General features: G+C 39.9%; 1 protein-coding gene and 1 long non-coding RNA gene across 3 annotated transcripts; one reads left to right on the plus strand and one right to left on the minus strand.

Annotated features, from left to right (window-relative positions):
• Positions 1-4,947: 4,947 nt before the first annotated feature.
• On the minus strand, positions 4,948-11,461 carry LOC114026613. The gene is made up of 3 exons (XR_003567136.1): positions 11,381-11,461; positions 6,449-6,517; positions 4,948-5,652 (listed from the first exon to the last, which is right to left on the minus strand). It is a non-coding gene; the product is annotated as an uncharacterized LOC114026613 (long non-coding RNA).
• On the plus strand, positions 9,962-49,603 carry JAG1 (jagged canonical Notch ligand 1). Of its 2 annotated transcripts, XM_027840308.1 has the most exons (27): positions 9,962-9,987; positions 10,257-10,438; positions 11,240-11,545; positions 22,434-22,485; positions 27,912-28,166; positions 30,806-30,866; positions 34,878-35,008; positions 35,294-35,413; positions 35,963-36,076; positions 37,203-37,316; positions 38,032-38,145; positions 38,562-38,608; positions 38,987-39,160; positions 39,627-39,777; positions 41,458-41,622; positions 42,254-42,367; positions 42,949-43,062; positions 43,179-43,292; positions 43,450-43,566; positions 44,079-44,106; positions 44,272-44,357; positions 44,974-45,087; positions 45,736-45,845; positions 45,933-46,169; positions 46,639-46,770; positions 46,980-47,130; positions 48,465-49,603. In XM_027840308.1, exons 2-27 carry the CDS (start codon positions 10,361-10,363, stop codon positions 48,920-48,922), a joined length of 3,657 nt encoding a protein of 1,218 aa, XP_027696109.1. In that variant the 5' UTR covers positions 9,962-9,987; positions 10,257-10,360; the 3' UTR covers positions 48,923-49,603. The 2 variants fall into 2 exon arrangements, with proteins under 2 accessions (XP_027696109.1, XP_027696108.1); XM_027840307.1 differs by lacking the exon at positions 9,962-9,987 and having other exon boundaries at positions 10,016-10,438.
• The last annotated feature ends 22,209 nt before the right edge of the window (positions 49,604-71,812 follow it).

Consider the following 71,812-nt stretch of genomic DNA (forward strand, 5'->3'; position numbering starts at 1 on the left):
TTCATTTATATTTATTACTTCACAGTTCAGGTAGTAGAAGAAAGATCAGGAAGAATCATAATCTGGGTTGGCATGACTGGCTTCCTGAAAGAAGCCTTTTCAGGTCTCTCCACCCCTGCCCCTCCAGATTATTTTCCATTTACCCTTCTATTTCTTGCAGGTGTATAGTTGTTTGCATGCTATCTCTCCCATTAGAATGTGAGCTCCTTGGGGGCAGGGACTATGTTTTTGCCTTTCTTTGTATCTCTTGTGTTTAGCACATTACCTAAAGCATAATACATGCTTAATAAATGCTTATTGGCAGCATGATTGATAAAATGGTGAATTTTGAATCTTCATTTGTCGCACCATTAAAGGTGTGAGTAAAGCACTAGGAATTGGTCATTATTCGAAGTTCAAGGAGCTAGAGCAGTGGTGGGAATCTGTAGCCCTAAGACCACACTTAAGGGCCTATTTGTTCCATAAAATTTGGATCCAGTCAAAAGGCCACACTTAAGGACCTAGAAGGCCACCTGTGGCCTTAAGGCTGAGCTAGAGGTTCAAGAATTCTTGTCTCTTATCCCTACGTGTCAAACTTCCCTCCAACTCCCCCCACCCCCATTATCCTATGAGACTCATGTCCTTGTCACATTTCTGAAAAATCAAGGAGAAAATGTCACTTTCCAATGTGTGGTTTTTGTTTTTGTTTTTTGTTTTAAACATCTTATGAGTTCACAGACTTGTATTTAAAGGTTGCAAGTATAAGCTTATAGATTGATGAAGAGAAGATTCCCTGAGTTTCTGGACCTTCCCTCCAGAGCAGCCCTGTAATTTCAGTAGGCATTAAGCCATGTGAACAGTTTGAATCGAGTTTTCAAAGTATAAATTAAGCTCAAGCTCACCTCAACCCGATCTCACCTCTAGTGCAAAGTTGGGGGGGGGGTGAGAGGGAGTGTGTGCCTCAGTGAGAGAGGGAGAGAGAGAGAGAGAGAGAGGATTTTCAACTGGATTAAATGATCTGAATAGCTTACAGGTTTCCAGTGGGGGCTGAGTTGGGGTGGCTGCAGCAGCTGCTCAGAGGAAAGAATAAAGGATTTGCTAGAGCTTTGTAACTCTGTGTGTCTGCTGTGGATTGATCTGAGAGCCTTTTTTTATCCTCCTTTTTTGGGGGGGGGAAGGCTTTCTTTTCAGAGTCACATTATCTTTCAACAAAGGCTGACCCAGGACGAGTGGTATCTTGGGAACTGTGCACTTGCTGGGAGAGGTGGGCTGCAGCCTGTTGCAAGGAGTAGGCAGGCAGGACTCAACAGATGGGTCTAGAGCCCAGGAGGGGTTGTGGGTGGGTGAACTCCGGCCTCCCAGGCTTCTCCCACCCCTTCAGCCCCAAATCTTCTCCCAGGTGGTTTGTGCTCATTAGCATGTCAGCATCATTCAGATCCCCTTCAGAGAAGGACCAGTATGCTGTATGGTTCGGGGCACGTGCAATGTGTGGCTTCCATACGTCAGGCAAGGAGAAAGGGTAGTGAAGATCCCTGACTATGATGACAGGCAGGCTTTCAACTGTAGAGAGCTGTGAAGAAGGGATTTTAAGTAGATCTCATTCTTCTAATTGTTTACCACTGTAATTTTATTTTCCCGTTCTCCTTCCATAGAAGAAAGGAATCTAGATCAGGTGACCTGAGAGCCTCATCATCTCTCCTTGCAATTTGTACTTAGGTGAGTCTGCCCCATTCCTAAACTTCTTCCATGTAAACTGAGGAAATTGTTGTAGAGAAAAGACAACGGATTCTCTTACTGTGAAAGTTACAGTTTCTAATATTCAATTCTACTCTCTTCAGCAAGACTACCCTAAGTAAGGATCTGCGCACCCCCTTTTTTCCAAGGATCATACATTCAACAGGGGACATATGTAAACAGATAATGTTCACAAAGACTGTCACACAGTAGGGGCTTAAAAATTGCTTGTTGATTGATTGAAGTGCATCATAGTTTGAGAAGGGAAAGAGTATTATACTCCTTCACCTTAGTTCATTCCTGACTCTCAAATAGCATTTTCTCATCCTCAATGATTTATTCCTTCAAAACAAATTCCACCTGTACCCCCTGATACTCCCTCTCTTTTTTCCTGATAAGATGAAAAGTCTATTATATTGTGTATTATATGATTAATTAGATAATGTATGTAAAGGACTTTGTCACCCTGGAACACTAGTACTGTCAGTTAATTATTATCGTTACTACTTCAAAAGATCCACAAGTCTATAGTAAGAGCACTCCCACTAGCACAGAAACCCTCAGCACCTTAGTAGCTGGCAACATAGTTGACTTGCTGTGGCCAACATTTCCATCACCTGGTGGGCAGTCTTTGGATGATGAACCTCATTAAACTTAACTAGGCAGGTGATCCTCAGGTAACAACCCTTTCCAAATTGGTAGGAACTGCCACTACCTGACTCACTTTCGGTTGGAATAGCCTCCAGAATGCAGTCACTTAAATATTGTGATAAGATGCTTGAGTAGGACTTCAGTGGATAATTATAAATATAAGTCATATAAGAACTTTAGGTTCCATCCAAGCCCTTCCTATGATATTAACAAGGCTCAGATTTTCACCTGTATATGACAAGCTTTCTCTTAACTCATTTGGGTGTTCTTAGAAATTAATCGAAACTTAAAAACAGACGGGATATGTGAAGACATGTAAGCACTGGGAGAGTATCAATCCATTAAAAAGCATTCATGAAGCCCCTACTACAGGCTTAATGTGCACATAAATGTATCTGCACTGTGTATTGTATTTTAAAAAAATGCAACAAGCACCTTGCCCATAGGAAGCTCATGCTCTAATGAGTCAGGCAATGCTCTGACCACCTTTAGAGGATACTCGTTACTTTTGATACCATATTTTAAGAAAGGTTATAGTAACTTGTTATAGTAAGACTTGCTTCTAGGAATGTAGCCTAGGTTTTCACTGTTTCACAAGAACCACTTGTTGCCAAGCCAAGTCTTTCTCATCCTGTATGAGATCAGTTTTCCTTCCTCATATAATCCAGTTAGGGAAAGGGTTCTCTGCAATCAAGTCTATGTTTTGAGGGATTTGTTTTGGTATCTCTATGCTTCCTAGATTTTCCACCAGACAATAAATCTCATCTGAAATCATGCTTGAGAATTCTTAACATTGCCTCAACTTCATGAAAGTCAAGTTGCCTGAAACATCGATGCTTATAAAAAGCCCATGATTGTGACTAATGATTAATGTGACTAATGATTAAAAAAAAAAAGAATAAATTGTACCTGTAGTAACAAAAGATTTGTTGCATTTCACTATTTTAAAGTGGGAGAAAAACACTAGATTTGGAAATCAAGATTTCCCCAGATGAGAATCCTGACCCTTTTCTTACTACTGATATTACTACTGCTGCTAGCAGTAGTGGCTTTAAAGTTTGCAAAGTACTTTACACAAGTTGGGTTAGAAACCCATTTGGCCTCATGCAAGTCCCCTAAACCTGGCTGGTGGTGTTTCCTTATCTGTAAAATGAGTGGGGTTAGGCTAGATGCACTCTAAGGTCCTTCCCAATTAGAAATCCCATCCCCCTATTTGTTCAGAGTGAATTAAAACAACAAAAATGCAAATCCCTAATAATTAACTTTCTAACTAAAAAAGTAAACATTAGCACAAGTTATCACATTACCAGGTTTAACCTACTTTGATGTGCTAACAGCCCTTAATGAAGAATGGAAACTGTCAGTTAAATAAATAAATCATTGGATTGAGAACAGATATGTCAACAGAGGCACAATCTGATAATTGGCTGATTATTGTTGACTCTTAACTCCAAAACACAAATACTGTCACCTTCAGTTTTGTTTCTCTGGTGTTGCTTTTGTGTGCATTGTGATGTTTCCCACTCCCCACTCCTCAAGTTTGACTTATCGGCTTCTTTCCTAAAGTGCCAATTTACTATCCAAAATGAATCTTTTACTTTTATTAGGCTCAGTGCAAAGAAGATGAAGAGATATCATGACACAGTAATTGTGTATTGGTTTCTAAATTCTAACGAGCTCTGGAAGTGTAATTTCCAAAGTCTTTTAGGCGATGAAAAGTCTTGCAAGAATTCAGTCACACTTAGTAATTATAGAAAATCACTGGCTATGTTTAGATCAGTCGGCTGTGTCAAAGGACTCATTTGGTAGAAGATGCATGTAGCTCAAGTATAACCATCAACCAGTCCCTGAATCACACAGGTACTTTTAACATCTCCAAATTGTCATTGGACTCCCTGTGACTTGTCCAACCGAAGATGAGGGGATGAGGGTCAGTCAGCAGCATAGAACTGAAGCAAAACAAATTTGGAAGGGATTTGGGGAGGAGTATAAAGCAATGTCGAGAAAGGGTGTGATGATAGAGAGATCAATGGGCTTCTGGAGACTTGGGTTCCATGCTCTGACACTAGCTATGTGACTCTGAGAAAGTAATTTACCCTAAGTCTCAGTTACCTTATCTTATAAATAGGGATAATAATAATGCATAATCATTGTGCAGTGGAAAGAATGCTAGGACTGGAGTTAAAGGACTAAACACTTACTACTTAAGTGACCTTCAGCTAGTCATTGAGATTCTCAGCCTCAGTTTCTTCATCCGTAAAATAAGGGAACTAGCTGATTTCTGAGGTTCTTTACAGCTCTCAATTAATGACTCCATGACAAAATTGACAGGGTTGTTATAAGGAAAGGACACCGTAAGCCTTAAACTACCATGTAAGCAAGAATTATCATTGTAAGCCCAAGGTTAAAAGATAGGCTTTTTTTTTCCCACCAAGACTATTTTTTGATAAGACAAACAGATTTCATTTTAGTCTGATGAACTGTTGAGAAATTGATACTATTTTTTGGTTTTAATCAAGGACCAAGGGATATCCAAAATAGAATGATCATTTTATTCCAGAGGCTCTTAATCTGACTCACTGGAGCCTAGTTTTTTGAGACATTTTCTGTGAAAGTTTTGCCTGACAGGATTAAAAAAAATACGAATCTATTACTCCCCCCAAAACGTGAAGCTGCCCTAAGCTACACATAACTAAACTGAAATGGAGAGAGACTCCAATCATAAATAACTGAACTCAATACAAAACTAAAATAATTTGTTTTAAATAGGTTAATGTAAAATTATCATCGAAAATTCAGGAAATTCAGAGTTCTGGTTTCCAAGGAAAATTAATTCAGTCCTCTTGTGTGCATGAAAGATTTTTTTTTTAGTACTGAATCTACTAAACTTGTGCTTTAATGTATAAATGTATAAATTTGTGGCCTACTTATGGTTGCTGTGGGAGCTATTACTTTGAAGGTCTTGATTTTTTATGTTTAACTTCTTGGCCATAGATTTTCCTGCTGAATTTCTTGAGATGAGAAAAGAAGAAAAGGAAACAAGGGGTTGGTTGAGCTGCACACTCAAATCCTACTTTTCCCATGATGAGCTTTGCCCTGTTATAGCACCTGGAACTGCCTGCCCAAAGATGTCTCCTTGGGCAAACATGGAAGGACTGAAGAGCTGACAGATGCCAGGCCTTTCTTCTCTGGTTCCACCACTTCTATTTCCATCACTGCTACCGTTTGATTGTTCTGCAAAGACATAGCTGATCCATGATCTGCATTTTCCTCAAGCTTCGATGATATCTAAAACAAAATGAGGATGTTTCCTCTGTTATTCTGACCCTATCTTCCTTAATCAATTACTATCCATGTGACCCTGGGGGAAAAAAATCGCTTAACCTTTGCCTGTTTCCTCATCTGTATATTGCCTCTCAACTTCAAGGTGGTGGTCAGGAAAATTCTTTGTAGATCTTAAAAAAATATGAACTATTATTATCAAAATAAAGGAACTAGATATGAAGAGGTTTCTGAGGTATGTGAACTTGAATGTGTATATATATATGTCTATGTGTGCACATATATATACACATATATAAGTACAACTTTGTTTCAATATAATTGATTTCTTTTGTGATCATTTGTATTTTGTGCATTTAAAAACTTTATTTTGAGAAGGGAGTCCATAGGCTTCACCAGACCAATAACGGGTACAGAACACACAAAAGGTCTTAACCTGACCTAGGGGCAATGAGTGATAGAATAGATAGACCAGGGTGGGGAACCTGCAACCTCAAGGCCACACATGGCCCTCTAGGTCTTCAAGTGCTGCCCTTTGACTGAATCCAAACTTCAGAGAACAAATCTCCTTAATAAAAGGATTTGTTCTGTAAAACTAGGACTTGGTCAAAAGGTTGAACCCAAGGACCTAGAAGGACCTTGAGGCCGTAGGTTTCCCACCCCTGCGATAGACCTTACTCCAACCCCCCCCCCCATAGTACTCTCAGGACAGAGGAATAGAAAACCAAAAAGCACCTCTAAGGAGTAAGTTCTTACAAGACAGTGGCTCCCCATTCTTTAACTCTGGAGAAACAGAACTTACCTCACTGTTCAAGATAGGAGGGAAGGGATGAAGATTTTGAGCAACTGTAAATATTTTTCCCTTCATGACCTGTTACGGTAAAAACAACAAACAAAAACAAACAAACAACAAAAAAAATGAATGGCTTCTCTGGGAGTACCAGTTTAAATTTCAGTTAAGGGGAGGGTGGGACAGAAAGCAAAATTTTCTCCAACCCACCACTGTGACTGCCCTTTCTATACATTCCAGGGATCCCTTTCCTTCTTGGGTTCTGGGAGCACTGCCTGGGAGGGACACCTTATCATCTGGAAATCTGAGGACCTCTTAAGGATTTTGAGTTTTACCTTTGACACCCTAGCACCCAACTTGGTTTGCTTCTGTTAGGTAGTTTCAACCCTTCCAGAAGTCAATGTTCTGTCATAGTACTGGTCAGAAGAACTAAACTCAATGACTAGAAACCAGTTTGGGCTTGTAGCAAAATTTGCCAGAGGGAGCCCCTGCCAGCCATGCATGGGCAACTCTCTTTGAGCCAGTGAGATGTTCCCTAGGGTATTCAGCTGAAAGGCCAACTCTGTGGGTACCACCCTGAGGTGTGTAAGGTGACAGGCCCAGGCAGGGCATTCTGACATGCTAGAGGGCATGAAATTTGAATCTGGGCTGTGTGTGGAATCTCAATTGAACATGTGTCTTAATATCGACACAAAGAGATCACTTTAACCCTAGCTGAAACTCAGTCATGATGGAAAAAAAAAAGTCTTGCTCTTTTTCCAAAGGTGGCAAACACACACACACACACACACACACACACACAGTGGGGGAAGTGGAAGTATCTATTATATCCAAAGGCATGAATGAAAAATCCCCAGAGTATTTACTCCCAACATTGGAAGGTTGCAGGAAGGCATGGGGAGCATGGTTTATATTTATGGGAATATTAGCAAGAAAACTGTAAATAAGATTATGGAATACAAATGGGTACATTGCAATAGAGGATAAAAGTAGCTTCTAAACTGCTCATGGTAGCCATTCCTTGGTTCTAAGAAACATTGAGAATTGGTTATCATGGCTAAGAAATACTTAACTCTCAAATGCTAACCTGTTTGGAAACAGTCTGGGGAAAAAAGGGGCAGTTACTCAGGTCTGGAAGTGGGAGGCTGAAAGTCCTCTCCCTCTCCCAGGGGAACTGTTGAAATTTCTTAACATAACTCTCAAATGCCAATTAGAAGTACTATTAATTGATTTCAAATTCATCTATATTTAGTTGTCCTCTCTAAAGTTAAGGTTTAATTTTCTTTCCAGTACCCAAAATAATAGGATAGAAGTGTGTGTATTGGAGGGGAAGGGGGGGATGGGAGAGAATGAATATACTTTAGGATAAAGTGTAAAGCACTTCAAAAGTGCCAAGAAATGCTAGTTATTAATTATTCTCATTGTGGCTTTCTTATTGCTGGACCTCAAGTTATTAAGCAACAAGTTGCTTGAATTCTTAACCTGTCTTAAACTCCTGGGATCATGGAAGGAGATGGTCTACAGGTAGCTAGCTAGTGTGATGAGATATGGACCTGATTTGTTTTAAGCTTTACATAAAATTTAACTGCATTGACCTCACTGTCATACAACAAACTTTCACTTTTACATGTCTAGGGGTTGGAGGTTATTTCCTCGTCTCACCAAAGGTGTCATATACCCAATTCGGCAGCATTGAAGCTACACTGAGAAGGCAAAGCAGAATTAGGTCTTAGGATGTCACTTTTGAACATCCTCCTCCCCTCCAAAATGGTCCAAACCCTAAACTTCTTTCCTTTGTAGGAAATGAGCCATGACTTGCTCCTGCCAGCGGAGCTCCTCAAAAATAAAAATAAAAATAAAAACAATTTTATAAAAACCCTCTGAACTCCTGGGGAAGGAAAAGATTATCCCCTTTCAGACCTGTCTCCTTATTTCGAAGAGAAATGAAAACCAGTCACACAACCTTTCCTTAGATGCTGGATGAGGCTTAGAATTGCTATTATTGACCATATTGTGGAGAAATAAGTAAAAAATAAAGACCCTTCCATTCAACCATGCATCACAGCAAACCCCTAGTGGCCAGCGCGACCGCTAGTTCTGAGTGGGTGGATCAGACCCTTCCCTTTAGCGCTTCTAGTAACTTGCCATCTGTAGGATCTCTGCCACCTCCTGAATAGTTTGGAGGCCGCCTACAGGTGCAATACCCACATTGCTGAAACAAAGCTGCCCGCCTTCCTGGGCAGCGGAGCCTCTCTCCGGGACGGGAAGATCTGGAAGGGAAAGCCCAGGAAGCGACGTCTAAGAATAGTCTAACCCACTCGCCCTTCTCTGGTCGCCCCCACGACCGCAGCAGAGGGGAGGGGGAGGGGAGGCACTGGGTCTCCTTTGCTTTGGTCTCCACCTCCCCGCCACACCCCCTTGCGCTTCAGCTGGACTGTTTGGGAGGGAGGGAGCTAGCGGAGAGGCTTTGCAAACTCTGATCCCATTGCTGGGGAAGACGGGGCGGAGGAGGAGAGACCGACAGTAGGATCAGGACTTAAAATCGCAGACACTCGGGTAACGTTTTTTCAAAATTCCAGGCAAAGGGGGCTGCTCAGGTGGCCTCGGCCGGCCGCCCCAGCCTCTCTGCGGATCGCGGGAAGCCCGCGCCGTTGCACGCTCAGGCTCCGCGGCTCGCTCCGAGATTAGCGCGGGGCTAATTGGAGGTCCCTCCTCCTCCTCTTCTCGGAGAGAAGCCGCAATTGACGCATGTAGGGGGAGGGAGGGGGAGAAAAGGAGGAAGCTTTCCAGCCCCGGCCGTGTGAAGCTCGGCCCGATAGGGCTCTTTCCACCAGCCCGGCGTCACCACGGGGGAAAAACCGAAATGCAAGCCCTGCCAGCACCGGGGCTCCAGACGCACACGCATCTGTCTCCTCCCTTCTTCTTCTCCTGCTTTACACACCTGAGGCGCCACGTGCCCCCCTCCCCCACCTAGGCTCACTTTACCCGACCCTATAAACGCGTTCCAAGCTCAAGCCCACGCGTGGGATCACATGTCACGCCTCCTCCACCACGCGGATACTAAGAGAAACGTTTGCCAAGGCTAAGGGGAGGGACGAAGGCGAAGGCATCCACATATACGCGTATCTACACAATTCCTAATTAGTCCACTCTCTCCCTACCCCCCACTCCAATTTCAGCAGTAACCCCTCCCCATCTTTTCCACCAAGCCTCTCCAGTTTGCTTATTCTCGCCCCGTTTAGGTGTGTCTCGACCCACTCGCACCTCTCTAGGCTCTTTCCCTCCCCTCTTGCCCTCACTAAGGCTTCTGGGGCGGCTGCAGCCCCTCCTTCCTTCGCAGTCTGGGAGAAAAGGAGGAGGGGGAGTGGGCGTGCTCGGGATGTCTCAAGAGGGACCCGCCCCCTCATGAATATTAATAAGTAGCGCATGCGCCTTCCTCCTGCGGTCGGATAGAGTTAGAAGCCGTCTCCCAGACGGGCTCTCAGGGTTCTTCTCTGTGTGAGCCAGGCTGGAGGGCGAGCGTGGTGCGGGCGCGTGTTATTGTGTTACCTGTGAGGAAGCGGTGTTTTTTTTTTTCCCTTCTTTCCCTCCCTCCCCCCTTTTCCCTGCAGCTGATCTGAAAGGGAATAAAAGGCTGCGAGTAATCATAATAATAAAAGAGAGCAGCCCGAGAGGAGGAAGAGGAGGAGGAGGAGGAGGGGGGGAGAGAGCAAGAAAAAAAAAAAGAAGAAATCAGAATAATAAAAGGAGGCTGGGCTCTTTTGCATTCAGGACCGGGACTCTATTGAAAAGGCTTTTGAAAAGTGGTGTTGTTTTCCAGCCGTGCATGCTCCAATCGGTGGAGTATATTAGCCGGGACGCGGCGGCCCCAGCAGCAGCGTTCAGTGTCTCCGCGACCGGCAGCAGAGGTTACAGGAAAAGGCGATGCTTTTACCACGGGCACCCGTCCGGACTGAGTACTCTTTAAGTCTGATCATCGCTCTGCTATGTTTGCGAGTAAAGGTACGTTGCACTCCCGCTGTCCTACGCTAGAATGTTAGGACTTTGTATGTATATATGTGTGTGTGGTGGCCTTCTTTTTCCTTGGTGAACCGGCGTTCTTCTCTTCCTTGGTTTTTCCCTTCCCTCCACCCCCACCCGTTAGTCACTTTCTCAAGAGTGGGTAATAAAACTGTTTGCACCTTGGACTTCTTTGATTGCTGCCTGTGCCTCTTCGTTTTCGCTTCTCTTCTTTCAGGAATATACACACATTTTGTTTTTTTTTTTTTTTAATGTATGTATATACCTATACTAACTATACCTAGATATTTAAACTATTCTCCCTTTTGGGTGGTTTCTTTTACAGACGTGGTTCCCGTGAACTGGGGCTTAACTTGGTTTTAACTCAGTCGGGTCCGGCGGCACCTCAGCTCTGCCCTCCCACTTTCTCAAGATTTTGTTTCTTAGCTTGTGCTCTGTTTAATGCCTTCTTGGTTTGACGTTTGTCTAGCGCTAACAAATCCCTGCCCTTCTAAGTTTTTTTCCCCCGTCTCTAGGCTGGGGAAAACAATCACTTTAATTTCATTTCTTAGTTGTGTGTGTGTGTGTTGTTAGGTTTTTCTTATATTCAATTTCTTAATCCTTAAAAAAAAAGTGGGAAACTTATTTTCACAGTTGTCACTATGAATTTCACAGTTGCATGTCTTGTAAATGGGTTGGGATTTCTATCTCCTTCTCCCCCCCCCCCCCCCCCCCCCCCCAAAAAAAAAAAAATAGCCCAAGATAACTTTTTCGGAACTCTTTCTCTGGGGGGGAACTTAACAGGTGTCCTCAGCATCCGGACAGTTCGAATTGGAGATCTTATCTATGCAAAACCTGAATGGGGAATTGCAGAATGGGAATTGCTGCCATGGCTCCCGAAATCCAGAGGATAGAAAATGCACCAGAGACGAGTGTGCTACTTACTTTAAAGTTTGCCTGAAGGAGTATCAGTTCCGGGTCACTGCGGGGGGGCCTTGCAGCTTCGGATCGGGATCTACTCCTGTCATCGGAGGGAATACTTTTAATTTGAAATCGAATCGGAATAGCGAAAGATACCGGATTGTTCTCCCTTTCAGTTTCGCCTGGCCGGTGAGTCCCAAGTTTTTTCTTGCTGTTTGCGTTTCCCTAGCGAGCGGCATTTAAAGGTCTCTGTCCCTGAGCGTGTGTTCTCTTTAAACTCCCCGTGGGGAAGTGGGGGTGGTGAAATCTTTGCTGAACGACTCGCGGAAATCCCCACGGGAGTTATCGAACGCTCCAAATCCCTGCAGAACAAGGCGGCGAGCTGAGGGGGCTGCTGGCTAGGGGTTTTGGAAGGGAGATTTATAACCGTGCAACTGTCTTGCTTGCTTCCTGAGCGTGCAAAGTTGAAAAACCGTAGCTGGTTTGCACTGTGATCTTTGAGCAAGATGAAAAATCTGCATCAGTTGTGCAGAAGGAATCATTTTAAAGGGTTGTGCACTTAGCCTGCTGGAATTAAGTCTCAGTCCCGCGCTATTACTCCTTTCTCTTCTCCCTTGCCCCCGCCCCAGAAGAAACAAGAGGTCAAGAGTTCATTATAAATGTGTGTGTGTGTGTGTTTTAACCATTTAAATCTAGTGTACCAGAGAAGGGAAAATGCAGTTATCGCATGTGAACGCGGTCCAAATTGGCACTCACTCTCCCCTTTTCCGTGAGCGGGTGGGGTGTGTCTTTACTGGAGGAGAAGCGGGTAGGAGGAGAAGGGAGGAGAGAGGTAGCCTGTTTCCCGCTTCTTAAGAGGGAGACTTCCCTGCAAGGACGAGGTTGTCAACTCTAGGTTTAGGGAGCGGGGATCGTCTAAGCTACTTTGCAGCAGCCTCGTCCTGCTTTTTATCGTAGCCAGGGCAGGGGAGACCCCTGGACTTTTTGTTTGCTTTGGGGAAGGGGGCAGCGAGCGTGTGCATTTTTCCCACCCTCGTCCCGTGCTCCCTTCTCCCCTCTCTCCGCGGTGTGGCTTCGTTTTCAGCGGTTCTCTGGCTCCTCGGAACAGCTGTGTTTTGCAAACTTCCCTGTTAAGTGCAGACCGCAGAGAGGATAAGGTGGAGCCTGGAACCATGTGCTCTGGGAGGCACTGCGAGGAACCGCCAAGAGAGCCTCCACCTTCTTCCATCCTCTGGAAATCCCGCTCCCAGGGAAGTGACTTGGTCTAGGAAGGGTCTGCATCCCTAATCAATTTTTTTTTTTAATGGTGGGCAGGAGGGGCTTGCATTTACTCTTTTTAAAAATAAAGATCTCCCCGAGTTACTTGCTTATTGCCCACTTCTATGGGGGGGGGGTCCGTATATTATCTGCCACCCAGTGCAAATGTGCACAGTAAAATGACATTCCTTTGCAACTGCCTCCCCCCTCCCAAAAGAATGTAATCGAAATGGTCTCTCCTACAAAAGGAAGACTTGGACAAAATTATTGTGATACGTCCTATATTAGGTACACGCTGAAATCTCCAGAAACTGCAATGAGGTGGGGAGCTTTGGGTTTTAAAGCTGGGGGGGTGGGGCCCGGGCGGTCGTTGTTTAGGGGCTGAGATAGACCAGGCACCAATGGGAGGGCTGCAAAGGTTTGGGTCGGCCCCACTGGATGGTGGGTGGATTCAGTTACTGGGAAGAATGCATTCAGCCATGTGCTCTAGAATTATGCCCTCTGCTGCCGCCTACCTGTGGTCCTTGAGAGTCCCAAGCCGTGATTTCCCCAGTCTTAGGAGCACTGGAGAGGGTGGTGTACTTCCTCCTCTAGAAAGTGGTTGGGAAGAAATAAAGTCCACATTTTCAGGAGATAGCATTACAGAGTGTAGCTAACAAAAGTGTTCTCTGTTGGGACCATATTCAGGCTCCGTCATTTGTGTGTGTGCCTGAAATGAGATAAAACTGTTATCAAATATACCATCAAATGGATAAGGAGTTTTATAAAAAATCTGTGGTATTTGAAGTTCTGCCAAAGTCTTCAATGCTGCTACTGCTATGGGATTTGACATTTCTGAAGGGCAGGTTCATCTAGATGTCCGTTTTTCCCTTTTGAAAAAGAGAAATCTCTGAACAGAACTTCAACTGAAAACAAATTTTCTACTGCTCAGGAGTTCAGAGTGACTTGAACAGAACTGTGTTGCCTGCTAAGAGAACTTTCTTTAAAAGTCAAAGGGACTGTGTTCAAAGCCTGCTTCTGACATATAGCAGGGTATTTGACCTTGGACAAGTCACAGTCATTGAGCTTCATCTGGGTTGGATTAGATGGCCTCAGAAGCCTCTTCTCCATCCTGATCCCATGACTTTGAATACAGCTACATGAGAGTGGGGGAGATGGGCTTTGGGGACAAATACAGGGAATTTGGTGAAAGAACTTTCTATTTATGTTCCCTATTTAACAAAATTATAAACTTAAGACTAAAGCAAAGCAAAAAAAAAAAAGTATAGGTATGAGGTTTGTTTGAGAAGGTGGTAATGCCTTCATGGTTGGTATGGAGAGCCTAACTTCTTTGTATAGCTTATCTATCAAAGTTTGGGAATGGTAAGCTAGAGGAGATAACTCCAGTTCTTCTTGATAGAAATGGGAAGACTAGAAATGAAGCATGCTGGGGTAGGGAAATGATTCATTTTTATTCCAGGAGCTCCAAACACTTAACCGGCACCTCTCTGTTTCTCACTTGCCCTCCCCCTCCACCCTACCCCACCCTCAGAAAGTTGTTCTCTAACACATTCCTAAAATTATTCAGGAAGTGTAGGTAAGTTTCATGCCTATTGCCTTGATTGATATTTGAAATGGGAAACTTGAGGTTTATTTTTCTTAAAACATAATTTGAAAGTGTAAAGTTTGGTAGTTTCCCTTGAATCTCCAAGTGCGGTTAGCAAGGTATTTATACTAGTATTGAAACAAAAGGCACTTCATCATTCTCCTAATCTGTGATTCCATAATCATAAAATAGGCTTTAGATTTGAAGGATGGCCTTCATTTCTTGAAAGTACTGGGCTAGGCTGACCTGCTCAGGGTATGAAATGGACTTTGAAGTTCTTGTAAGAAGTTTGACTTAGTTGCCACTATAGTGCTATAAGTTCTGTAAGTAAAGGAATTTCATTTTGATAATGACCTTGATCAAACAAAGGTTTTCCAGTGGTGGAGAGGAAGAAGTGGAAGTGATTTAGCAAGATATGAAATACAAAACACATTCCAGTGTTAATATATTAAGCCCACTAAAAGTTTGGACTGGCTGCTCCAAGTATTTTGTTACATCCATTTGGCTTAGACTACTTTGACCCTGTTTTCATAGTTTTATTTATTTTAAGTTATCAGCTTTATGCTCCCAAGCTTTATGCTCCCAAATTTATGCAAACTTTTTTTTTTTTGAGGAACAGCCAGGTTTATAATTTTGGAAAAGGGAGATCACATCTCACGATAATGCCCTTTATTCAATTAAACAAGAAGATGGGGAATCATTTTGTAACCAATAAATCTTATTAAACTGTGCCCCCAAAGTGATGTTGATCCCCAGTTAGTGGTTGCTTATCAGAAATGTGTTGAGAAAGCAGTATGGTGCATTGGAACAGATGGCTAAATTTGGAATTAGAAGACTGATTCCATTTCAAATCCTAGCAGTGCCATTCACAACCTTCCTAACTGGAAAACGAGGAGGTGGGTTGGATTAGATGATCTTTCAGGTAGCTTGTGGTGCTAAACCTGTGATCTTATAATTGCCTCTACCGGTCCTAAAAACTTTTTTAGATCTCCAGAAAATTAACACATTAAATGGTATTGATGAAGACATCCAGCTAATTAGGTTTGGGCTTGCTTGGCGCTAGGAAGAGATAGACACAAGAACTTTGGAATTGTTTTTATTTAAATTTTATAGTTTTCTTGCCTGACTGAACACCTTATTAGATTCTGATACCATTGACCCAGCATTTAAACAATTGCAAAGATCAACTAAAGTGTTAAAGGATAAATCATTTGAAATATGAGCTATCTGTAGCAATGAGGCTGCCAACTTTGACCTGCTCTATGCTTATTTAGTGAATGAATGACCCAACAACTACACTCTGGAGACCTTTATGTAGAAACACAGACTGCCAAAATTTTAATCTTAAACTAATTTTACCCCGTTTCCACACCTTATCTATTCCCCAGATGTTCTGTCTGTAACTTGTATGCACATAAACTTGACGTTTCTGAAACAATCCTTTTGGATTTATGCTAGCATCTCCCAGAAACAGGTCAAGTGTTTCTTGGGGATGGAATCAAAGAAATACAATGCATACAAACATGGGACATGTGCATGCTCCAGGCAAAATGCTTTACTTGCATAGAGATGTTAAACATACTTTGCCCGAACAAGCTACCTTTAAAAACACAAGTGTGAACAAGTAGGTGTTTTTTGCATTGGAAGCAGCCATAGGCATAAAGGAAATGATGCAAAAGAAAGTTAATGATTGCTCTTCCTGAACTGACTGAGCTAAGGTGTCTGGAGAAGGACTTGTCAAATCCATTCATTTTTAAGGCAGTTAAGTTTACTATGTTTCTCTTCTTGCTAGCTCAGGTGCCGGTTTCTCTGTTCACTTTTCCTTCCTGTTGGTCTGTTGCCCTGTTTCCTAGCAACTTATTCAAACCTCTAATCAATTAAATGCATTTACAACCCACCACCACACACCCATCATTCACCAGGGAATTAAAACAAATCTACAAAATGAAGTGTGCAAAGAATATCTATATAAAAGACTAACCAGTAATTGCTACTTAAATGCACAAACTACCAAAAGATCAGATTAGCTAGGAGCACTTAAATGTATCCAGTGCTGGAAAGCTTTATAGCCAATGGTAATGTCTTCAAGACCTTCCCCAACGAAGGGCAAAGGGAAAGAGTTTTGCATGGGAAAAAAAGTTATCAAAAAAGTAGCCAAGGCAACAAGAGCCTGTCTGTCTCCCCCCTCCCCCTTTTCTGATTGTAAAGCAGGAATGCAAACAGAGGGCTGAGAATGCACGTGCAATGATAGTGCTGGACATTTATTGGACTATCGTGGTATGTCCAGAATTTGATTATGTCTGAGCTTTAAAGATTAGTCTCAATTTAGGAGAAAGTATAACTGATCTAATGATCCACTTAATCTCCTGGATGTGCATAAAATCAATTTGGGAAGACTCAGTTTTGTGAATTGCCTTGTTAAGACTGCTTACAACCTTATTTGACTTTACCAGGTTATCTGCTTCAAAATCTATGAAATGACATTACTTGGAAATATGGATGAAGCTTAAATATGGCCCACATACAGGACTAATGTCAGTTCTCTGGCATTGCACAGAATACCAATAGAATGCATCTGAAAGAACAGTTATGTGATTGTTGCCCTTACACGTTCCTCTCTGGAGGTAGGAGACAATTATAGGAAAGTTAGGATTCAGAAATAACGTACCTTGGCCTTTAGTTAGGGCCAGAGAAGCCTTGCTGCTGGTTTCCAATTAGAAGCCCTGCGGTCCTTGTTTTTACAATGTAAATTACATTCATGACTGGTATGGTGTATATAGAAGAAATTCAAAAATGTGGCAAGAAGTGGTTAAAGTAGTTTGTAAATAGCCAAACATTCTGAGTCCTCTACCAGCTCAACCCAGTTTTTATGCACTTTTGGTAAATAAGTAGAAGGGTTTCTTGTCCAGGCTTGCTCTGTGTGAACCTGAGTGTTGTGCTTGGCTGGCTTCTAGGTATTCTATCTATTAACCTTGCCACCCTTTTGTAACTGGTGCATTTAATTATCAGTGGGATGCTTTTTAAACAGGTAGGGGTAATGATAGAAACAAGAACAGTAATTTTTTTTTTTTCAAGAGCCTATAGGATTGGATGGCTTTGGGAGTTTGCTGTGGTGGGATTTCATGAGAAAATAATTTTGTAACCAGATAAAAGTTGTGTCGAAATGTCCGGCACAGCTGAAATCACTTTTTAACCACAAAAGTCTATTTAAAATTTGAGATGCATGCTATAGGTTAAAATAAGAAAAAAAAAAATGGATTTGAAATCTTTGAGGCATTGTTGGGTTAATGCATGCTAGGCCACCCAGACAGAAGCAGTGCTGGCTAATAGTAACCAAGAACAATAGCATGGTCGTATTGACTGCAGGGAGGATTACAGAACATAATGGGGCCCATCCAAAAATAATGCTAATACAGGACAAGCAACAGGAAGCAGCAGTAGACTCAGCAGAGCCCAGCTCCCAGACAAACTGTGGACTGACTTCACACAATGCCAGCTTCAACCCAGTAGGTATTCACAGGATGCTCATTATTCTAACAGGCTTGCCAGATCAGAGTTGGGCCTGGTTTTATTGGCTACAGCAAGCCCACAGTTTGGATATCAGTACGTTTCATGTCCATCATTTTGGCAAGGGATTGGGGGGGTGGGGGGGCAGCTGTGTTAAAGTTCTTAACTACAGCTTTGTTTTGTCTGTGCCTGGCGAGAGGAAACGACTCTTAACAGCACTTAATAGAATTACTTTGTTTTTTTAATGCACACCCCCCCCCCCCCATAAATGAAGAGCTTACCCATACCAGTGCCAGGAAACTGTAACTTTGTGACGTCTAAATGTACCGGTCTATAGTCCCATGTCCAGTGGCAGGGAGCAAAGACAAGAACATGCCTGGGTTGTACCACAGAGGAATGACTTGGTTGGTCCCAGGATTGTAGATGGTGACTAGGCAAACTTTGCTCCAATTGGTAGTCACTTAGTGATACATCTCAGTCTCTGTTTTGGAGACCTGGAAAAGCTGAGCTTAACTCTTTTCTCTAAGATTGCACTAAATCCTCTGGACCTAAGCCTTCATGTTAATTTGTTACCAGTTTCTTGTGGATTTGGAGAAGGAGGGAGAATTCCCTCTAACAAAACTCTTATCTCCCCTCAAGCTACTGCTTCTGCACTTCATAGGTACTTAAATGTTCCTGCAACATAAGTGTTATAATAGGGATCCTGAAAAAACTTACTTCACTACGTTAGAGGTGACAACCATTCACTTTGCAAACCTATTCAGAAATTGTAAACTACCCTAGCTTTGCCTCTAGGCTGTTGTTTCTGGATAATGAGGAGGACCCCACTCTGTAACCCTTGGGTTGAATTAGAGGTAGGGTAGAGGGTTAAGATAGAACCACAGTTGAATGTTTGAACCTCAGCACCAGCCCCAGTCTGGCTCTGAGGGAATGGGGATTTTTAAGAGGTGAAGATTTCAGTTGCTGTTTAGAAGAGTTCTCTCCCTGATGAATGTGTCAATAGTTATTGTGTTTGAGGAGGTGGAGAGCTTCTAAAATTCCTAAATTTTATGAGAATGGCCCCTCAAATAGTTAGACTTTACATTCTACTGCAAGTAATGCTCCTTTATTTTCATAGCTGTAATGTGAGGTATTTAAGAGTAGGAAGGGTTCCCCTCTGCCCCCCTTGGGGTATTCATTAAACTACTAAGGTTTGAACATTTACATACTACTTGTTGGATGTTTCTTTTAAAATCTGCTTTGGTCTCCTAGAATCTGTTTTCTGGTCAAGATCAGATTTACAGTGGCTAATTGGGTGTGACTTTATCATAGTTCACTGCAGATTTGTGGCCCAGTACCTTGCTTTGATGGAATAAGGTAGTTGGTCTGGAATTTTTGTGTCCCAATGTATATTTGGGGATGGGCAGAGGTCAAGGGTGGGCATGGGAAAAATCAAACTTCTTAGCCTTAGTAGTCATTCCTAAAATATCTTAGTTGTTGATCTATAGAGTGTGTGGGCGGGGGGGGGGGGGGGGGAAGAAGACGGATGAAGAGGGAGGGTGAGAAGCCCTTCCTATACCCCATGAAGTGCATAGATTACTCAAAGCTTATGGACTTTGGGAGAGAAACATACCTTTCCAACAGGCACATTCTATGATAATAGTAACCTGAGATAATAATTTTGTTTTGTCTCAATGTGTGTATATGTAATCAGTTCAACAAGTATTTAATGCCTGCTGTGTTCCAGGAACTGTGTTCGAGATGGGGATACAAAAATGAAAACCCTTGGTTTTCCTTGATTGGGGAGGGGTGGGAAAATGTTTTAATTGATAAGTAATGATAAAACATATTCAAGTGATTTGGAGAAGGGAGAGCACCCAACAACTGGTGAGAGAGGGGGAGGGGAGGATCAGGAAAATCCTAGGATAAGAGGTGACACATGAGCTGAGCCTTAAAGGGAACTAGGGATTCTTGGCATCTTCCCAGCCTGGGAAGGGGGGTGGTGCAGCCTGTGCAAAAGCGTAGAGATGGGTGATGGAATATTGTGTATGAAAAGCAAGAAATGGGCCAATTTGGCTGGAGTTTAGCATTAGTTAGAGAAGTAAGTGATGTGAAATCAGTCTAGAAAGATAAATTGGAGACAGATTGTGAAGGACTTATTAAAATACCGAACAAAAGTTTGTGTTTTATTCTAGGAAACTTCTTAAGTAGGGGAGTGGTATGTATGGTTAGCCCTATGCTTTTGGAATAGCAATTTGGCAGTAATGTAAAAGATAGAGGTAAAGACTGAAGGTAGGGAGGTCAATGAGGAGGCTGTTGCTATAGTCCAGGTGATAGACATGTGAGGGTCAGAACTGAACTAAGGTGAATGGGGGGGGGGGCTATGGGGAGAAGGAGGTAGAAAAACAAAAACCCCAGAACCCCTTCTTTCAAATTCTGGGGTTCCTTGAGTCCCAAATTTACCTAAGCCATTAAATGGCAGTGATATAAGAGTAAGATAAAAATGTATTTTCCGTAGTGAAAATGGAGAAAAAGATATTTTCACACACAAAAGTGAAAGTTAGCCACTTGTTTTTGAAAAATTCTTATGTCTGGTATGTGAGGATGTTTCTGCCACAGGTTTTTTGCCATCCCTTTCCCTTAGGGTGGGGAGGTGTTGGTAAAGTACTCTTAAGAACTAAGTCCTGTAACTGGGAAAGCTAGGTAGACTACCAGCTTGATCTTCCAAGTGCTTATTATGCAAGACTTAAAGGAAAACAACTTTGAATATTAATAGCTGCAGAGTGAGCCTACGACATTAACCAATTCCGGTCTATTTTTTTTTTTTTTTTTGGCTTAAAACACACACACACGTATTGGTAAGGATCTTACTTTTATTGGGCAAATCTGTCAAAAAATTTTTGTATCATTGCCTTTAATCAAAAGATTAATTACATCCGTATTGTTGATGGGAAGGTGAAGGGCGTAGGTAGCCACCTTGCCAGGAAATGGAGGGCTTAATTATCGCACTAGAGGATGTAGTTTAGTGCCTTAATTTTATTTTTCAGACTTAGACCTTTCCTTCAGTTGACTATAGAAATCGCAAATTGTTACTGCTCTGAGAAAGAGTTCTGTGATCTTGTAGGAAATCCTGAGAAATTTTAAGAGGCTTTAAATAAGGTGTAACTTTCACTAATAAAATATTAACAACAACAACAAATAGTCTTGACTGATAGCCACTACATAAGAGGTGAGGCCATGCCTCAGCATGCCTAGCTTTGCTTACTTTTCTAAGCATTTTCCCACAGTTATCAGAGAAGGAAATGGAATCCCAGTCATCTTTGAATATGAAACATATTTAGGCCATATTCCAAGGCAATGCCTATCACTAAATAGATTTCCATTCAAAAGACTACATGCTGTGTCATGTCGTGAGAAATAAGACTTGCTTTAAATCCTAAAGTGAGCTTTCTGCCTCTACCTTCCAGGTGTTTACTTTTCCTACTTAAATCATTGTTTCTATATTTCATTAATGTATTCCACTATCACAAATGGTTGATATCTAACTGGGGCAAAGAAAGTATGTGTTACGTAAATAAACTACTACCTATGATTCAGAGAATTTAAAATTCTCTCCTCTGTCCCTCCAAATACACACACTTCACTAGTACCAAAATAGAAGAAAGTTTATTTAAGCCTGGAGTTTTGTGACTCTGGCCTTATAGTGGAGTCACGAGTAAAGATTTAACCAGATTGAGGTAAAGGTGGGAATTTGCTAATGGTTTGGGGTTTAGGGACCTCTCTCTCTCTCTGCTTCTTTCTTTTTGTCCTTTCTTTCTTCCTTTCTTTTCTTCAATTTTAGAGCTAGAGATAAAAGGTACCTTCCATATAATAGTTGGCACATTTCCAGTTTCCAAGGAGTCTGTCTAGTTGGTGGATGCTCATGATTATTATTAGAATGTTAGATTCCATTGACAGATAGTTTCATCTATTAATGTGACCCATAGTTTTACAGTTTTCTTTTCTTTTTTTTTTTTTTTTTTTTTCCCCATATTACCTCTCTCTCCACCCCACCATCGCAGGCTTTGTTTCACAAAGTCTCTCTTTTCCACCAACCCCTCCCCTCTTAGTTCCAAGATTCATCAGTCCTTTCCTTTAGTTACCTGATACTTGTGGGAGCAGTGATGGTCTAGCACAGACACAGCTTTCAAAGGGGTGCTGAAAAGGAAAAAAGGTCTCTAGAGATTGCCCAGCCAGGATTCAGTGTGTAATCTTAGCAATGCCCCTTACTTTTCACTGTGTGGGGATTTTTTTTTTCTCTCTCTGGGCAAATACCTGGTTAGCTTAGAATAAATTCATTGTCTGCTTTTCTTATGTGCTGTGGTTAGAGCCCAGCACATTTGGGAAAACTATATACCAAGTGTCAGTCTATAGCAAGGTGGCATTTCCTGATTAAGCCCATGAGATGCATTAGTGATGACAATAATGAGCTCAGGAAGGTGAAAGGTCCTGTTTATCATTCTGGATAAGTTAGCTTAAGGGGTTAGGAGAGTTTGTCTTTGGTAAAACTCTGTTGCTTAGTTTAAATTTAAAACAGCTATAATCTAAACTGATTATAAATGCCATTTTCAGGTAGGTTCTCTACTTATAATTGGCATTTGTGGGAAAGAGGCAGTTAGGAATATTATGAAATTCAGTCAAGCATTTCCCACCATTAGAGCCCCTACATTTATTTATTTATTTATTTATTTATTTTTATCTGTTTTACAGAGATCCTACACTCTCCTTGTGGAAGCTTGGGATTACAGCAATGACACCAATAGTAAGTATTACTTGACTGGACTTCAGCTCTAAAAAGCTCTTCCCAAGCTCACCTACAAAAACCTGCTCATTTCACTGAATCAGTCGTTTAAGACCATATGTGCCATTCACAATCTTCCCTTGCCCTCAGGTGGAATCTTTCTCTTTCTGGCTGGTCTCCTCACTCCCTTTACCTGTTTCTCCTGTCCTGAGCTTGGATGACATTGTACAAGGGTGGTCCTTCCAGGTCAAAAGACTTCCTGTAACTCTAAGTCCGTATTTGAATTAGCCTGTCTTTTAGGAAGGAATCTTAAAAAGTTTTACACTTTGAAATTCTTGTCTTTTTTTTTTAATGATCAAATTAGTGAAGAATGGGTCAAGTATCACTTTTTATGGGGATTATTACTTGCACCTTTAAAGAATTATGACAAACCTACTTGCCTTGCACCATACTACTTAAAGGAGGTTATATTGTCTTTTATCAATGTGGCCTTGAATGACGATTTCTCATCTGTTCTCAGAAGGATAATCTTCAAAAAGAGAACTAGTTTGTAAAGCACCAAATAAAGTAGATTTGGGAGATGAGTGTTTCCAGAGTTATCTTAGTGTGCAGCAAGATCCCTTATTAAAGTGACATCTACATGGCAAAAACATCTCTTTGAAGCAGAATTTCCAGTCTCGCCATTCCTTTAATTTTTGAGAGAGTTCCCGATTATTCCTCTTCATGAATCCTTGATCAATACAAGAGTGCTTGTAAAAGCAGGTAGAGTAAGTTTTTCTATTTTGGGCCAAAAATGGTAGGACCTTTCAATTACAGCATTCCCTTTGTAACTGTGATTAAATATTGCTTGCTTTCTTGGACCACTTCTTACACAGAGTTAAGTGAGCTCTGTTTTGCTAGTGAAAATCTCTGAGCTAAGTAAAACTTTAAGAAAAAGGCATGTATTATGTAGTCAGAATAAGTTTCTTGGTGCATTATTGTATTTCCTGGCAAGTCTCTAACATCTCTAAGCTTTAGTGTCTTTATCTACAAAATGGAGATAATAATTTTTGCATAACCTGTCTCTCAAATAAGACACTGTTTTTTTTATTTTTTGTGACTAGGCAATGGGGTTAAGTGACTTGCTACAGCTAGTAAGTGTCAAGTGTCTGAGGCTGAATTGGAACTCAGGTCCTCCTGGCTCCAGGGCTGGTGCTCTATCCACTTCACCACCTAGCTGCCCCCAAGACATTATATTCTAATTGCCCTGAAAACCTGTTGGGAATTGGTTGTGTTTTCTTATTCCTGTGAATCTTCAAATATCTGTTTCTTTGTTTGAAAATCTTTCAGTCTTCTATGTTATCACTAGCACTGCCTTCAGTCTTTTCTCTTTGCCTTATTCCCTTCTCTTCTGAGTAAAATCTGGTAGTAATCAGGAATTTCTGCTTTGCTCTCTCTGCCCTAGATTCTGGAATGATATGGGACCTTGTTTTGGAGAACTCTATGTTAACCACTGATGGAATAATAACATGTATCTGGGTAAAGTTCTCACAGTGTAGTTATTGCTCATCTTACCTGGATAACTTCAGAGTCAATCATTTATGCAGGGTAACAAGCTTCTACTTCTGTCAAACAATGCAAGTATAATATTAGAGATTATATCCTTCTCTACACACACACACACACACACACACACACACACACACACACACACACACGCTGCTGCCTGCCTTGTCAGATGTGATACTGACAGGTAGGACTGGGGAAAAATTGAAGGAGAGGACCAGGAAGAAAATGCCTTGTGTAGTTATGGCATTTTTTATTTTTACTATAGTTGCTAACAAATAGCCTGTACTAATATGATTTATGTATACCTGTTAATTCAGCTCCCTTTTTCCTCCCTACCATTGGAACCGGGTTTAACTATGTTACACTGACCTATTTTATAAAAGTTTCCCTTCTTGCCCCCCACCCTGCTTTTTTTTTTTTAACTGGATCTGTGATTTTATTAATATAGGAAATTCTTCAAGAGTAAACTCTCTTTACCATTATGGATTGGTACCTGCTCTTCAATTGATAGCCTTAAAGAGATCCTCTGGCACTGAGGAATTCATTGATTTGTCCTAGGTTTCAAAGGCAGGATTTCAATTTGAAGGTCATCTCTTTATCCACTATTTCACTCTGTCTCTCTCATCTAACCATTATCACTATTTAAAAAAAAATTCTAATTAAAATCTCTTTGTATTCATTGCTACCGTTCACTCTCCCAAAATTTTTTAAACCATTTTATGAAACATTTATGTTGCAAGTTGAAGTTTGCAAAGTTCTATACACCCATTTTTAAAAAAAATCTTCCTAATAATCCTTTAGTAGTTACTTCATAGACGTCATTATTCCCATTTTCCAGAAGAAGACAGCGAGGCTCAGACTGTGTCTTACTCATTACAGCAGGTCAGAGGCAGTCCTTGGACTCCAGACTTTCCTCGCCCCTAGTCTAGTACTCTCTCCATAATACCATACTACTACCTCACAATATATTGTAGTTCTAGGCATCTGAAATTTGACCTTTGGTATTAATGTCAAAAAAGGTCATTTATTGTATACTTTATAGTGTGGTAACAGACTGGGGAATTCATCTACCAAATGAGTCAGATAGGCAGTTCATGTACAAATATAGCATTTGGTAAACTAGACACTTAAAAAAAAACAAAAACCAAAAACATTAAGTACCTGCTATGTGCCAGGCACTGTGCTAAGCACTTCAGAAACATGTCATCTGATCTTGACAGCAATTCTGAAGAGATGCAATTATTAAACCCATTTTACAGTTGAGGAAAGTGAGGCAGAGACAGGTTAAGTGATTTGCTCTGGGCCACATAGCTAATAAGCCTCTGAGGCTGGATTTGAACTCTGGTCTTCCTGGCTCCAGGCCCAGCTTCACCACCTACCTGCCTTACTGGTCTCCAGTGAAGTCAGAAGTATATAATTCTGTATGTCCCAGATTCTGACAAAAGATACTCGACTTGCCATTATTGCTTCTGTATGCTTGGTCCTAAAATCTTTTGTTAAAAGTCACCCAAAGTAAGAGGGGGATGTGAGGATAAGAAGAAAATATTGCTTTAAGACTTGTAGTTATAAAAGGTAAGTTGCTATTATTTTCCACCTGTTGAGTGTTTGTAATTTAAACTCTGCTCTTCAACCTTGTACAGTGAGGTTAGGGTTGTTTTTCTTTTTTCTTTTGTCCTGTTTAACTTAAAAAAAAATTACTGTCAATTTAAGTCTGTCATGATTGAGTTAGCCACCTTCAGAGCAGGCTGAGTCTCTGTGTCTATGGATCTAAATTAACAAGGGCTGCAACATTAAAATAATTGTTCTGGAGCATCAGCATTCCCCCAGCCCCTGGTTCTGGAATGAACATGTCACTGTAAGAGCCTGGTCCAAGGGAAATAAAGTGTTTACATGAACTCTTTTTAGAGAGTAAGTTCTGAGGCTGGTTTCTTGTCATCAATCTCATTACAGTGTTTTTATTAGATTACAACACTGCTTTGTATAAGGTTCCATGTTTTTATTTCAGGGAGGGTACATGGTTTCAATTCCATTGTAATTCTTAATAAATATGTGAATGTAGAATCCAAGATAGTTTTTTCTTTAAAGCTTTTCCCTTCTTGGCAAAAACTCTTACCATGTGCCAATACCCTCTTCTACCACCCCACTCCACCCCCTGTTCCATTGGTCCCAGGTTGTGTTTAGTAAAACTGAACATATTTTTACTTCACTAACTATTCCCTCCTCCTTGGTCTACAAGGATATATTTTGGATGTTGTATGATAAATCTTCCCTCTGTAGTCAAGGACTACCAGCAGGTCACAGACAACGGTGTCAGATCCTTTTCAGTCACAAGGCTTGGACTGCAAAGTGAAATACCCCAGATATATACAGTGTTCTGAACTGACACAAAATATTATTTCAGGCCATCACTTAGAAATGTTTAGGTAAGTTTCAAGTCTGCAGACAATTTCTGCACCTAATAGCTCAGCTACTAGAGGGCATGTCCCTTGCAGTGAGAGCTTCTTAGAAGCATGTTCTATATCACAAAGAAAACATTAATCATGCAGGTATAAAGTTATTTTTATAGACCTTCTCGCTAACTAAAGATCCATTAAGGATTCTAAAGTGATACCTCGCACAATATGTCTTGGCCAGAATGGAGTATTGTCAGCTGAAAACTAAATGTCACTAAATTCCCTCTCCCAGACTGTTACAACTCCTGATAGGCAGGTATAAACAAAACACTCTAAGACTTTTTTGGCCATGTCTCCGGAGATTATATGTGTTCCCTTATTAGGATATTGAAGGGCCTGAGGCCCACTGCACTCACTAATTGAACCTGCAGAGCGAAAACAGCTTAATAAACTGACATTTTTGCAATTCTTTCAGCTGTGTTTATTTGCAAAATTTGAGTTAACTGGTAAAAATTTATCTGCAAGCTGTTCTGTTTATGGGCACTTTAATGAGGGTGTGAGTCTATACAAAGGCCTCATTGGAGAGCAGTATCCTGTGTATATGCTCCAGCTAATGAAAACCCAGAGGGCAAGGTAGGGCCAGGTGGGGTAGTAGATAGAGTCTAGCTAGAAGTGGGAAGCCTCCGATGCTCTAAGCTGCTGTCTAATCATGGTCACCAGGCCCACTGCCTACCCAGGTGTGCAAATGAGCACAAACTCTGGGCCTGAAAATAGCAGTCATGTAGGTGGGTAAGAATCATATTAAGGAAATAGAAAGTAGACTTCAAAGGACTGTGTTTGAAGTGTGATGGCTTGGAAACTGACAAGCCTGTGAAAAGCTAGTAGATTTAAAAAAAAAAAAAGACAAACACAGCCCTAATCTAGGAAAATGGCCTAGTATGTTGTTGGTTTTGACATGTCTCTCCTCTGACCTATTAAGAGTTCTGTGTTTGATTTGTCATTATGTTTAGCAGCTTACTGCCTTATATCCTAGATCTCTGTGTTTGTGACTTCCTCCCTTAATTGATTGTAAGCCCTGTGAGGGTAGGAAACTTGTGTAACTCCGTATGTTGGAAAGAACTTGGCACGGTGCTAGACGTATAGCAGATATTCAGTAAATATTTGAATGAGTGTTGACAGACCCAGATTCATCTGAACTCTTATCTGTCTATCTCTAAATTGAGGTAAATATTTTAATTTAAAATCTGTTTATAGTTTAAACTAATTTAAAATTTTACTTATTTAAATGTTTTCACTGGTTAGAACAAAAAAGGGAAATATGTTAAAGATGAGGATGCTACAGATACTAGTTCTCTTTTTCATTTTACAGTTACTTTTTATTTTTAATATAGAAAGCCATCAGGGATGCAGTAATCCCCATCATCTACTATCTTGGGGCTCTCTTTTGGCTTTAAGAAAGAAGGATCTATTTGCAAGTGACTAGCTGCTCTATAATTTGTCTCCTAGATCCTGACAGCATTATTGAGAAAGCCTTGCATTCGGGTATGATTAATCCCAGCCGACAGTGGCAGACTCTTAAGCAGAACACTGGCATTGCCCATTTTGAGTATCAGATTCGAGTCACTTGTGACGAACATTACTATGGCTTTGGCTGCAATAAGTTTTGTCGTCCCCGGGATGACTTCTTTGGACACTACGCTTGTGACCAGAATGGTAACAAAACCTGCATGGAAGGCTGGATGGGACCCGAATGTAATAAAGGTATGGAGTTTTGGTGGGTTGTCCACCTTGAATGATCTTGGCTTCCTTCTCCACAGAGTCACTAGTATGAGGGCTTCCACGTGGGATGAATTTGGAGCTCTGTTTCCAGGCCTCCTTATGTCACTGTCCCTTTGACAGTCAAACTGTCATGGCACATCCTTGAGTGGATCAAGCAGTCCATCCAGGAATTGTCCTCCCTTGGTTTTGAGGTGGCTTTTAAGGCAGTCAGACAATTATTGAATAGTCTTAGGTTGAGACCTGGAAGTCACCTTAGAAATATGCCCACCTTGTAATTTCACAGATGAAGACACTGAGACCCAGGAAGTTTAAATGACTTGACAAGTAGTATGTGGCAAAGCTGGGTTTTGAATCCAAGCCTCTGATCTTAGAGTCATTGTGGTTTTCTGCATCACAAAATACTAGAAAGAGGACCTAAGAGATAATCTAGTCCACTCCCTAATGTTATAGATAAGGGAACTGAGACTTGGAGAAATAAAATCACTTGGGCAAAATCACACAGCTAGTTACTTTCATCAGAACTAGGACTAGAACACAGGTTTCCTGACTCTGTTCAGTGGTTTATTTGGGGTTTTTTTCCCCCTCTATATCATAATTCCAAGCCAGGTAGATTTTTAAAATGAAAAATGAATTTTTTTTTCCAGTTCACTGACAACAGTAGACAAAAAAGATGTCATTCTTTGTTGCTTTCAGTTTGGTATGATTTTTTTTTTTTTTTTGAGAATGCTAAGTTTGTGGAGGTGAGTGCATGGTGTGTTAGCCTTCACATCAATATTTGCTTAATTCTGAAATCATTAACAGTATTACAGTTTTATGGATATGTTCCCTAATTCATAGCAGGTTTGAGTGGGTAACTGATTTACTCATCCATATAAATGCTCCCACATAAACCTTAATAGAGCCTGGCTCTTAAAGCATAATACTCCCTTATATGGAGGATTTGGATTACTCCTTTCACTGAAACAAATGGGGCTTTAGTAGATAATTTCAGGACTTGCTTTTTATCCAGCCTTCTAATGTTGAGCTCAGTCTTGGAAGATGGATGTGGTCCGCCGCCATTGGACCTTTGCTTGCTAGCACTTTGCAAATCACTTTAGACATGTTATTTCATTTGATACTCTCCACATAGTGAGAGTTCTTATTTCCCTTTTATAGATGAGGCAACTGAGACTGAGTGACATTTCTAGTAAGTATCTGAGGCAAGATTTGAACTCAGGTCTTCCTGGCGAGTCCAGCACACTATTCATCGAGCCACCTTTGTTTCCAATTTGGTAGGACCTGCTAGCATGGCCTAAGAAACCCGGGGTTATGTCAGCACCATGAGGAAGCATTGGGTCAGCTTTAGTGGAAATCTAAACGCTAATTAGGTGAAATTGTGTTTCAAGGAGAATTGATATGTTTCAAGAGGTGCCCAGGGGAGAAATAGTTTATTCTTTGATCCAGCCACAGTAAAAAGAGCTAGGCTTTTTGAATAATAGTGCACTTAGTACTTTTCAAAGACTCTGGGTAGAAGACACAGCTGCTTTGTGTGGCTGGGTGGTTTGACAGGAGCCGGTCAGGAGATAGGAGAAAGTTAGCACCCTTGGTTAGAGTGAAAAGATCACTAAACTGTTAGATGGTATACCTAGTTTCTAGAACCTGTTTTTACCTAATCAGCTTTGTAACCTTGAGCAAGTGGCTTCATTTTTCTCACTTGTAAATAAAGGAATAGGACAAGATCTCTTAAAAAAAAAAAATCTCATTTGACCCCAAACACCCTAAAATGACAGTTTTCTGACTGCACTAAAGATGATATAATGTGTTAAGGGATGATGCTACATTATATGTAGTAGAAAGATCATTGGAGAAGATGGCCCACTCAAGTAAACTTGTAATATAAGTACAAAGAAGGGTCTGATACATGGATTGTTACTGAGATCTGACCCTTACTAGTTAATAAAAAATTTAAGGGCTCACTTACATACCTCTTTCAGAAAGTAGGATATAATATTGTTTTGTTACATTGTAGCATGTTACAAACTTTGAAGCTAGGCTTTATTTGGACCAGTGATCTTTGCTGCAGTATTGGAACTCAGTGGGCTCTACCCTTAAAACTAAGCATTCCTTGGTGACTTTTTTTAATGGAGTAGTAGAAGAGGAAGATTTGGAGCCAGGCATGTGTTGTAGTTAATACTCTGTAGTGCTGAGGGCTTTATTTTAGGGAAGGGGAGAGTGTGAAAAGGGATGGTTTGACCCTCGTCCTTTTGTCTTCCAGTGCTATATATTGCTTATATTAGAAAATATGTAAAATCCCCAGTCATATTCCTATCTTCTTTGCCTGCAGATTATCCAAAAGCATGCTTATATGTTTGGGGATAGACGGTAACATGTGCTTGCAGTTTTAAAGCTAAAGATATTAGCTGAATTGCTGGATTTGCTGTTGTGGGGCACCTCCTACCTTATTCTCTTTCCAGTAGACTTGATATTAGAGACCTTTTAAATCGTGGATTTTGTAGGATTACAGTGCTAGTCAGAGATTTAAAAACATTCCCACGATTGTGTGGATGCTAGAAACTGGCAGCATGCTGATGTATATGTGTGTGTACTTTTTTTTTTTTAATTTCTTAACTCTATTTCCACAGCCATCTGTCGTCAGGGCTGTAGCCCTAAACATGGTTCCTGCAAGATCCCAGGAGAGTGCAGGTAATATTTATATCTATAGCTATAGCTCTAGCTATGCATCAAACAATTTTGTTTTAAGCTTCGTTTAGCATGATATCTCTCCACGTTGTTCTGTGGAAGACTGGGAAAACTTATTCAAAAATGGGTATCTTAAGTGCTTATTAAATCATAACAGCTGTGTGATGAAACACAAACACTCCTTTGCTTTCTTGCAAAACAGGAAAAACTGTATGAGAGGGCACATTCAGTCACTTCATGCGTTGACTGTTGACCAATTTCACCTCTAAATTGGGAGCAGATTTTTGTAATCTTTTAAGACTGCGCTGCCATTCTGACTCTTTCTTTAGCTTGTCTTCCACCAGAGTGTTTATTTTCTTCCTCACCCTCCTTAGTCTCATCTCCTTTTTCTCCTAGATTGCCCTTCCCTTCCCCCACTTTTCCCATCAATAGGCAAAAGTCAAGCATTCTTTAGAATGGGATTAGTAAAATCTCTTGGTTCCTTTGCAGTGGAGAGCCAGGCTCCAAGTGCTGAGAGGTTAATAACAGGGATGGAATCTTGTCAGGAGAGACTGATGAATACAGAATTTTGTTTCCTTCCTTTGAAGTCTGCTCCATTCTGGCCCAGTAACAATGCAGCCCAGAAGCTGGGGACATACTCAAACAATTTAACAATTAAATTTTGGAGCTCCTTGAATTATACTCTATATTGTTACTTGACATTTGGGAAGACGCTTGAAAAAAATTCTAACTGGTGTTCTTTAAAATTTAGACAAATTCACAATAACTGAGAATTTTATATTGTTAGTGTTTTGGAGTTGATTTTTGGTTTTTGATTTTATTTTGCCTTTTTTTTTTTTTTTGGAGAGGGGAGCCAATCAACAGGGGAATCCTGACAGAAATGACAACTAACCAAATTGTATCTGACTAAACAAAGTAAGTTAAGGAAGTTTTGTAGAGCTAGTTTATTTGAGTGCTAGGCTTTATTTAGAGCTCAATAATCTAATAGGTTGCCAGGCGTAGTGGGCTTCTTCCCCATGGAAAATACTCTGGTTTTAATCAAGGGAGGTTTGTTAACCCTCCTCCAAAGGAGGGAACCAGAGTGACCTGAGGATTCTTTTCTATTTTAGAACAGGTGTAGAAATCTGCCCTATTGTAAGGAAGTAGTGATGACTCAGGAACAGTCTGGAAGCATCCAGTTTCCAGAGTTATGGTACATCAGTCCCTTAGTTTCATTCATTCTGTCCTTTGTAGTCCCACGTTTGTATTTTACAAGGCTTCTATTTACAAGGAGAAAATTGGGAAGTGACAGTGACATGTCTATATTATGGAATTTAAAGTGATTGAGAGCCAATAGAGGGAAATATTTTGCCCCCCCTTCCCCTCCCCTTTTTTTAATTAGAGAGATTTTCATCTGGTAACAGTCCCTTATCCTATACTCAAGTAAGATTTTGTTTTTCTGAAAGACCAAAGGAGTAATTGCCCTAGTCATTCTAATATTTAACTGTACTGGTGTTGGATGATTCTAATGTTTAACCTCATTGCTGTCAACTGTTTAGCTGAAATACACCTACGTAAACTTTTTCTAATTAATAGCCTTCTAGAGTAAATCAGACTTGAAGCATCATTAGTGCATCTGAACTGGGCCAGATGCTTAGATGTCTATCAGTTGAGTCTAACAAAGATTTGTGCTACTGTCATCAGAATAAACATGCCTTATAGGGGGTGCTGTCTCCCAGCCAGAACAACAGGCTTTGTTTCCAGGTTTTAGGCCTTTCTCTTTCTAAGGCTCACCTCCCACTCACTGCCCAGACATGCACTGGTGCCCTTATTTACTTAAGGTGCAACTTTCCCACACTTCATTTGCATAGTTAAAAAAAAAAAACTCTGACTTTAAAAGAAGGAAGGAAAATTCCTTACAAAATCTTTCTTCTGTGTCTGCTTCAGAAATATTTTTAATGTCCACCTTCCTTAAGTTTCATTCGGGTTATATATGCTGAACTTCTCTTTCACATGTGAGGGTTTATTGGTTGTGTGTTTACGGTTGTCCCCAAACAGACTTAAAATAACTTCTTTTCCTTGGTGCAAGTGATTACTTTCTTTATTGCAAGTCTGCCAATAATATCAAACTTAATTATGAATCATCATCATAAGCAAAGGAACTTCATTTTCTCATGAGAAACTTAATCATATGTATTGTTAAACTGGCATAACTTTGTAGATTCCTGTTTTAGGTTCAGTATTTTTATTTGTTTTCTTTTGAAGTCATCCATAACTTCTCCGGGCCACCTTTGTTGTACTTAAGGGTAGAGCCCTCATTAATTAAAAAATGAAGTCAGGTCCTCAGCTGCCTTTTTTTATTGTATTTATTAGCCAAAGTGAGGGTGTATAGGGATTTTAGTTCTTTAATTTATAAGAAAGTGAGGACCACAAAACGCTGATGTTTCATAATCAGTTTGCTTCTTTGATTGGTCATTGAGGCAGTCATTGTCTTTCTCCCACCAGTTTTCTTCCCTAGTTTGGTCCCCAAGTGGTCTTTGACTTCATTTTTATTTTCCTGACTTTTTAACTTTGTATTTTCATTTGTTGTTGAAACTGGCAAAATACTTTGATTTCCATTACTTTTGAATTCTTGATTCTCGTGGTGGTGTTTTTTTGGGGGGAGAGTGTGGTATGGATTGAGTTTTTTGTTTTGAATTTAATCAGTAGGAAGTGGTCAGTCAATCAAGATTCTCAGAGGGTTAAATTCATCGCTAGCTGTGGGTGATTAGCTATTAGCTAGATCCCTATAGTTTTCCCATGACAAGGATTTACTGGTCCTAGCACAGCTTTCTGAAAACTGAAAGCCTAAATGACTTCTATACAAGGGTTTATTTTCATAACTTAGTGACAGCTTAAAGGGCAATTGCTGCTGATCACTTATTCCCATGTCTCATGAACAAAATATTTTAGTAGAGCCTGTTTCTCCTTTGACATGGGGTCTTTGCCTTCCCATCTTACTGTTACAACATTTTTTCTTTTTTTTCTCTCTCAAAAAATCCTTAGTTTCCTTGATTTTTGAGAAGATTGGTTAAGTTTTCAAATGCACTGAAACTAGAGGGGGAGAAGAGTTTAAGACCCTTCCCCTCCCCTCCTATCCCAAGTGTGGGTTTGTATTTTGTGTTTTTGTTTGGGGATCAAAGAAACCATTTGGCCTAGATAGATTCAAATTAACAATGCACTTATAGGAAACTGAACTCCATTCCTCAGTATTAGATAAACCCAGCTGACCTCTTCTGGCAAAGGGAGAAGTAAGTATTCCTAGGTACCAGCAATTAACATAAACATGAACTGTCATTGGTCAGACACCATCCCTTGAGTTTATTCCACCAAGAACTGGTTTTTGATATTTTTTCCCCTCCTTCCTTGCCCCCCCCTTCCCCAAAAGGCACTACCACATTCTTTACAAAAGAGGGGAGGGGAAGGGGGAAAGGGGGACATAGACAGAATTAGGATAACTAAGTAGAGTGATTAAGGTTTCCCTTACTGGCTGCAGTACCTCTGTCCTTTCTTGCATTTGTGTGTGTCCGGTCATGACTTACTGTTGACACACAAAGCGTGGAGACAAAATGCTGCAAATCTTGCATTCATGAAAATTTTTCACATGACCATTGTTTTCAGTAACTGCCCCCACCCCCCTTTATAGTCCATTCTGACACAGTTCAGAGATTGATTTATCCTGCATACCCACCCTCTCTGTCTCGTTTGTGTGTGCCTGAGAATAGAGTTGTATTGTGTTCCATGGCACCACACTGAGCTCTCCCAGAACAGTTATCCTTTTGTAAGTAGTCTGGCTTTAGGAGACCTTGGCCAAACTGTTAAAAATGTTTGTTTTTAAGGAACCACCAAACAAACCTTGAAAGTTACCTTTCCCTTTTCCCCTTATGTCCCTTTCTCTCTCTGCTTTATTTGACACTTGAAGCTTCGGGCCTTCTTCATCCCTTTCGCTTTAATTCTAAGACTTAAGGAAAAAATTATACTTTGTTTTGTCTTAAGGTGTCAGTATGGATGGCAAGGCCAATACTGTGATAAGTGCATTCCGCACCCAGGATGTGTCCATGGCACTTGCATTGAACCGTGGCAATGCCTCTGTGAAACCAACTGGGGTGGTCAGCTCTGTGACAAAGGTATGCTAATCTTCTAGATAGCCAAGTGTAAATTTTGAATTTTAATGCATGGTATGTGTGTGGGGTTGATTGCAGAGGGAGTCCCAGGTATTGTGGCAGGAGGTATTTATTGGAGGTAGTTAGGCATGGGTTATAAATACATTGAATTTGTGTTAACTTGTGTTTTAACTAAGCCATGCCTCGAGGGACTTTTTTTTCCAAAGGTGAGTGAAGGTAGAAACAAAGATGATAAGCTGCATAAAATTTCCTAAAGCTTTTTTTTTTTTCCTGGTACTTGTTTTGTAGATCTTAATTATTGTGGGACTCATCAGCCTTGCCTGAATGGTGGTACTTGTAGTAACACAGGTCCTGACAAATATCAGTGTTCCTGCCCAGAGGGGTATTCTGGAGCAAACTGTGAAATCGGTAAGTGTTGTGAGCATCTTTTTTTTTTTTTTTGCTCTTAATGACAAAGTTTTTTTTTTTAATATATTTTTTCTTAATGTAAAAATTTACAGCTAAGCACCAAAGGCATCTGCCAAAAATCTAAGTTCCTACAAAATCTAAAAACTAGAACAATTGAAACCCTTCTAGAATCTGCAAAGTTGTTTCCTTGTTGCTGATAAGTGCAAGAGATCGTATAGGTTTTATAAGATCCTAACTCAGAGATGTCTTGGAATGTTGATTAGCATGAAAGATGACTTCCTATCCCCTTGAATACAGTATGAATGTATCATAAGCTGCTAAGGGAAAGAAGATGAAATATTTAGGCGTGTAGCCAAGGGGTTGATGATGGGGGGGTGTGTGTGTGTGTGCGCGCGCGTGTGTGTTTTGGAAGGGAGGGGAAGGAGGTTGAAGGAAGTTAAGTGGGTTTTTTTTGTTTGGGGGTTTTTTTTTTTTTTTTTTTAGGTATTTCTTGGGACCATTACTAGGTACTGCCATACTGACCCATTCTCTTTCATTCTGTTTGTTTAGCGGAACACGCTTGTCTTTCTGATCCCTGTCACAATGGAGGAAGCTGTCTGGAAACATCTATGGGATTTGAATGTGGTTGTCTTCCAGGCTGGACTGGGCCAACATGTACCACGAGTAAGTATATGTTTGGGTTCCCATCTTTACAGAATGATTAGCATTCCTTGAAATAGAGGAGGAAACAGGGCAGAAAGTGACAGTTAGTTACTGCCTTATTCACCAGGCTACCTTTGCATTCATGGCAATCTTTTCTGTTATCCTTTGTGTTCATGGTGGTGTTTGGCTAATAATTCCTATTAATATGTTTGGTAACTCCCTGGACTGTACCTGGAAGTGTTAACGTTGATTATTTACCTCGTTGTAATTATTTCTTAGTGGAACCCTTTATCCAAGAATACCATGTCTTACCAATAGCTTCTTGCTTTTCTTCTCAACACTGTGAGGGGCCCTGTCCAGACAGATTCCTGCTCATTTTTCATTCTAGCCTTGGAATGTTGCAGTGAGGTGACTGAAATGGTAGTCGGTGCAGATTCATTAGTGGTGTTCCATTTAATTGGGGGTGGGGGCATGGGCAAACTATTACGTGCAGCCCGTTCATTGCAGGGTCACCAAAGTGACAAGAAGGTAGAATTTAGGATTTGGGCTAATTGGCAGAATAACTGTAAGGTTGGAAAGGTCATTTTTCCTCTCTGCCTCGGTTTTCTCATCTGTGAAACAGTCATAATTCTTTTCAGCTGTCTCTCAAGGATGTGATGAAAATTTTAAGGGAATGTAGAGTGAATTTTTTTAAAGTAATTTTTAAAAACCTAAAATAGGTACTATAATTGTGTTTCTGGGGTCCCCTGCTTTATTTGGGTTTAGATGATTTGGAATGGTAGGCTACTTAGATCAAAATAAAAACTAAATGCAGAGTGGTTGATCCCTTTATATTTCTGACATATTATTTATTTTTTACCAAATGACCACTTAGTAGGATTTACTATAATTGACCTTCGAGATCAGGTAGTATGATCTTCTCATTTTATACTGGAGGAAACTGAGGCCTACAAAAGTAAATTTATTTGCCCAAGATCATACAGCTAATAAGAGCAAAGCTGGGATTTGAACCCAAGTCTTTGCCACTATATCACGTTGCCTGCTATGCATATGAGCTTATGTTTATGCTGTCTCTTTTTTAGCTATTGAAGTACACTAAGTTCTTTTGTTTTTTGCTCTTTTCCACCCCCCACATTTTGGGGGACAGATATTGATGACTGTTCTCCAAATCACTGTGGTCATGGAGGAACATGCCAGGATCTAGTGAATGGATTTAAGTGTATTTGTCCTCCACAGTGGACTGGCAAAACATGTCAAATAGGTAAGAAAAAGAAGAGCTTATAATTTTAATATTAAATACTTATTTAGTGATACCAGGACTGTCAATATCAAGGATAACAAAGTTTTAATAAAATGAGTGGAAAACAAAAGGACTCAACTTGCAAAATAATGTAATTTGTTATCAACTCCATAGAATGCCTTTTGTGGTTTTGTAAATTGAAAATGGACCAGCTAACTTTCTTATGCTCTGTGGGAAAGTGATGAGAGTCTCTTGAAGCATGTTAGCTCCCCCAGACCAAGGAGTTTACAACTGGGCTCCAAAATGTGGATGATCTCATGAAGAATGAGCTTGTCTGCATTCTTCCTGCCCTATTTAAATCCCAACAATTACACTATAGTGCTTTCCAAATGGCTGATGGCCTCTTTTACTATTTAGTTCCTTGGGGGAGTTATTAATTAGACTGGATGGTTATCAATTATTTTATCTAGCACCTTGTAATTAAAGAAGTAAGGGTAGTGATAGGCTGTAAAATGGAGGCACTTTGGAGACTGAGGTTCAATATGAAATAAAACAGTAGGTTTAATAATCTACTTTTCCAGAATTTGGATGTTAAAGGAATTATCGTATTTTGGGTGAAACTAGAAAGCCTGGTTTTTTGTTTTTGTTTTTTGTACGTTGAGGTTTTGTTTTATCTTAGAAGAAGGGAGGGATGCAAGAAGACAAACCCTTACTGACAGTTTCCATTCCCTTTTAGATGCGAATGAATGTGAGGCAAAACCTTGCATAAATGCCAATTCCTGTAGGAATCTGATTGGGAGCTACTATTGTGATTGCATTCCTGGCTGGATGGGTCAGAACTGTGATATAAGTAAGAGACTTCCACTTTCTTGATCTTTTTTATTTGGTTTTAAGGATGAGGTTGCTAAAAGCAACTGAACTATCAGTATAAGCCTGGCTTGGTAATGGGAAAGCCCAAGCATGATGTTTTCAGAAAGGGAGTAGTCAGTCTGGAATGAAAATACACAATTTTATCAAGCTCATTAGTTGGTAACAGGGTCATATTCTGATAAGATGACTTAAAAACAATGATGTGAAGTTTCATTAACTCTGCTGGAGGATTTGGTTAAGGGTTCCCACCCATTATAATAGCCTTATCTAAAGGAAAGCATACAGGAAATCTGACAACCACTTTATCTGTCCTTAGCTGTAAAACATTTTAAACTGCACCTCATTTAAATGTAAAATGCCTCTTAATAATCTGATGGTTTATTTTTTGTTTTTTAGATATTAATGACTGCCTTGGCCAATGTCAAAATGATGCTTCCTGTAGGGTATGTAAACTTCACCTCTTAAATCAAAACTCTGGTAATTAATAACTATTCTCTACTCTGAATGTTGGTGGTCAAGCATTTGTTCTTCTACTGCAAAGAGCAAAACCTGGGAATGTTTGGTCTGCACAAAATTCTAAAGTTCATATGAAAAGTAAATCTTTATAAATGAACCAGGCTTGTGTTACCCTGGCCTTATTGGCAGTCATTTTGAAAGAAAGCAAATATAAACTCCTCCTTCTGCAAATGTTGATAAGCTTGGTATTTAACGAAAAATTTCAGAGACTTTGCTGAGTTAGAGCAATGGTGAATCTATGCAATGGCCTGGCATAATGAAAACGTGTTAGGTTTGATTTGTTTTATTCTTTCTGTCTCTCCCAGGATTTGGTTAATGGTTATCGCTGTATCTGTCCACCTGGCTATGCAGGAGATCACTGTGAGAAAGACATCAATGAATGTGCAAGCAACCCTTGCTTGAATGGGGGTCACTGTCAGAATGAAATCAATAGATTCCAATGTCTGTGTCCCACTGGTTTCTCGGGAAACCTCTGTCAGGTGAGCATTGGTGAAATGCAAACCCAGATAACTTGGGTTCTTACCAGCAAAGGCTTTTCTTCCTTCTTTTCACTCTTGGGACTTTTTATACCAAATACCTCGCTGTCACTGAACCATATAAAGCCTACTGGAGGCTTTCTGTCCCAGAAGTGCCTGTAGAAAAACTCAGTGGCTGTTGGAAGAGTCTTTTAATGTAAAGACTGACAGTGTCTGTGTATCTAGGCAGTTGAGTGTTCACTGTGGCCCTCTGGGTCCTTTTTCATATCCTTCCCATGTCTTCAAAAAACCCACTGCACATATAATTGGATATATTATGTACCATGTACAATTAATAGATTAAAAAGGTCAGATTCCACCGTGTCAGCTGCCTAGAGCAGAGCAAGGAGTAATAATGAAATCCTTTATTTTACTGACGCTTAAAAAAAATACCCTCCTTTTCTTCTCTTCTCTCCCTCCCCCCACTCAGTTGGACATCGATTATTGTGAGCCCAACCCATGCCAGAATGGAGCCCAGTGCTATAATCGTGCCAGTGACTATTTCTGCAAGTGCCCTGAGGATTATGAGGGAAAGAACTGCTCACACCTGAAAGATCACTGTCGTACAACACCATGTGAAGGTACTCACCCTAAAGCTTGGCTCTTCCCTTCCCTTGGCCCTTTGTCCTCTGGAGTCCCTTAGAGATACCAGAAAGTATAGTGTTTGTGCCTAGGTCCCCTTTAGGGTACATTTTTCATCCTAAAATGGTTCGGGGAAACCAGTTTATAAGAGAACACGTTCTTGTTGCCTGATGTTGTCGTTTTTAAATTTTTTTATTTTTTGAACCAGACTTGTGATTGCATTTGTAGAGAACATACTTCCTGACAGGAAGTTGTAACTTCTTAAAGTTTTGTGGGGACACTGAGAGGTCAGGCGACTGGCTCCCAGGCACCCTACTAGAATGGGTCAGAGGCAGGACTTGGTGTCTCCGAGGCTGGCCCCTTTAGTCCTTACACTATGCAAATAGTTACCCTTCCCAACAGAAAGAATGTGCAATACATTGTGGTACCTAAGCTGCTTGCATGTCTAATTAATGTATAGTAGAAGCAGCATGCTGTGTTGTAAAAAAATGCTGGAAGGGCTGGGAGCCAGGAGGTCTGGGTTTGAATCCTGTCTCTGACCCTTGCTGTATAACCATGGGAAAGTTGTTTAATGTCTTGAAGTCTGTTTCCTTACCTGTAAAATGGTAATAATAATACTTGTAGAACCCACCCAATAGGGATGTTGTGAAGATCAAATGACATTTATATATACATATGCCCATGTGTTTATGTGTATATATAATATATGTATGTCCCCTCCTTCCCCTACATAGTTATCTACAAAGCATCTTTTGTTCATTTACAGATCCATAGACATCTTCTAGTTCAACTTTCTCATCTAAAATAACCTGCCCAAGGCCACAAAGGACTCCCAAGTCCTTAAAATAAGCCTTAAAAGCCAAAAGAAACCCTAGTATTTTTGTGGGCCACAGAAGTTTTTCCCTTCCCACCCCCCAAAATATAATAGATATAACTGATAATTATATTAATTTAGAAGGGAAAAGGTGATAAAGAATTGTTTTTTTATTACAGAGAGTAAAGCTTGTCTTTCTAGAGAGGGAAGCACCACATCAGAATATCGGGTATTTTAGTTAAGCTCTCTTTTAATACCTTTGGATGATATAACAAGTGTTAATGGAGCACTTTCAGGTTTGCAAAGTACTTTATATACGTAATCTTCTTTGGCTCCTTACAACCACCCTGTCAAGTGTTATCCTCATTTTACAGATGAAGAAACTGAGGCAGAGGGGAGTTCAGTGATTTCTCAGGGCCACGTAGCTAGTAATAGCTGAGGCAGGATTTGAACTCTAGTCTTCCTGATTCCCAAGTCCAGCAGTCTCTCCACCGTAGCCCCTACGTGCCTCATCATCCTCGGAGGTAAAGTTGCCAATAGGAAGTAAATGATAAGTAATTTTGAATGTCTTTAGCCAATTTGATAGAGGTACAAACTAAGTATTTAGCAAGGTCAAATCCCACAAACACGAGAGTTAGAATTAGGTGGTACATTGAATAGAGAGTTAGGCTTAGAGTCAAGAAGACTAGAGTTCGAATCGATTCAGACGCCAACTGGAGTCCTAATCGCTGGACTTGTTAACATCATTCTCCTGTTAGCTGAAAGGTACAAAATCTATTAGGAAGAACAGTTTTGGTTAGTGTGCTGGGTTGCTCTGTGTTTTGTTAGTGAGAATGCCCTGATCCTGAGTCTGTGTGTGTTTCAGTGATTGACAGCTGTACTGTTGCAATGGCTTCCAATGACACACCAGAAGGAGTGCGATACATTTCTTCAAACGTTTGTGGGCCCCATGGAAAGTGCAGGAGCCAGTCGGGAGGCAAATTCACCTGTGAATGCAACAAAGGCTTCACTGGGACATACTGCCATGAAAGTAAGACCCCAAAAGGTTGTGAGTGGTCTCTGTGGGCCTTTGTGTTCAGAACTGGAGGGTTCCCGGAGAAGTTTCGTTGTGTGTTTTCTTAGGAGCTAGACTGGCCTGTTAACTCCACGGAGGACCATAAGTGCTGGGTGCTCAGTCACCAAGACGTGGGCAGTCTGCTCTGGGGTTTAATTATTATCACATTGGTTTCTCAGTGTCCATGAATATATTTTAAGATGTTTTTGAATCCTACTTATTTTCTGGGTGATCTGTCCTTTGGGGATGAGAAAACTTTGATTTTTATTTTCTATGTAGCTTATCTTGTCTTAAAATTAATTTCATCCCACTATAGCATTTTTAGAAAACTCTTACACTCTTTTTTCTTAAAAGGCAATATAACGTGGCTATCTAGTTCCTTTGAAAAAAATTCTATTGCCTTCTGTTTCTATAAAGAGTTGGTCTTGGCAGGTGTTTTGTTGTATTTTGAGCCATTTGGGTAAGAATCCCAAAGGTTGGTGTGTTGGGATAGTTTCTAAGGGAGGCAGCCGCTGGCTTCGGCTACAGTAAGGGGAGAGCTGTGAATGAAAGTGGCCCAATGTATCCTTGCTTCTCTGAAGTCTTGCTTCCTTTGCCCTTTCTGCAGATATTAATGATTGCGAAAGCAGCCCCTGTAAAAACGGGGGGACTTGTATCGATGGTGTCAACTCGTATAAATGTATCTGTGGTGATGGCTGGGAGGGGACATACTGTGAAACCAGTAAGTAAGCTGTCCTCCTTGTGCTGCAGCTCTGGGGAGGGGACATGAGGCAAAGGGTAGTCAGTCTGGACTAAGGTAGCCTCCACCATGTTAATGGAGAACTCCAAAACTGTTAGAGTTGTTTCTGTACTGAAACAGCATCTTTGGTCTGTTTACCTTCATTTATGCTGACAACAGCAGGAGGAGAGACTCTCAGCTGCATGTTGTGGGACCACAGACTGTGTAATTAGGATAATAAATAGCCCTGCTTGCTTCTTTGGAAGCAAGCATTTTTCCATCAGGGTTTTTTTTTTTTCCTTAAATTGTATTTCCGTTGACACTACAGAGAAATGTTTACTGACTGACTTGTTGAATTAGAGGTAAAGATGATAGGGGAATGTTGTGTGTATATATATGTTGTATATATATATAGAGGTATATAGCCAGGTCTAGCTAGCATTCAAGCCTTGGGGAAGTTAATCCACTTTGAAGACTTGGGGTCAATCTGTTGAGTTCCAAATAGATAAGACTATATTGGCCTCTAAATCTTACTATTGGGGGCAAACATCTGTCAGCTTGATTTTTTTCCTTTTTAATTATAGATATTAATGACTGCAGTAAAAATCCTTGCCATAATGGAGGTACATGCCGAGACTTGGTCAATGACTTTTACTGTGAATGCAAAAATGGGTGGAAAGGAAAGACCTGCCACTCCCGTAAGTTGAAGCTTACCCCCAAACAAGTTGAACCTCCTAAAGTGAATTATTTGAGCTTGCTAATCCTATGAAGAAAGCCCGTGGGGTAGGTCTCATTCTGAACTGCTTCTTTCTAGGTGACAGCCAGTGTGATGAAGCAACCTGTAATAATGGTGGGACATGCTATGATGAAGTGGATTCTTTCAAGTGCATGTGTCCTGCAGGCTGGGAGGGAGCCACTTGTAACATAGGTAACTTTCTACCAATGGGCAAGTGGTCTTGCAAGGAGGGGGGGTGTGTGTGTCTATGTGTGTGTGTGTGTGTGTGTGTGTGTCTCTGTCTATCTGTCTTCTCCCTTGTTTGGACCCATTTTAAAGCACAGTGGTATTCTTTCTTTTATTCTTATAGCTAGAAACAGTAGCTGTTTGCCCAGCCCTTGTCACAACGGTGGTACCTGTGTGGTCAATGGAGACTCCTTTACTTGTGTTTGCAAAGAAGGTTGGGAAGGACCCATTTGTACTCAAAGTGAGTCTTTTCCCTTGAACTCTCCTAAGTGTTGCCTGATGAGAACGTTGGCTCGTCTTGTCGCCCTCTGAGAATCTAAATTGAAACCAGAAAGAAGAGCTATTTGAAGTCTGCTTTAGTATCACCTGATTCTCTTTGTTGTAATGACTTTCTGTGATATAGTCTTGACCTGGGCATGAGAAAGTTACAAATGAGATAAGTGGACACAGATGTAGTCCTTCTTTTCCAGCATTCTTTGTGTGCCAGTGGCTGTCTGCTTCCATTCACTTCTTACCAGTCCTTTCTTTACAAGATTCTTTTCCTGTGTCCAAATGTCCCACGGTAAATTCAACAGAATGTTGGAGTGGAGACCTGGATTTAATTTAGTAGAAGATTGAAGCATATTTTGTTAATGTTAACTAAGTTCAGCATGTCACTTGGGCATAACAGAAATAAATCTCTTCTTTCCCAGTGATAGATGAGTTTTCTTATCATTGACTTCTATATTAAAGAGTGACTTTTTTTTCCCCCAGATACTAATGACTGCAGTCCTCATCCTTGGTAAGCATATAAAATTATATACTTTTATTTTCCCCCCAAAAAAGTATTGTATGTATCTATTATGTTGTATGTATACTGTGTCTGGGCAGCCAATCTTGCCACAACCAGATAGAGTTATTGGTTTGTGTGATTTGAAATTGAGAGGTATCTTTGCTTTCTTCTTAGTTATAACAGTGGAACTTGTGTGGATGGAGACAATTGGTACCGATGTGAATGTGCTCCAGGGTTCGCTGGGCCAGACTGCAGAATAAGTAAGTAACAATTCCTGGTGACTTTGCTGAGAGAGTGTGTGTGTGAGAGAGAGAGAGAGTGTGTGGTGTGTGTATGTGTCCTTCTCCTTCATTCTTTCTTCCCCCTTCTCCCTAAGTGAGAATTTTCCTGTCCATTATTTCAAGAAAACTCAAGGCCAAGATTCCCTTCAAATTAACATTGACATATAAAATCATGTATATAATGACCTCCTGCCTCCAGCTGGAATTAACATGCCCTTCAATCTGATCCTCTTCCCGGTTAGCATTAGTTTCATATGCTGCTTGGTGTTCAAGAGGAAGGAATGCCAGCTAAACTATTCTGGTCAATCAATCCACATTGAGACCCTGAGATAGTGTGTATACTCCCCTCTAATTGATATTAACTTATAGCTGAAAAGGACACAGACATTAATAATGACTGTAAAAATGGAATTTTGGCTCTTAGCATTAAGAACTTTGGAGTGGCATTAAAGATGAATTGTATTTGTTTTAACTTGGATAAGATGTATAGCCAGAGAGCATTAGCAACCTTTTTTTTTTTTTTTAATATAAGCCAACCTGGTGGTAGTGTAATAGACGAGACTAAATATATGTCCCCCACCCCAAATTCTCTTAGATATCAATGAGTGCCAGTCTTCACCTTGTGCTTTTGGAGCTACATGTGTAGATGAAATCAATGGCTATCGGTGCATCTGCCCACCTGGTCACAGTGGCCCCAAATGCCAAGAAGGTATGCTTGTTCCTCATACTCCAGTTTACCGCTATGGAGACAGCACAAAGTTTGTATGTAGAAAGGAGGGTATCACCAACCAATAAGCATTTATTAAGTACCTACTATGTGCTAAGCATTATAGATGCAAAGATAAAAATAAAAACAGTACCTGCCCTGAAGGAGCTTGCATGCTATAGGGAATGACATCATGTGTACATTTAAGTAAATAGGAAATAAAGGAAGAGTACTTGGGGGATAGGGGCAGGCATTAGCAACAAGGGTGTTAGAGTGAGAAGGCAGTGCCTTCTTCTGTGCTGTGCAAAGTGATGGAGGTGGGTGGGAGAATGAATATTGAGTGTGAGGAATAGTTAAAAGATCAGTAGAGCATGTTATGGAGAATAACATATACTATGGCTGGAAAGGTTGGTTGGACTCATATTCTTTAAATACCAAATAGAGGAGATTTTTATTTGATCTTGGAATAATAGGAGGCCACTGGAATACTATTGCAACCATTTACCAATTAGTTTGCATTCAGCTGTGAGTGAGAGGGCTGTGTAGGGAGATTGAAGGAGGACAGTTGAGTTGCTAAAAATACACTGTGGCTCTGACTGCTTACAATTATAGAACTGTAATTTACTCTAACACTTTTTTCCACCTTTTTAGTTACAGGAAGACCTTGTATTACCACTGGGAGAGTGATGCCAGATGGTGCTAAATGGGATGATGATTGTAATGCCTGTCAGTGTTTAAATGGAAAGGTTGCCTGCTCAAAGGTATGAGGAGGAATCATGATTTGCATTTTCTGTGTCATTGGTGGGTAGGCTGTGTCTTGTAAGCAATTTTTTGTTCTGTTTCTCTAGGTCTGGTGTGGCCCTAGACCTTGTCTGATACATGGCAAAGGTCACAACGAATGCCCTGCTGGGCAAAGCTGTGTCCCCATCCAGGACGACCAGTGTTTTGTACAACCCTGTACCGGAGTGGGCGAATGCCGGTCTTCAAATCCTCGGCCAGTGAAAACGAAATGTACCTCTGACTCCTATTACCAGGACAACTGTGCTAACATCACATTCACCTTTAACAAAGAGATGATGTCACCAGTAAGTATTTAGATTTTGTTTTTTTTAGTCCATGAAATTTGTTTTTCCAGACTGGCCTTCTATCTTGATCAGGCTGGAAGTGTAATGACCACTGCCCATTGGCCCAGAAACTTTGGACTGTTCTGTTTCCTAACTGGACTGGTTCTTCTCCCCCTTAGGCAGGCTGATGGTGTGTTCCCCCCACTCCCAACTTTCAGGGATTTATCATCCTGGCATCAGACTTAGTGCTGATATCTGATCAGCTTAAGTCCTACTGTAGCTCAGAACCCCTGAGCTCATGGCAGAGATTACGGATGTGCCTTTGTTATTAAACTCAACTTATACATGCTTAAGTAGTGGTCTGACATGTAACTTCCATTTTTGTGGCAAAACAAGACTGGAGAATGCAAACTTGGTTTAAAGATAATTTAGCCATCTTTCTGCTCCATGAGTCATAAGACTTTTCCTTTTTTGTTTTGAATTATTTTAGGGTCTTACCACTGAACATATTTGCAGTGAACTGAGAAATTTGAATATTTTGAAAAATGTTTCAGCTGAATATTCTATCTACATAGCTTGTGAGCCATCGCCGTCTGCAAACAACGAAATCCACGTTGCCATTGTAAGTAAGGGTGGGATTGATTATCCCTAATCATTTGATTTAATTATTTGGAACTCCATGATCTAATTTGAAAATTGATTCCAAATTATATAGGCCTCTGTGCTTGATTTTTTTTTTTTTTTTTTAACACTTCTGCATATAGTATGCTGGCTGTGATGATTTCAGTATCCCCATAATACCTGGGTCTGACTGTATGTCTTTTTTTCCAGTCTGCTGAAGATACCCGGGAGGATGGGAACCCTATCAAAGAAATAACAGACAAAATTATAGATCTTGTTAGTAAGCGTGATGGAAACAGTACTCTCATTGCCGCAGTTGCAGAAGTCAGAGTCCAGAGACGACCCGTGAAAAGCAAAACAGGTGGGTGTGAGTGAAATACTAAAATACTGGCTTTTGCCATAATGAGGATCTTGGAGTCACAGAGCAGTAGGACTGGACTGTAAGGGCCCTTAGAAGTCGGATGGCCTACATTGACTTTTCTGTTGTTGCTCATAAGGACATGAGGGCTCAAGGATGTTAAATGTCTAATCCACAATTGCCCAGCTCTCTCATGGCCAAGGCAGGTCTAGCACCCAGGTATCCTGACTTCATTATTTCTCCACCATGCTGCTGGAGGCTCATTAATAAATATGCTTCCATTTTACAGTTTTGAATCATCATTCTCCTTAAGGTAGACAGGCAAATAGGAGGCTCAGAGGATTTTGACAGAATTTTCATGTTATAGATTGAAAGTGACCGTGAGCATTTTTATATGGTTGGTCCCCCTGGCACCTGTCATCAGAGTGGGGCAGTTTTGCCTTTGCTGTTTGGAGGCTCCCTTGACATTCTCTTAAGAGTCTTTTCTTTTGAATCTAATCCAACCAGAATTCATTAAATACCCGCCATGCATAAGAAATTATGGCTACGAAGACAAAACAAAAACTTCTAAGACCTCTAGGAGCTTGCTTGTCTTTGCTAGACATGTGATGAGACATACTTCTTTGGAGAAGCCACACTATATATACTTTGTGCTATAGCCTTGGATTGAATTTCTGTAGCCGGTAGTATCAAACTCAAATTGAAATGGCGGTCACTAAACCTTATATGAGCATCCCTTTCAGTTTTCATATTGAGTTATAAAACTACCCATTTGTATATTTCTTTTTTTTTAATTGTTTTAATACCTCAACATAGAATCAGATAGGAACTACATTTTATCTGCTTCAGGCTGCACTCTGGAGTGTTGTGGGCCATGTGTCTGACACCTGCTATAGACCACATTTCCACTGGAGGAGGGTCTTTTGGTTGGGGGTAGAAGGGATTCTTTTGTTGGTCTGGTTTTAGACTTTCCTCTGTCTCATGCTGTTAACCATGCTTAAAAGGGCTTGGGATTGAGGGATCCAAACTACGGTTTGTCCCTGCCAGACAGATCTTTGGACTCCCAATAGGACTTATTGAGAGAGCAGCATGAGGAAGCCTGTATGGCTGCTGCCCATCTTGGCCCTCTCCTGGGAACAGAAACCCTACAGTCTCCAAGGCTCGAAATCCAGCACCTGTTTAACAAGCAGTGAATTGGCTTAATTTGCAATTGTGAGAAAGAAAAGGGACCCATCCCTGTGGTTTTCATTTTAGGTGCTGTGTGTATGGGAAAACTAACGAAGCATTTTTTAACTGTTATTATTTGGAGGCTAATTGGTTTTGTGCCTGTCTTGCAGATTTCCTGGTTCCGTTACTGAGCTCTGTCTTAACCGTGGCTTGGATCTGTTGCTTGGTAACAGCCTTTTACTGGTGCTTCCGGAAACGCCGAAAGCCAAGCAGCCACACACACACAGCCTCTGATGACAACACCACCAATAACGTGCGGGAGCAGCTGAACCAAATCAAAAACCCCATTGAGAAGCACGGAGCTAACACAGTCCCCATCAAAGATTATGAAAACAAAAACTCCAAAATTGCCAAAATAAGGACACACAACTCTGAAGTGGAAGAAGATGACATGGACAAGCACCAGCAGAAGGCCCGGTTTGCCAAGCAGCCAGCTTACACACTAGTAGACAGAGATGAAAAACCACCCAACAGCACACCAACAAAACACCCAAACTGGACAAACAAACAGGATAACAGAGACTTAGAAAGTGCCCAAAGCCTAAATCGAATGGAATACATTGTATAGCAGACAGTGGGTGCTGCCTTTAAATATCGTTAAGGGCACTCTTGAGTTTGTAGGTCTTTAAACTGTTGTGTAATATTTGAGTCTAAGGCTGTTATTTACTTAGAATCCCTGTGTTAATTTAAGTTTTGACAAGCTGGCTTACACTGGCAATGATAGTTGCTGTGGTTGGCTGGAATACCAAATGTGGCTGCATTTCACATCTATGCAAAACTAGTCAAAAATGCCCGAATGTAAATTCCACTGCAGCTGATCCATCACAGAAAGGTTTCCTCAGATATCGCGTAGCCTTGTGAGCTGTCCTTTAGCTTCCATTTTTTGCCAGGTGTCCCAACTTTCTTGCGGTCTTAGACGAATACATTTTATTTATATTTATTGAATCTTTTTTGAGTTTTTTTGTATATTGGTTTTATGGTGACGTACAACTAGTTCTGTATTTGAAAGTGCCTTTGCAGCTCAGAACCACAGCAACTATCACAAATGTTTATTATTTATTTTTTTTATTGTATTTTTGTTGGGGGAGGGGGGAAAATCGATGTCAGCAGTTGCTGGTAAAATGAAGAATTTAAAGAGGAAAATGTGTCAAAAGTAGAAGTTTGTATAGTTATGTAAATAATTCTTTTTTATTAATCACTGTGTATATTTGATTTATTAACTTAATAATCAAGAGCCTTAATATCATTCCTTTTTATTTATATGTATGTGTTTAGAGTTTGAAGGTTGATAGCTTTGTAAGTATAATGGCTTTATTATTTTTTGAGCTTATTTACTTGTTACATGTTGCCTATAAGCCAAAATTAAGGTGTTCTAAAAATAGTTTATTTTAAACAATAGGATGGGCTCTCATGCCCTGATGCTGGGTTTGGTTTTTTTTTTTTTGTTTTGTTTGTTTTTTTTTGTTTGTTTTTTGTTTTTTGTTTTTTTTTTTGTACAATGTCAAATGTTTGAAACACCTATAGTATCACTTTAAGACTCTTGTAAGTACTGACTGAGGCAGTTTAGAGAATTAGACTAGAACAGGTTTGTGTTTCATTGTGTTTTGTTTGCTGCTTTAGACTTGAAAAGAAAAGAGGCAGATAATCTGCTCCAAAGCAGTTCAAGGGAACAAACTGAGAGCTATGATGTCCCATAGCGAAAATGTGAGTGGTTGCATATAACAAAAAAAAATCAAATTTAGCATGAAGTTGGAAGCACAGCAATCTTATTTTGTAAATTCTGATTTTTTTTCACCATGAATATGTAATACTGAACCACTTGTAGATTTGATTTTTTTTTTTTGTAATCTACTGCATTTAGGGAGTATTCGAATAAGCTAGTTGAATACTTGAACAGTAGAATGTCCAGTAAGATCACTGTTTAGATTTGCCATAGATTACACTGCCCGCCTTAACAAGTGAGGAGATCAAAGTGCTATTACAACATGTAAGATCGAAAAGGCTTATAAACAGAGTAATCTCATTGGTTAACCATTGAGATCATGAAGATACCTTGTATTGTGCTATGAGTGTTATATGAACATGAAAATGCATCTTTGATGTGTTGTTCCTGGCAATAAATTTTGAAAAAGTAATATTTATTAAATTTTTTGTATGAAAACATGGAACGGTGTGGAGTTTGAACTTCCTGATGCTCAATACCCAATCTTCTGTGGGCCCTGGCCATGCCCTGTAGAATCTCTTCTGGTCATTTGCTTGAAGTAACCTGGCACCCTTGACAGAAAGGAAGTAAGTGCTCCATTGCAAGTAAATTATTCCGTTCCCTGATATTCTGAAAAGACGCTGAACTACACATTTAAGCTCATTTGTTTTGGAAGCATGGAACTTGACAAAATTTTAGGCTGGACTTCAAAGAGGCCCATTTCTGATCCTCTCTCCTATCTTCCCTCTCAAGGGAGGTGGGACCATAGATTGAGTTGAAAAGGACCTTTAAGGTCACCTAGGTCAACCTCTTCATTTGACAGATGAGGAGACTTGGCCCAGAAGTTTTAAGTTTGTAGTAGAGCTGGGATTCAAATCCTGGTCCTTTATCCCCAAATCTTAAAACTTTCTGTTGATGCCACTATAAAACCAAAGTGGATTAATTTGGTGACAAGTGCAAACAATTCCGGAATAATCTCTACTGGGTTATTTGCCTAGACCATCCTAGCGAATTAGTTGTTTGACTTTGTGAGACATGTTCGCTCCAGCAAAAAAAAGTTTCAAAGCAAGCTGGATTGGTAAAGTTGGTGGGGTGGGGTAGGGGCAAATTTTAATTCATTTCTAGTTACTTGGATTAATATTAATGCTATTTTATTATAGACCACACCTTAGTAAATGTTTCCAACTTGATGGGGCTAAAGCCTCCAGGGATATTTCCTCACCACAGAGGAAATAGTTGTTACAAGCTTCTGTAATACCCAGCCAATCTACTTGCCTTGTCCCAAGAAGTGAATAGGCACTTTTTGTGGCATCTTTGCAAAACCTAGCATTCATCAGGCTTGCAGTTGTGGTAATTTGGCTTCTGGCCTATAATGTGGCCCAGAGGTCACAGTGGTTTCCACTTGCTAGAAGAAAGCTGCCCAGAATGGATTAAGCTGCTCTTTCCCTGGGCCAGAAGCCAAATGACATGCTAGAAGGAAACTGCCCCTGCTGTCCACAGAATGAGGGGAGAGCTGTTGGCATCATCCCCCAATCTGTGGTTAGAGACAGGAGCAAAAGGAGATGAACTGAGATGTCAGGATACAGGCTTGTAGGTGGTTTCTGAACATCCTCCCAACACTAGTCCTCAACAAAGGTAAGTCACTTTTCTTTTGTGCCCAGAGATTCTCATTGGCTGTGGAGATACGAAAGCCCGATGTGAATGAGTTTCTCTACCTCCCTCTTTGCTGTTGGCCTTTTGCTTGTGTTGAGCCAAATTTTTCAGAACTCTTATTTGAGGGAAAATGAGCATCTCCCTTCAACTTCTATTCCACTTCACTCCATATAGATCAACACATGGAGACAAACCGTCAGAATCAAACAAACGCATTTGGCACTTAGCATGTGCCAGGCAATGGAAACAGAAACACAAAGAAAGGAACAAGTCCAGCCTTATTGGGAAAATCTTTCTTCCTTGATCAGCAAAATGATTGCATTTGATGTGAAAAGAGCAAAGTAGCTAGGTAAATGTTGTAGGCTTGCCCAGTCATACCTAGCATTTTCTTGGGATCAGTGGGGGCTTAAAGTTAGAAGGATGGTGTTAAAAATGACAAGATGTGTTTCAGCTTGTAAGGAAGGAAACATGAGCAGCAAGGACTAGACATTCATATGTGATCTCCCTGCCTTAATGAAGCAATATAGATTTGTCATTTTGCTTTCCATTCAGACAGCTGGGTTTCTGGAAGGTGGGGTCTGGTGGGAGGGAGCTTGTTTTCCCACTGTCGAAGCACACCTAATGAGGGAGAAAGTCTGGTTGTGCAGTGACAAATGTTCCTTGGGCAGTTGCCAGTGCTTAAACCAAAAAAAAAAAAATCTATTTTGCTTAATGAGCCACAATGATTCTTTATTGCCACATTCGAAAAAGCAAAATTGTTCCTTGAAGGAAATGGCTTGCTGAAATTTACATAGGCTGAGATACAAGTACTATTAAAGAACTGTCTTTTCTGCATTTCTTTGGGGCTTTCTCTAAAGAGTAAATCAGGCTAATCTCTAAACTCATATGCAATGTCCTGATTTCAGTCTTCCCCTTTTTTCCAGAGAAGTTCACAGAAAAGGGATTAGGAAATATGCCTCTGGCTGTTCTGGGGTTGGAATAGAGGGTGGTTAAGAAGTAATGTGGTACCTTTTTTGTTCTCCATTAAAAAACCTGAACACATCTTCATTACACGGGAGTGCCAGAGCAGAAAGTTTTCTGAGGTTTATGAACTTTTTTTTAAAAAAAATACACACTTTGATAACTTTAAATATAATTGGTTTCCTTGTTAATCCTGTGTATTTTATTTTATGCACTTAAAAGCCTTATTCTGAGAAGGGATATATGGGCTTCACCACACTGATAAAAAGATCAATGCCACAAAACAGTTAAGAATGTCTGATTTCAACATATAGGTTAGTAACTCTGTAATATTAGAAGATAATGGGATTTCAGGAAGAGCTATGTGAAAAGTTAATTTTAAGCAGTAAGCTCATACAAATACATACATTTGTATATATTTATGTGGGGGAGGGAAGGTTGGGGACAGGTTGCTATCCCCTATGTTTAAAAAACGTTCAGCCATAGGTTACCTGAGAGCCAGGTGTTTGTAGGATTAGCATAGGTGGCAAAATCTTTTTAAATTCAAAGCACCGTATGGAAAAAAAAAGTCATCTTTTTCCAGGTGGGCGACCCATCTGGAAGATTGGCAGAGTTTGTCATTTTCAAAAGTGTAGGAGGCATGAATTCCAAGCTAAGGGTTGATTTGAAATAGGGTAAAGGCAATGAAGAGCAGCCCATTCCAGTTTCTTTGGTCCTGAGAGTGTGAAAGTTCATAGGGGAAAAAAAAAAGTGTTGGTTACTAGGGACTGGGTATTTCTGGGTGTCCTTTGAGTTTAGAGATTGCTGAGTACGGTGCATTAGATTTGGCATCAGAAAGCCTGGATCTGTATTCCAGATCTCTCATTCACTCCCTATGACCTCTGGTAAGTCATGTAACTATTCCATTTATCCATTTTCAAAATGAGAAGTCTGAATCAGATGCTATGGTCCCTTCCAGGTCTAAATCTTATCACTTAGTAATGTGAGAGTACTGCCAGCACGTATATGTTTCAATGTGCTTGTGTGAGACCCTAATGGGAAAGATATAAACTGGTGGGGAAATATTTCATAAATGAGATTAGTATAAAGAACACAGGATAGAGTGCCAGGAAGACTCATCTTCATGAGTTCAAATCCAGCCTCAGATACTTACCAGCTGTGTGACCCTGGGCAAGTCACTTAACCCTTCTTTTTCTTCAGTTTTCTCATCCATAAAATGAGCTGGAGAAGGAAACGGCAAATCACTCTAGTTTCTTTGCCAAGAAAACCCCAAATGGGGTCATGAAGAGTTGGACACAACCAAAAAGACTCAACAACCACAACATGCTGTTCTTGTGGATGAGATAGTCTTGGCTAAAGAAGATAGCACTAGTAGGTGGATTTGGAACTGGTTGAATGGTTGAACCTGAAAGAATAATCACTCATTGGTTTATTTCAACTTGCAAAGTCTCTTGTTGAGTGTCCTATGCTACTTTATGTTTTTATCAATGACGTGGGTTACGTAATAGGTGATATCCTAATATTCACAGATGAAACAAAGTCAGAAAGTACCTTTAAAAATCTGGGTGATAGGATCCTGGAAAGATTTGCAATCGAAAATGTTGAGCTTGATCTAAGAAGATGAAATTTAATTAGTAAAAAGGTGAAGTCTTCTACCTAAGTTTTCAAAATCAACATCCAAGATGAGGTAGGGATAGTGGGATAGTAGTTTGTCTGAAAACAGATCTTAAGGTTTTAGGAGACTGCAAGCTCATTTGGGTTACCACTATGATATAGCAGCCAAAAAACTAGTATAATTTTAGGCTGCCTTGAGAAGTCTAGAGCTCAGGGCTAGGAAAGATAACACTGTACTTTGGGTACAACTGGAACACTGTGCTCAGATCTGAGCATTACATTTTTGGAAGGAGATTGTAAAGTGACAGAGCATCCATAGGAAGGCAACCAAGATGTGGTGAATGTCTTCAAGACCATGCTACGTGAGGACTAATTAAGGAACTAAAGAGGTTTAAGTTGGAGAAGATTCAAGTATCTGAAGATCTGTTGTGTGGAAAAAGTATGATGCTTGTTTCACTTGTCTGTAAAGGACAGAACTAGAAGTAATGGGTTGCAGGGAGGAAGTTTTAGGCTTGGCTTAAAGAAAAACTTGTAACAAGGCTATTCTAATAGGAAATGGACTGGCCCAGAAGGTAGCAGGCTCCCTCTATAACTGTAGGTCTCCAAGTAGACTAGTAAAGGCTAGAATGATCAAATTTCAGTTATGTTGGAGAGGAGATTCTCGATCAGGGGACCCTGAGGTGCCTCTAAATTCTGATACTCTGTGATCTGATTCAAATACTTCATTTTCTAGAGGTGGAAGCTAAGACCAAGAGACTAACTAGAACAGGGTCACTCAACTAAGGAAGAACAGTCAGAAACAGAACCCATGACTCCCAATTCCTACAGTTCAACTGCCTTTTCCAATACACTCTGCTTTTTCCTTTTTCAGGAATAGTTTGTCAAATACAAATACCTACTTTTCCCTCTATTCTTTAAAGGAATATTGAGAAGGTGAATTTCAAATACTGAACCTCCTATTTGACTTGAGAGCAGAGTGCCTTTCTATAGGTCGATAATTTTTTTTCTTTATACTTATTGTGCACCTATAACATTCTTAAGGATTTTTCCAGCTATTTTATTTTATATTTTTTTTCAGTTATGTGTAACAAAACTTAACATGTTTTTTTTTTGTTTCAAATTCTCTCTCACTCTCTACTGCCTTCTCCCTCCCCCTTCTTGAGAAGGCAAACAAATTGCTTTATTATACAAGTGTAGTCATGAAAAATGAAGTGTTAATTTTGAAAGAAAAAAAGATTCCTAGAATCATCCCCAGGGTCAAAATGGACATACTATTTAAAATACTTTGAGCTCTTTGGAGTCAGTCAGTGAATAAATTTGGAAGATCATAGGAGGCTTTGTGAAGGGAAGGGGCAGGAAGAATGCTCAAGAACTCAATCATCCACTTTCCCCACAATTTTGCAGCAAATGTTCTTTAAATAGGTGACTTTGTGGTAACCCAGCAGTCATACCAGAAAAATGAAGGACAGCTTATGCCCAAAACTTACATATGTTAGTAAGAGTTATTGAAAGTTGGTTGCTTGTTTAAATTTCACCCAGATAAGGCCCCAGGGGCCTGAAATGTAGGGTGTTGCAGGTATTTTTCTGGGATGTCTGCATCTTGCTTCAGGTCTGTTGATTGGGTCACTTCGTGGGAAGTTCCACATAGAACTGGCTTCCTGCTTTTCATTTTATACCGCACATAGGAAAAGTTCTATCTCTAATGTGGGTCAATGATGCTTTGCCAGTTTTCCTTGTTTCCCAAGGGTTCTAGAGTAGTGATTAGTGGGGAGACATGGGAGAAACCTCTGTTCACCAATTTATGCTTTGGGATCTTTAAGTACTGTGTTATGTATTACTGAAGGGGCAAAGAGGGAGGAAAAAAAGGAGAGAATCTAATTTACTCCATGGCTGACTTGAAAATTTATTGTTTACTACATACTAAATAGGGGCTTGCTCTCATGGCCTTGGATGGGGTGAATTGTTTTCCCAGAGTACAGCAATCCAGGAGTTGACTCCCTCATATTGATGCCCATTAACTGTAAAGCTATAGCTACTATGAGTTTGGGTAAGAAGCCTTATGCTTCAGAAAATGCCTGCCAACCCTGAATGATGTAACTAACAAGATGTTACATGTCCTGATATGACTATCAAGTCAGTCAAATGGGTAAACTAAGTTTAGAGATTGCTGAGTATGGTGCATTAGATTTGGCATCAGAAAGCCTGGATCTGTATTCCAGACCTGTCATTCACTCCCTATGACCTCTGGTAAGTCATGTAACTATTCCATTCCATTCCAAACTAGGTTTACCCATTCGGTTGAATCAAAGACAGCTAGGTGGCTTGGGGGATAGAGCCCTGGGCCTGGAGTTGGCAAGACCTGAGTTCAAATCCAGCCTCAAATGTGTACGAGCTATGTGACCCTGGTCAAGTCACTTAACCTCTGTCTGCCTCAGTTTTCTCATCTATAAAATGGTGATTAAAATAGCATCTACCTCAAAGGGTTGTTGGGAGAATTGAATGAGGTATTACTTGTAAAGCACTTAGCACTGTGCCTGGCACATAGTAAGTAGGTGCTAAAAAATACTTGTTCCCTATCCTCAAACAATCAAAGGGATAAACTAAGTATAGAAAAGTCCTTAATTTGGAAATAGTGAAATGCTTTCCTAGCCACTAAGAAAGTACAATGCAGGCAATGTATTAAAATTGGTTGTAGAGAATCAGTCACATCCTATGGAACTTGGATAAAACAGCAAGCCAGTTTAGAACCCAATATTCTAATAACAGGCCAGTCTAGTGGTGAAATAATCCCGGCTAAGTGTCTGAGACAGAATCACTTGGGGGGGATAGGAGGGTGGGTGGTCAGATTATGGCCTTATTCTCTTCCCCTACACCTTGACCAAAGGGAAAGCCTTATGACCTTTGAAAGGTCAAGGGATATGAACTTCCAGTTGGCGATGGTAGCAGTGGCCGTAGGGTAAATTAGACAGCCAGAGAAAAAGCAGTTTCAAGACTCTACAAGGACCCTCTATCTTGGGAGCCAAGTAAAGGGCTGTACACATAACAACTTCCTGAGAGTTTCACAAAGGAAGAAAAGGACTTCCATCCAATCAGAAACTGTAAAATACCCCTTTGCCATATGTGCTCACTAAGCTAGAGCCCACTTTCTTTTTAATACTAGAGCTACTTGTGTGTCTTAGACTTTGGGGGAAAATATTTTGTACCACTTGTTCTTATTATACCACCTTAGCATGTTATGTATGTATGTGCCACAAAAAAGCCAATATTCAACTTGGGGCTCATGGTCAGTGTTTCATTTATTGAGGTGTCTTACAGTCATAAAAAGGCTTAACTGATCAATTCAGGAGGCTGGATAGGCCACTGGAGCCATCACCAAGTCAATGCTAAGGATACAAAGGCCAACCAAACCATACCATTCCTACCCTCAAGGAATTTTCATTCTGTTAACAGGACACAACCTGACACAATAAGTAAGTAAGTGGAAAACTGAGAAAAAAGAGAGCATTATCAGTTGATGGGGTTGGGGTTCAGTAAAGGCTTTTCAAGGGTGCGCTGTAAGCTCAGCTTTGAAGAGAAGTATTCTAAGAAAGACGTTCATTCTGAGAGCATGAGACAACCTGTGCCTGGACGTGGGAGGCTTTGTGCGGAGTTTGGGGAAACCCTAATAGTCCAGTTTGGCTAGGCTGAAGAGTTAGTGAAGAAGAAGAAAGGAATAAACAAGGCTGGAAGAGTGCCATTATATAAAGAAAACTATAGAAAAGGGATGTCAAGTTCGTTGACAAAAAAGAAAAGTCAAGGAGTTTTCAATCGGATCGATTCTAGGGCACATTTGGAAAAAAGTGTCATAGAATGCAACACATACTTCCAATAAGCTTTAAGCTGTTTTTGGAGTAGGAGAACTTGTGTTTTCATTCTGGTTCTGTCACTACTTAGTGTACCAGAGAAAGTCATTTCCATTTCTCTGGGCCTTATTTTCCTAATTTGTAAAATAAAGGAATGGAGCTAGAGAATAGAGAAGCCTGTTCTTTTTGAGATTCAAATAAGGGATTCTATGAATAAAGCAGTTTAGTTCACATTCGTGCTTCATATTTTGTAAAGTGTACCATTATCCAGAGTTCTTAAGATTTTTTTTTTCTTTCTGTTTGATAAAGTCTGGTTAAAATAGCTCACAAGACAGATTCCAGTGGGGCTGCATGGCCATCTAATTTGACTTCAACAAAACAGACCACTCCCTGCTCAATGGTCAGTGTATCTAATTGTTGTTTTGGAATGTTTATTAGCCAAAAGAAATGATCAGGTAATCCAAATACCACATCTGAATGCAGCAGCCTGTTTTTTAAAGCATCTTTTCCCTCCCTCTGTCCTTCTGATATATTCCAAGTTGTTTATACTTTGGAATTTCCTGACTTTCAAAACTTATTATATCTATGCATCCTAAGGTGGTGTGGTATGGCTTATGTATCTGCTCGGGTATGACTGGTTAAAAAAAAAAATCCAGTTAAGTACAGAGTTCAATGTGCGTTATGGTTTTACAGTGGTTTGAGACATGGAGTGACAATTTTTTTTTTTCCAGAGATTTGGATCCATTTTGTTGACCCTACTGGGAAAGAGAACTTTAAGAGTTCAGAGGTTACTGGTCTGGGAAGACATACAAGCAAGTTGGTTATGGGAAGCCTCCTACTGCTAATGTGTATTTATACTTTGTAAACTCTGATTCATCCAAGAATTGGAACAGAAATCTGCTTCCTGAGGTTGTGTTTTTAAATAGATAGTTTGCAAAAACAACAAAATTATTTTCCTTAACTTTTTTTTTTCCACCCCACAATACGCTAAACATCCAGATCAGATTTTGTAAGGCTTTAACAAGGCAACAGGCAAGCTAGTTATCTCTAGGAAGAAAGGGACTCCTGAGGTCTTATAGATGGGCATTTGAGCATTCTGGGACCCAGAAACCTTAAAACAAAGTTTAGAAACCATTAAGGTAGCTACATTGCATCATCTCAAATCCCCAAGGTATTCCTGTGTCTATTAAAAATAACGAACTTCCTTTTGTGAGTAATTGCCTCTAAATGATTATTACAGAAAAGGAAAAGCCAGGAGTGGGTGATGCTTATAAATCAGTAGCAATATTGTTGCCTAGTAGCCAGAGAAAGAATATATGGAGCTTTAGGCCTAAGCAACTGAATGGGCAGCCCTCTCTGAAATCCTGTACAAATGGGTGAGGCTCACTTTGCTTTTGATATACATTAAACCAGCCTTGCTTGCTCTTGCATGCAGGGCACGACTTTGCTGGCTAGCAGTGCCTTTCTTTCAAGTCCAAGGGAGCTTTTACAAGTCTCAAATTATGTATTATTATGGATGGGTCCAGTGTCACGTCAGGGAAATTAACTGTTGGGAACACAGGCTTTAAAGTCCAGCCCCAACCTTGCGCTGAGTCTCTTCTCCCACCTTCCCAATTCATACCAGAGTATTTAGAATGTTTTGCTCTCCCCAAAGATGACGAAGAGAGATTCCAGCAACATCAAAGTAGCAGCTTTGTTGGAAGAGATACCCACCTGTCCAGACCATGGATGGATTGGTTGCCTCACCCAAATCCTATAGGGCAAATGTAGTTTTGTGGCTGGTTTGCCTAATAACTTTATTTGAGCATCCAACATAAAATTCTAGTCTTTTCACACTTCTCATTTGATAAATAAAAAGTGCCATTTTATAATCCCTGGGCACTGTACAGTTGGAAAGCCTTTAATTTAGAACGGCTAACTATTAGAACTGCATGGAAACTAAGAAATCCCTCCTTTTATAGAAGAGAAAACTGAAACCCAGAGAGCTTATTTTCAGTGCCCAGTTAGAACCCTGGTCTCTTGGTGCTCAGGCTAGTGCTTTTCCCACTTACCATTCTGCCTGGGAATTTGCCAGCTTTGGGCTGGGTCCTTCTTCTTGGCAATGTTTTCAAAGGCCTTTAAACTAAGAGGCACCAGTTGGAATTCATAATCAATGGAAAGATGTCTATAAGTACTCCAAGAGGTCACAATCACTTAGAACTTCATGCAATAATTAACTGTGTTGGAAGGGTGGGGTGAAGGAGGTTTAGCCTTGCTATTTCCCAAGGTAACCTCCGACTCTGAAATTCTGTTGACTACGTGGGACACCTTCCCAGTGGTAGACAGATTTTTATTCAGCCTTCTAAAATTCCCTGCTTTGCATGGGGAACACCAAGTTGCAGGCTTTCTACTTCTCAGGGATTGCCCAACAGCTACACTACTTACCAGTCTTATGAAGGTAATGGGGGAAAGGGAAAGAAGGTATTTTCCAGACCCGAAGTAGGCTAAGCCTTTGCCCTTTGTCTAGTTTCCCCTCATTCTCTTGCTTCATATTGCCTATTGGTTACAGTTTCATATAAGTAGAAACTGAATTGCAGGAAGAGGAAATAAAAAGTCCCCCACTTCTTCCTATAGCCACACTGCTCCATTAGGTAGGACTGCTCCTTATGGAAAGACAGAGATGTAGTGATGAGCTTTACTATGTTTTCAGGTGACCTCCAATATAATTAGGCATAATCTCATATTCCCTAGGCACTCTGGCTTCTACCTTTGAGCAAGTAACTAGCAGATTATCACTGGTGGATCAACTATGCATTTAAAAGTACTAAAACTAAATTGCTTGAATGTGATCCCCGTAAACCACTTACCACTTCCAGGATGTGCACTCCGCACCCTTGGTGGAAATCAGAGAAACTCCATAATTGCAGGTTTACTGGAGAGCTGCCTCCCCTGTGCAATTGACCCCTTCTCTCACACCTGACATTGCTGGAGCAGAAATGTATCACACACACCATCGTTAACCAGTTATCACATCCGAGAAGTCTGGAGTTAAATGTTATGCAAGTTTTTTTGTGTACAGAGGCACCAATGCTGAATGACTCAGAACATCCCTAAATCATAGAGAGAAAATGATAGTTCCTTAAACTTTAGGACGTTTCCAATCAGATGTTCTTCTGGGGGTTCCGTTTGGATTTTTAGTGTTGCTTTCAAAAGTCCTTTTGAAATAATTCAAGGCACAAAGCACTGTCAAAGGCTGGAAATGAGAAACAGAATACATGGCTAGGGATTGGGAGTGGGGGAGGTTACAATGCTCTGGCAGAGGAAGGAAAATGTGACTGGAACAAGGAAAAGGGAGTTGAGGGAGCCAGAGCAAAAGCTTAAACCTTCTCCATGTGCACTTTACATGGTTACCCTCACAGATTCAAGCAGCTGTTGTAGTTAGATTTAACTAAAGAATGCCTGGAGTTGCTATATGTCATTAAAAAAAAAGCCCCATTTCATGTTCCCTGGAGGATGTTTTGCTAGGGAACAGGTTTTACTTTCTCTTTCTACACTTTCACTCATAGACAATTGGGGCTAGAAGGGACCTTTGAGATCATTGGGTGCAACTCTTTTTATTTTACAGAAATGGAAAGGCCCAGAGAGGTTGTGTCTTGCTCATGGTTGCACAGGTAATAAGGAGTAGAGCCTGCCTTTGAATCCAGGTCTTCTCACTCTAAGTTCAGTGCTCCTTTTGTTATACCATGATGGATAGAGGATAAAGAAAGGCAAGGTAAGGATTCTCTTAAGCATCCTTTGATTCAATATGAGCACCAAAGATAAGAAATTGGGGATCACTTGACGATAGTTAGATTCCAATGTAAATTGACATTCCAGCTATCAAAATGGACACCTTAAAAGGGATGTCCTGGTGGCTAAGGGAGGGAAACTACATTTTGACATGAAGGTGATGTAAAACAGGATGGATACACACACACACACACACACACACACACACACAATAGCTGTTGTTCTCATAAGAAACAAAGACAATTTTGCGTCTTCTGGAAAAAAACAGCTAGGCATAGTCACTATACTTTTTTAGAAATAAAAAAGGTTTGGCTAATTTGGGAATCAGATTAGCATCTTATAAGCAGTATGATATTCATTTGAAGAAAATTCAAGACCCAGAATTAAGTATTAGGGTCTCAAAAACATCACTGAAAATTTGCATTCCCAACCCAACCAACAGGTTGGGAATACCAATATGGGTGGGTTATATTGTGACACAAAATAACTAAAATTAAATAAAGTCCTTTTGTTTCCTACCTCTATTACGGTGAGCTCAATGTTTTGTTTTGTTTTTTTTTCTGAACTTACATTGTCCTACTGAAGATTTATGAGTAAGGTATATATATGCCTTCAGCCCAGTTTTCTCTCTATAAAACAAAGATGATAACTGATTTGTAATTAACTGAAAATATTTTATGGGGGCAGCTAGGTGGTGCAGTGGATAGAGCACCAGCCCTGGATTCAGGAGGACCTGAGTTCAAATCTGACCTCAGACACATTAACACTTACCAGTTGTGTGACCCTGGGCAAGTCACTTAACCCCATTGCCTAGCCAAAAAAAAAGAAAAAAAGAAAAAAAAATGTTGTCATGTTCAACAATATAATGATCAAGAAATTCCCTGAGATCCTTAGATGAAAGCAGTACTTACACACATACATCTTTGCTCACTGATTAAATAGAATGCTTCCTTTCCTCAATGTTTTTAGTAATAATAACTTTTAAACAATCCATGCAGAAGAAGCTGTTAACTGGGCCCAGATAATTCCAGAGCTCCCTGATTCACAAGGACAATTTCAAGGATTTTTAGCATCTTAGTGTCATAAAATTATAAAACTTTATAACTAGGTGAGATGTTAGAGATCATCTAATCTAACACTTTACTTTCATTTTACAGATGAAGAAACTGAAGTCCAGACCTAGACTGCTCTTCATTATCAAGTCCTGATCTCTGAGAATAGGCCTAGGCAATTCACCTGGGAAGCCATATCCAGCTTGCAAAAGGTGGGTAGGATTTCTCTCAAGTCCATATTGTTGGTACAACACATCATAATGTCCAAGTTGAATCACTAACAAACATGAAATATAGAAACCAAAATTAGGAGTTCAGAGTCTAGGAAATTCTAAGGCAAGAAGGCAATGGTACAGGGTATGAATTTGCAAGCTGAAAAATATAAAGAAAAATGAAGTCAATTTTGTTCTTAGAAAATTCACAGGTGTATGAAAATGAGTCATCATTTTCTTCTAAAGCCTTTGGGTCTAACCAAGCAGGTTCTTCCAGCCTGAGTGTCCCACTATCCTCCAAATATATCCTCTGTAATCTTGAAAGATCTACCTCTGTAGAATTCCCTGCTCAGTTTGAAGGGGCACTTTTCCCTAGGGAACAGTTTGAAAATACTTTTCCAGCTGTTGTAGGCTCCTTCTTCCCAGAGGAATCTTTGGGTTATACTTTTTCTCTTTATGGTCACTGTGTTGATGAGAATGACACTGGAGAAAGCACTGCCAGGGAAGAATTTTAAAGAGTGCTCAAGAGCCAAGTACTCCCCATTCACCCCTCCTTAACCCCCCCCCCCCCACTGACACACACATTTAACAAGCCCCGATACACTCCAGCTTCATTAGAGAGGTTTTCTTGGTCTCTCCTACTGAGAACATTCACAGAAGCCAGGGCATGGTTTCTCACATCCTGACTGGAGGTCATCCTAATAGACAATGGCACCTTCTCCCTCTGACAACAGGAATGGATGAGCTTGGTATTAATCCTCCCAAGTATTAATAGTGGATTTAGGAAAGAGTTCCCATAGTTACTCCCACCAGTTACAGGTTGTACGAAAGAACTAAAAAATCCTAAGTCCAGGGAAAACCTAAGTTCTCCTTCTCCCCCATCCCCCCTTGATCAAGTTAATGCCAGTCTTCCTAAGTGCCAGTGGCAGATAAAGATAAAGTGTGTGAGAGAAGAGGAAAGCTAGTGAATGTGTGCTAGAGGAGAAACTGGACTGGTCTGGAGTAGCCAGTTAGAGAGCGTGGGAGACTGAAAACTCATTTACAAAAGCTCTTCTGCCCTCAAGCAAGTCAAACTCCCTGCTGGGGAGCTGCTTTTTTTCCCTCCCTTTTAGTCCTGTGTGCTGCACTGACCTTTCCCCTGGATAGGTCAGCCCTCTGTTCGCCCAGGGTACACATGGCCTTCTGGGGTTTGAACGCCTCAGAAGCCTGCAGAGATTTTCTTCTGGGCTAATTCCTGAGAGAAAAACCTGAAGCAAATGTCATGTCAGCTAATAACCTGGCCAATTTTTGAAGACACTTACATAGATTATGTTTAGTAACAAGACAAAATGGAGCCAAATACATATTGGTTGTAAATGTAAAGACTCACAACCAGTTTAAAAATAAGGGGTCAGAATCTCTTCCTAGGTAATTCCTGTGGGAATGTCGAGTTCTCCTGGTTTTCCCAAAGAGTCACTTAAGATGACAATCCCAAGCCAAAATATTTTAAAAGCATTACTTCCTTTCAGTCTCTTGCCAAAAACTTAGTTTGAAATTCACATGTACTCTAAGATATTCTATTAATGATATTAATGATTGTGGATCAAAGGCAAACCACAGAGGGTTATGTAAAAATTCCAGATAATTACTTAGGTGCTTTAAAAAAAATCTTATTCATAAGAGTATCAAGTTCCTCCATGTCAGGGGGTGGGGTTCAGTCAAAATTCTTTACCCACAGACCAAATAAATCGGGTCTACTGCAGTACACAGAATCTGCAAGACAGCACTTAGGAGGAAAATGGGAAAAAAAAATTCTACCTAATTAAAATGTTATTCTAAATGAACCTTTCCTTCTTACCTCCCCCTTCCCCTCAAAAAGATCTTTACACTTCAGGTCATTTAAAAAAAAAAGAGCCTTTAATTTGCACAATTCCTTTCTTCTCAAGAACTAGCAGCATGGGCTTGTAAATGCCTTGTTTTCATCTTAATTTCACAAATGGAGAATGAAAGAAAAGGAATAATTACCTTGAGCAGGATTTTATGGAGTCCAAGGGTGATGTTTAGAATTATAGACTGTTAGAGCTGGAAAGTGATTGTAGAGGTAATCTAGTCCAATACCAACATTTTACAGTTGAAGAAACTGAGACCCAGAGAAAGGTGAATTTATTTGCCCAAGGTGACAACACTGGTTAGTAGCAGAGTAGAGGCTAGAATCAAACTTGACTCCCAACACAATTCTTTCATAAAATCTGTAGATTCCCCTTTAATTATGCTAAACTGGTACTTCTCAATTTCTAAATCAGGTGATTTCTATGAGAGAGCCCTCATATAGAACAAGCAAATATGAAGCGTATTTTCAAAATAGCATTCCTCCTCTAAATATACTGGCAGCAATTAATGGAGAGATTATTTCCCTCACATCTCTGCAATGTCACTATTCTGTGGGATAGTGGAAAGAAGGCTGGGTCTGGAGTCAGAGGTCTTAACTTCAAATAAATCCCTATTTGGCTACTTACTACCTGTGTGACCTTGGGCAGTCATTTGACTTCTGGGTGTCAGGTTCCTCATCCATAAACTAAGAGTGGGGGCAAATTAGATCAGAAGTTCTTAATCTTTTTTGGGTGTCATGGGCCCCTTTGGCAAATCTAGTGAAGCCTATGGACCTCTTCTCAGAATGATGTTCTTAAGTGAATAAAATAAAATAGAATTACAAAAGTAACCTATTATATTGAAATAGTTATCAATATATATACATATATATATATTTAGAAGTTAACGGATCAAAGGGTAAAAATCCTTGGACATGCTATCTAAATCTATCATATCATATATGTGGAAGACTTAAGGGAAAACTTATTTACAAATGACTGAAGCAAGGTTTTGTTTAATATGGAAAGAAGCAATGTGAGGTGGAATTGAGATAACTTAGATAACTTAGATAACTCCTGGGATGCATTAGTAAATGGATCTGCATTTCAAGAAGAACTGATACTCTGTGACTCTGTTGAGTCACAAACTGAAAATTTTTCTTCTAAAACACATCAGCTATGGTTTAAGTCTAAAGATCTTGCAATTATTTTGGTCAAGGAAATATTTACTCAACATTTCCATCACTGCTTAAAGAAAAAAAAAAGAATTAGACAAAAATGAAAAAATTTTATTTGCAAATAGTACATTCAGAAAAAAATACTTTTCCTCTACAGCCTATCTTAATTTTCACTTATTTTTGAGCATTTGAGCATGCCAATTCACTGCTTTAATTTTAAATCCATTTGAGTTCTTATTCATAAAGCAAGATCATTTCCTTCTACGTGATAGTTCCACTTCCTAAGCAGGCACAGACTCCTTTTGTTTTTACACTGGTGTTTTTCTTTTCTTTTTTCTTAAGAGCTTAAAAAAAACAAAAAACCCTAAACTTTTCAGTTTAAAAAATCCACCCCAGATAATAAGGTCAATCTGAAGCAGGAATTCTGGCAATCACTATTGCAGTGTTTGACTTTACAATTTAATTGAAGAGAAGTTAAAATAAGATATGAGGGATATGTTACAGACATAACAATATCACCTTTAGACCTCTTGCCATCTGCTCTCAAGCCAACAATTATTTTACTGATTATTGTTTAAGTAAAAGTTAGAATATTATCAAAGAGGAAATTAATCTGTAGATGCAAAGTGGTACGTGACAATATCATATAGAACAAGACTATGGATCTGAATGTGGCTGAGTTCAGTACTCGGTGATTCTACATTATTAAGTAATTTAATTTATTCATTTCCCTCCCAAACCCCCTACCTTAAACTATGGATTGGCATTTATTTGTAAATGCTTCCTGTCTCATTAAAATTAAGATATAGAATAAATTAGTGGAGGTGTCCAGCAGGTACCTCAAAAATTTAATTATATCCTTGAATCATAATATTCAATAATACATGTGTTCTGATTGCCTGTGCTGAATAATTGGTAGAATTCTGTTCTAGAACTTTTAATCATTTTGTACTAATGAAGAACTTCAAACATTTAAGGAAATGAAATAATCTTAAACTTGGTTCTCCACTTGCTCAAACATACTAAGAATTTTGGTAACAAAATGAATATCTTGTTTTGACAAATCAAACAGACATCTCACAAAAGTGAAAAAAATAAATTAAAATGATTATCAAATCAAGTCAATGCATGTTAAATACAAGATATACTAGCCTGGAAAAGCTACCCATGTACTTGGAAATAGTGCTGCATGCATGGAGATACTGTAGTGGAACCTACCAAAAAAGAATTAAGCATCCCTACCCAGAGGAAACAGAAAAGTCAGACTTACAAGTAGTCTCCTAACCGTTTTACTCTTTTCCAAGCACCTCTTGGAAATGAATGTTTCCTTAATCTTTTGCCCTATTAAATCAAGTAAGCCATATGTATGCATGCATGCATAAATATAAATATATGTATACATACATGTATATATGTGTGCATATATATGCATATGTCCTTTTTTTTCCTTCTCTCCTTTGCTGAAATGACCTAATAAAATTCTTTCTGAAAATGTTTCAGGTTTTGGAGTTTGTTCTTGGCCTACAGTATATATATCAGATCTCTTGAAGTTACTAAAAAGTGAGATTTCTTAAATGCTATTTTTTATTCAAGAATAAGCAGTACTGAACTAGGAAATGTATAATGGTTTCTAGTCATCTTGGACTTTTTTTGGGGGGAGGGAGGAAACCATAAACAAATTTTCCAAATGCCTTTTGATTCCAAAATAAATTAAAAATGTAAGTGAAAAACATTCAGTACTTGGGGAAACATCAGATCCTCTACAATTTACAATGTCGACATATATTTGGATGGTATTTAGTATCACAGAAATATCTGAGGAAATAATGTAAATACTATTTAGACGTTTGTAATTTATGGCCATAAAAGCCAAAAGTAAGCTTTTAAAATCACTACATAAAACATATAAAACATGATTGTTTGGTGAAGCCTTCCCCAACCCCTCTTAATTCCAGTGCCTTCCCTCTGTTAATTATTTCCTATTTATCTTGTAGATAGCTTGCTTTGTATATATTTGTTTGCATTTTGTCTCCCAGTTAGACTGTAAGCTTCGTGAGGGTAGGGACTGTCTTTTACATCTTTTTGTATCCCCAGCACTTAGGACAGTGTCTGGCATATAGTGGGTGCTTAATAAATATTTACTGATTGATTGTTACTTGCCTATCACCTATAGCATTAAATAAAATTCAGGTATTTCAAAGTTTCAAACATTAACAGTTTACTGAGAATTCTTTTCTTGTTGACTGTACACAATAACAGGTTCTTAGCAATTGTTTACATCAGATTCTGAGATACTAAAATATTAATATCTTGTATCAGTTCTTCATAGTTTTTAATTTGAAACTGACACATAACCCACATATACAAAACACCTTGTGTCTATTTTTTTCCCTTTTGTATTACAGAAAGATCATATAACCACTCACTACTTTTAAAGTAATGAAAGATCCACATGTATTTCAGATATCTGGAGAGAGAATGCTTAAAGGTAAGATTCCTTAAACACATGTGATAGTACAATAGTAAAAAAAAGATCACCTACATTTACTTCATGTTTTAATTCATGATACATAAGTAGTGAGAAAGCATATTTAATTCATTACCTAAGACTCAGTGTCAATATTCCAATTATGTTTTTCACAATAAGTAACTATGTAATTTCTAAAATCATACAAAAAAAAGGGATTACAAAACTTCTTAAAAAGCTATTGTAGAAAGTAGAAAACTTGTTTTCAAATTTCTAAACCTAGGTTTTTGATGACTGCTGTTAAAAAAATTATTTACTCCTTTCTTTTCCATTTTCTGAAATAAAAAAAAAGTTTCTCTTCCAGTTCTTAATCAAGAATTTTCTTATGTTGAAGGTAAATTAGCAACATTGGTATAGTTTTTTCTTTTGTTTTAGAATTACTGTAAGATGATTTATTTTCTAACTATATCTGGGATCACGCTTTTAGCAGTAATCTAATAAACAGGCTTTGGAATATCTTGATTTGGTCAAGTCTCCATGGTTGAGATGATAGATCTCAAAAGCTGAACAAAATATAAAAGGTAAAATGTCTTGGCTTTTATTTGTACCCTTACATTTCAGATCACTTCAAGTACCCCACCATTATCAGTTCGTGATTGGTGATACTCCTGCAATCTGTCTGAATGTATATCCCCAAATCAGAGGGCATTTGGCTTCCTATTCCCCTCTGTTTGAGGTGACAGAGAACAATAAGAAGGTATTCCATTTTTTTAAGTAGTAACTTCAGTTTGCCCCCATTCTTCACTTGGCTCTTCAATGGCCTTCTGTTCTACTCTTCTTTCCTTTCATGTTAGCATATAGTCGAACTTATGGCTGCCAACATGATATTCCTAATGTATTGGTCTGACCATGCTGCTCCTTTGCTCAAATGATCCTCCTCAAATTTCTTCTAGGATTAAATACAAACTATTCTGTTTAGTGTTTAAGACATTTCACAATGTGGCTCTCACTTACCATTTTAGACTTATTCCCCATTCACCTGCTCTACACTTTGGCCAAACTGGAATCCTTGCTGTTCCTCACACTCAACACTTATCTCCATGCATCTATGCTACCTGTCTTACATACCTGGAATGTATTCTCATCTCATCAGGGTGGCATGGTGGGTGGAGTGCTGAACCTGGAGTCAGGAAGACCTGAGTTCAAATTCAACCTCATACATTTACTAGCTGTGTAACATGGGGCAGGTTATTTAACTTTTTTTTTTGCCTCAGTTTCCTCAACTGTAAAATGGAGATCATAATAGAACCTATCTCTGAGTAATGTTGTGAGGGTAAGATGAGATATTATTTGTAAAATGCTTAGCATAGTGCCTGGCACATAACAGGTGCTTAATAAATACTTGCTTCCTTTCTTCTTCATGACTACCCTTTAGAATCCTTGGCCTCTTTCAAAGTTTGCCTAAAGAGTTCCTCCTTAAAAGAGGCCTTTCCTGGGGGGGGGGGGGGAGATGAGGGTAAGGGGTGGTTAATGGTCTGCTTTGGAATTTCAGCAACTACTTCACACTAGTTGGAAGATTATGGAGTTCTTGGCCCTTGCTCTAGGTTTTTTTTTTTTTTTTGGTTGTTGTCGTTTTGTTTTGTTTTGTGATTTTAGAGTTGCAGAGAACTTCAGGGGACTAATTGTTGTGCAAATTATTGTCTTAAAGACTTGCCTGGGACACTGACAGGCCAAGAGACTGCTCCAAAAACACGTGGTCAATATGTGTTCAATAAGGATTCTAAGGTCAAGCCATTGTCCCCTATATCATAAAGCCTCTCATACAATTCTACTTATTACCTATGATATGTATATGTCCAAGGCTCTAATCTGTAATTAAATACACATACCTTGCCTTTGCTTTAGTTATGTGCCTGGCACCATACTAAACACTGGGAATATAAAAAAAAGGTAAATATATAGCCCCTTCCTTCAGGGAGCTCACATTTGAATGGAGGAGACAACATGCAAACAACGATGTACTGCTAATTGTTTTGTATTTATCCTGTGTATAGCTTGCTTTGTATGTATGTGTTTACATGTTGTCTCCTCTTTTAGAGTGTAAGCTCCATGAAGGAGGGACTGTCTTTTGCTTCTCTTTGTATCCCTGCTGCTTAGCACAATATCTGGTAGGCACTTAATAAATGTTTATTTTATTAAGCTGTTTATTGAATATAAGCTATATACTGCCAAATAGCAATACCAGTAAGTATTCTTGAAAAGATGGACCGTTGCTTTTGTGGGAAGGTAGGAGGTCAATAAAAGAGCTCTGCAATTTCCCAAAAGCAATCCAGCCCCCTCTCTTCCCCCTTTTCAAAACTGGACCTAGTTTCTGGTACATCTTCATTGTCAGTTCCAGATATACACACTGTTATAACCAAGTATCAAATCCCTTTTAGCAGGCACTCAGTAGCTAAGTGGCACTGTAGGTAAAGCACTAGGCCCAGAGTCAGAAAGATCGAAGTTCAAATCTAGCCTCACACACTTAGTAGCTATGTGACCAATGCCTTTTCTCAGTCCTCTTTCTCTGACCTCTCTGCAGCCTTTGACAGTGTTGATCCCTCTTTCCTCCTGGATGCTCTCTTCTGTCTGGGTTTGAAGGGCACTACCCTCTCCTTTGGGTCTCCTAATGATCCGATTGCTCCTTCTCTGACTCCTTTGCTAGATTCCCCTCCAGATCATGTCCTCTACCAATGGGTGTCTTTCAGGGTTCTGTCCTGGGTCTTCTCTTCTCCTTCTATACTACTTCAGGTGGTGATCTCATCACCTCCCATGGATTTAATTATCATCTGCAAACTCCCATTTCCAACTGCCTTTCAAACATCTCAAACAGGATGTTCGATATGTTCTAAACAGAACTCATTATCTTTCCCCCTAAACTCTTCCTCTTTCCTACCTTCCCTATTACTGTAGAAGGCAATACCATCCTCCTATCCTTCAGGCCTGCAACCTAGGAGTCATCCTGGATTCCTCACTATCTCTCACCCTACCATGCCCAAGCAGTTGTCAAGACCTGTCAATTTCACCTTTGCAACATCTCTTGAATTCATGCCCTTCTCTTTTCTGCTACCACTTTTGAGCAGTCCTCTAATCACTTCATGCCTTGATTATTTCAGTAGTTTAC

Source organism: Vombatus ursinus, unplaced genomic scaffold (assembly GCF_900497805.2).
Source record: "Vombatus ursinus unplaced genomic scaffold, bare-nosed wombat genome assembly UNPS02014841.1, whole genome shotgun sequence".
In the NCBI taxonomy this organism is placed as follows: Eukaryota; Metazoa; Chordata; class Mammalia; order Diprotodontia; family Vombatidae; genus Vombatus; species Vombatus ursinus.

Excerpts from the sequence above, each read along its gene's own strand:
- JAG1 (XM_027840308.1), top strand. The coding sequence starts at position 10,361 with ATGCTTTTACCACGGGCACCCGTCCGGACTGAGTACTCTTTAAGTCTG. Across the intron at positions 39,161-39,626 it reads TCTCGGGAAACCTCTGTCAG|TTGGACATCGATTATTGTGA; the intron begins GTGAGCATTGGT and ends CCCCCCACTCAG. Across the intron at positions 43,567-44,078 it reads AGGACCCATTTGTACTCAAA|ATACTAATGACTGCAGTCCT; the intron begins GTGAGTCTTTTC and ends TTTTTCCCCCAG.